We start from the raw sequence: 72089 nt of genomic DNA, 5'->3' as shown, positions 1-72089 counted from the left end.
CATCACAGTCAGCAGGCACTTTGTAGCCAATCAGGCTACACTCCCTCCTGGAGCCCCACCCCCCTTATACAAGGCAGGCAGCGTCAGGCTTTTCACTCACTCGTGTGCCTGCAGTAATTAGAGAAGGGAGAGCTGCTGTGCAGAAACCTATAGGGAAGGCTTAGTTAGGCTCTAGTAGGCTTGTTAGCTTGCTCCTTGCTGATTCTTATTGCTAAAAAAGCACCCCACAACAGCTCTTTTGAGAGCTAATCTTGTTCTTGTTCTTGTGATTTGTGATTTGTGTGTGTGTGTGTGTGTGTGTGTGTGTGTGTGTGTGTGTGTGTGTGTGTGTGTGTGTGTGTGTGTGTGTGTGTGTGTGTGTGTGGTGTGTGTGGTGTGTGTGTGTGTGTGTGTGTGTGTGTATGTCCCAGACACTTGTGTTGCATAGACAGCCTTGGTAATTCCTACTGTCTGTGCCACTGCCAGGCCCAGCACATTCAATGACTACCTGTGTGTGTGACAGGTGCACATTGTAATACTCATCACTGCATATACCTACCTGTTGTTCACTTCAGTGCACCCACCTACCTACGTGAGCGCACGCAGTGCCACTGTGCCTGTCCGGTACGTGAGCGCACGCAGTGTCACTGTGCCTGTCCGGTACCTGTCTGTGTGTGACAGGTGCACATTATAATACCTATCACTGAATTATACCATTACCTACCTGTTGTTCACTTTAGTGCACCCACCTACCTATGTGAGCGCACGCAGTGTCACTGTGCCTGTCCAGTACCTGTCTGTGTGTGACAGGCGCACATTATAATACCCATCACTGCATATACCTACCTGTTGTGTTCACTTCAGTGCACCCACCTACCTATGTGAGTGCACGCAGTGTCACTGTGCCTGTCCGGTACCTGTCTGTGTGTGACAGATGCACAATGTAATACCCATCACTGCATATACCTACCTGTTGTTTACAGTGCACCCATCTACCTACGTGAGCGCACGCAGTGTCACTGTGCCTGTCCAGTACCTGTGTATGACAGGTGCACATTGTAATACCCATCACTGCATATACCTACCTGTTGTTCACTTCAGTGAACCCACCTACCTACGTGAGCGCATGCAGTGTCACTGTGCCTGTCCAGTACCTGTCTGTGTGTGACAGGTGCACGCTTGAAAACAGTCACGGCCTGCACTCTCGCCATGTTGCGCACCAGTCCAGCACGGCCGTCACTACGCAAACAGCTGTTGGGTTACACAGTGAGTTTGGTGTGTCAGTGTGTAGCAGAACTCTAATTACACTCCCTGATTGATGTATACACATGCAAGATGTTTTAAAGCACTTTAGGCCTGCAATTTAGCATTCAACGTCATTTCTGCCCTTAAAACGCTGCTTTGCGTCCAATCCAGATTTTTCCATGGGACTTTTGGCGTTTAGCCCACTCCGCCATCCACCCCCCCCCCCCCCCCCCTCCAGGTGTTAGACCCCTTGAAACATTATAGTTTTCAAAGTTCGCCTCCCCATTGAAGTCTATTGCGGTTTGCGGAAGTTCACGTGAACCAAACTTTTGCGGAAGTTTGCGTTCGCGGTTTGCGAACCGAAATCAGAGGTTCGGGCCATCTCTACTCATTTGTCCCTGTTTCAGGACTTTGTCCTTCTTTCTTTGTAAATATATACTGTATATATAGTTCTCTACTAAAAATGTTTGATTGACTCTAAACTTTATTCCCATCCTTTAAATTGATATATTACTAATTGTAAAATGTTAATATGAAGGAAAATGAACCAGGATAGAAAGGATCAGTGTGGTTTGAGTTATAAAATAACATATTTTTTCTTATGAAATATTTATGGTCTGCAAGACTAGGGGTGTGATGAGGGTGTAATCAGGGGTGTGTCAGGGGCATGGCTTAAGTGTCCCACTTTCTCATCTCAAAAATTTGGGAGGTATGGTCATGTCACTGACTGACCTCAGATGAGCTCACAATCTAATTCTACCATAGTCATAGTGTAATGTCCTACCATATTATTATTATGTATTTACTGTATATAGCGCTGACATCTTCTGCAGCACATTACAGAGTACATAGTCATGTCACTGACTGTCTTCAGATGAGCTCACAATCTAATCCTACCATAGTCATAGTGTAATGTCCTACCATATTACTATTATGTATTTACTGTATATAGCATTGACATCTTCTGAAGCACTTTACACAAACTAACAATGGCCATAGTTTTAATTTTTAAATTAGTTAGGTGAGATGGAAGCATCACCACCTACACCGCACACAAACTCGACATGTTTCACCAAGTGTGAGATAGATTGGGCGTGTGTGGACACCTGCACTAAGGGGCCTTTCCCGGTAGGGATACGTATTCACAGTTTTTAATTTTCCTCTGAACTTTTGCAAAACCTTTTAACAACATCACTAAAGCAGATTGGCAGATTCTTCAATGATTCCCATGCATACATTTTCGGATTGGTTGATCCTCATCAGAGCATGCTGATTATCCTGGTATCTAGATGATAGGTTATCGGCACTTTGTTGGTCGATTGCCACCAGATCGACCAGCAGATAGATCCCTCTGTGATCGAATCTGATCAAAGAGGAATCTATTGGCTGCTTACACTGCAAACAAATTTTGAATCGATTTCACTATGAACTCGATTCACAATCTGTGGAGCTGCCGCAGACGCCGCCACCTGCATACATTACCTGATCTGGCCGGCGCGAGTCCGTCGGTCTCCGCTGTCTCTTCTCTGCTCTGGGCTTCAGCTTCACTTGTAAAAAAAAGGTACAGCATTTTAAAAAAGTACATAAATAGTTACGTTAGTGACTCCACTTTTTTTTTTTTTACTATGTATAGCATGAGGGTATATTACTGCTATATTTGCAAATAAAAACTTGTAATTATTGATCCAGCACAAAAAAGCAGCACAAAACAGAACAAATACACCTTTATTTCAAAATAATATATAGTCACTATACATTGTACTAGGCACATAATTTAAACGTTTTAATAACCGGGACAAATGGGCAAATAAAATATGTGGGCTTAATTCATAGTAGCATTATATATTTTAAAATTATAGGGGATGGAATCAGAGAAATTCTGTATTTTTTTATTTTTCTCCCAAGTTTTCCCTTTAAATTGAATAGAAAATAAAGTAATTACTGAAAACAAATATCACCCCCCAAAAAGCCTAATTTGTGGTGGTTTGTGAGGATCAACCAGTCTGAAACAATCTGTATGCATGTTAGATTAGTGTGGCTCTGTACAACTAACAAGCTGACACACCATTTAATTCCAGCAGTTGTGGAGGTGTGTTCAGCTTTCAGGGACAACAAAAGGCCAAATTGCATATTCAGCAGTGATGCATCATGGGATACCTCATATGCTCACTGCAACCTGAATAATCACAAATACCCTCTGTTTTTAGAAGGCAAGTTTCTGTTTTCCATATCATTTTTAGTAAGTGGGCCTTGTGGTCCTTTTTAGCACCTTACACACTCCTAGAAGTTCTGGCTCACTATGAATCTTTACCTATGAATGTGCTTTGAAATTATTATTCTAATTTAAAAAAAATAAATAAATACAAAGCAAATAGCACAATAAGAAATTTGAAGGTGGAACTTTAATAACTGCACAAGGGGCCTGTGGTTAAACCTGTGATCAGCATTAATTGATCTCAAGAGACTAGAATGAATGAATGCATTTTACGCAGCCAGTTATTATAAATCTGGGTAAGGAGGATGCACAATGCAATAGACATTGAAGTAGTACATGGTTATCTTCTTATTCCCCTTTTTTTTAATCAGTTTGTGTCCGTTTCCCATAAATATTATTCTGGATCAAGACATTTCCATATTTGTATTATTCCTAAATGGAAAATAGCAGTTATGTGTTTTAATAGAGTTGTTTTCTACCTCTACTATGCAGTGCCAAACCTGAAATATTTTTATTACAGTGTGTATTTTGTTTTTTATTATTTTGTATGATTTTTGGATCATATAAGAATTATTATTTATTATCTAGATTTCCTCCTCAAATAAAACCATCATATTGTAAAGTATGGCCAATGCATGTGCAACTGTCCTGCCAAGTAATTATGGGATCTTGGGTTTGCATTCCAATTAAATTAGGGATTACTTACTTAACCAAAGGCTGCAAGGCCAAAAGCTTGCTTATTCTTATTCATTTTTAGTAAGCCAATAAATGGTATCATCCTGATTTAAAACGTCTTACTTATCCACTTGAGGACCGGAGGTTTATACCCCCTAGTGACTAGGCCATTATTTTACAATTTGGCACTTCACAACTTTAAGGGCCCATTTCCACTATTGCGAATTTGCATAGCAATACAAGTGAATGGGACTGTTTCCACTTGTCAGGATCCCTTTGCGTTTTTCTGTGCAGAAAAAATTCGCATGGCAGAGCCATCAGAATTCGCATGCCGCATGCCGCTATGCGAATTGCATACAATGTACTTAATAGGAAATTTGCATGCGGTTTGGGTATGCGAATTTTCATGCGAATTTGCATGGAAACAATGGAAAATCACACCGGCACTGCCATGGTTAAATTCGCATACATCGTCATCCATGCGAATTCGCATACGAATTTGCATGAAAATTCGCATAGAACCGCATGCGAAATTCGCATCCGCATGCAAATTTTTACCGCGGTGATTCCCACCGCACAAGTGGAAATGCAGCCTAACAGTTTGTTACTCAGTCATACAACTTAGTACCCAAATGAATTTTACCTCCTTTTCTTCTCACTAATAGACCTTTCTTTTGGTGCTATTTGAATGCTGATGCTTTTTGTAGTTTTTTTATTAATATAAAAGAAAATGACTTTAGAAATACAGATAAGTTAATTGACTTACCCTTTAATTGACCTAGACTATGATGCTATACGGATCCCTCCCTCCTGTTGGTTGCAGTGGAGCTGCAACCCAGCAGTTTCAATTTCTCTGCCTGCATTTGGTTGCTTAGTTTTGATTGCATTCACAATGAGTCTCATTGCCATCTGCAATCACTCTGCAGTTCAGAGTAGCTCAGGATTCTGTCATGAATTCACCTATGGCTTGCTGCAGTTGAACTGCAGCCAGACAGCTGTGGATTTCTTACATGCATGTGGTTGCATAATTTGGCATGCATTTGTAATGAGAGCTCTTTCCATTCACAGGCAGCTTGCAACCTTCAATCAGGGATATACTGAAGACACAGGAAGCCAAAAATTAACTTTCAAAAAAGTGCAGAATTTTGTATACAAAAACTTTAATCACGTAAAAAAGTGCATATAACTGGTTGACAAAGACAACAACATCGAGTTGTTTTGGGTTGATGACCCTTCTTCAGGCCTTTATATATAGAATGAACATCTGCACAATTGAATTACACAGTAGAATCTAATCTGGACAAATATAAAGCCAGGATAGACCACCACAAGAGGATTCAAACGAAGAGCCCGCATGGGAACAGGACATCCATATTTGTCCAGATGAGATTCTACTGGGTAATTGAATTGTGCAGATGTTCCTTCTATATATAAATGCCTGAAGAAGGGTCATCAACTCGAAACAAATCAATGTTGTTGCCTTTGTCAACCAGTTATATGCACTTTTTTACGTGATTAAAGTTTTTATATAAAATTCTGCATTTTTTTGAAAATTAAAAAGAAATAAGTATTTTTGCAATCTTTGGCTTCCTGTGTCTTCAGTATCTCCCTGATTATTATCTAGATCTTGCTGTGGTGTCTGTGGTGCACCTACAGGGATTCTTTTTGTCTTTTGGTTTCTCCAAAATATATTAACTACTGCAACCTTCAATCAGTCTAGCACAGGATTGAGTGATTATCATTCAGCTGTGTGGGAATTTGCATGTCTGCTCTCATTGGCTGATGTACATAGAAAAGTCTGCTTCCCCTCTTACACCCTGCCCGTCATAGCGTCCAGCTTTGCCTTAGTTGACTACTGGGTTCCTTGTGTGAAGTTTGAATTGTGTGTTATTGCATTATCTTGTCTTGCTCGCTTGGACATTCACTGCACCCGCAGTGAAGTCTTTTCCTATCCTGATAGTTTGGAGACTGTCTTTACCATGTTGGTGATTGGTGGGATTCTTGCTTGTCCTGTTCCTGTGGACGTGAGCCTGCAGGTTTGTAGCACTCGCTATGCTACTCTCATAAGGCGTGCTAATTTTGATAAGGAATGCTATTTGTCTTAGTGAATCAAGCCCTATGTGTGCAATGCACATTATGTAGGTGGCAAAAATACCCATAACATGGCCGTGCTCTGAATCAACTCTATTGTCCTTCAAGACCAGTATCTACATTTCCAAAGTTATTCTTTGTCTATATTTTTCAAAGCACAGTCTCCCCATCATTATCATTTTCTTACATTTGTTTCTTCTTTCTACAGAATTCAACTCCTATTCTTCATCCTATATAATTAAATTAATAACCGCCAAAAATGTTCTCTAAATATGTGTTCAACAGTGCAACCTTTCTCCTAATTTCTGGAAAAAGTGGTGGTGCCCCAAATTCCATAGATAGGTCAGATTAGTTGGTGAACAGCTATGCAGCGTGGTTTTCTTGTGGTGAGGTGCAAATGATGAGAACAGTTCACCAGAAAGGAGGTTATCGTGGATGAAGAAGAGACTTATTAACACCACTGGCCATGCTGGTTTGACAACCCATTCTCCAGTTTCACACTGGCCATACTGCATTCCATGCGTAAGAATACTATCATACAATAATGGATAGATGTCTAATAGACATTAACCACATGAGAGAGTCCCTCTCCCTCCCTTTTTTAATCTTTCTTTTTTTGTTTTAGAGTGGAATCAAGCTGCAAGACATTAAAAATAGCAGCACTTTATTTGGGAACTCCAGTTGCAGCAATGAAAATCTTCTTATTAACAGTACTAGCTGCATAATATGAGAGCTTGGCTAAATTTACAGTGATTGTAATTAGATTGTGGCTGCTTGGGTAAACTGTGTCTTTATGGCTGCTGTAATTAACAGCTTTTACAGGCTTTTGGTAAATTACTGCTTTATAGCACCTGTAGGTGCTGTAATTAGTGGCTTTACTGCCGCTGGGGTAAATTGCTTTGCAGAAGCTGTGTTTAATGGCTTTAAAGCTGCTTGGGTAAATTGTGGATTTACAGCCAGGGAACATTAAAGTTAATAGTAGGTGGAGGGAGGTTAGTTTTAGAAGTAGATGGGAGAAGGTTAGTGATAGAATTTTATCCAGGGATCCGATGAACAGGGCATTGCAGTTGTCCACGCAGGAGGACAAAAATGCATGAACTAGAGTAGGTAGGTCTTTAGCTGGCATACAGTGTTTAATTCTTGCTATATTTCTCAGATGGAAGCATGAGGATTTGACGACAGCTGATACCTGCTGTCTGAGTGTTAGCTTTCCATCCAGGATCACCCGTAGGTTTTGCCCAGAGTCTTTATACCGCACAGCATCTCCTCCAATTGCTAGTTTGAAGTAGGGAGAGTTTATCGATCACGTGTGGAGCACCTACCACTGATAGGGGGTACAAGAGTGTTGTAGGTGGAAGCAAGTTAGTGTTAGGCATATTAAGGGGGTATATAGGGGGAGGCAAGTTAGTGCTAGGAGTTGGTGGGAGGGAGGTGTGTGTTAGACATATATAGAGGGTAGGTTAGTGTTAGGAGTAGGTAGGGAGTGGTTAGTGTAAGGCTTATACAGAAAGAGCAGTAATTAGCAAAAGTGCCGATATTTTTCTTGCATTCGTTTTTGCGAAAATATTGTTAAATTGGACTTTCAAGAGAAAAATGCCTTCGAAAATCATTTTATAATACGTTTATGGGTTTTTTTTTGTGAATTTTTGTTCTAAAAATAATCGATTTCACTATTTTTGCTAATTTTTTAACAGTAAAAAGAATGATTTTTGCATTGTCCTGCTATTTTTCGCAAAATGTGTCCCTTGACTATTTTGCAAAAACACAGTGTATTTTGTGAATATTTTCTCAAAATCGAAAATAGCATTTTTGATACAAAAAGGATTTTGGCGAAAATTTGCAAGCAACACTGAGGGGGAAGGTTAGTGTTAGGCAGGCCCGGATTTACATCACAGGAGCCTACAGGCACAGATGTCCTGGGACCCTAGACTTCACCCTCCAAGAACCTACAAACCCCGACCAAACTGCACAGCAAGTCTGCTAGCTGGTCCCGCTGTCACTCATCACATGTGTCCCTTAATATTGAGGGTACATCTGGCTACCAAATATTAAGTAGTGACTGAAGGGAGATCTCATCAGTGGAATGCCGAGAGATGGGTGATTAACCTCTCATTTATGCTCCACTTGAAACTCTGCATAGGGAAGGCGGGAGGAAGGCACTCAGGGAGGGGAGTGAGCTGCCTTTCCATCATCAGGCACCTGTAGGCACGTGCCTACAGTGCCTTATGGTAAATCCGACCCTGGTGTTAGGAGTAAGTGTGGGGAGGCTAGTGTTAGGGGAAAAGTTAATGTTAGGCATCCTAGGGGATAGGGGAGGGGTTGTGTGAGAATTAAGTAACGATGAAGAATAGTAGATAGTCTTCCAGTATGCTACTATCAGGGATTGGGGATAATAGAATATCAGTAAAATTTCTCATATTCCTTTCGAAACGCGTTGGCGTGATTGGTGGGAACTGCATGTGATGTCACTGCGCAGTACATCCGGTCCACGGGGTCACTTCCCCGCAGCAACATCTGTTATCCAATACGTGCTCTCTTGTTTCGAGCTAGCGGCCGCAGCCACATAGGATTGAGCACATTACCGGAATCCGATCCTCCTCCTCCTCTCCCTCCACTCTGGTCAGAACGGACTACCTAGTCTGCCATTTCGAGAAGCGAGCTATGGTAGCGTGAGTTTAAGGGACTGCCATTCACTGAGGCACTATTGCTGCTAACTTTCCAATAATCATTGAGGACGCTGCATGCATGCTATAGCTGAGAACGCTGTTTTAACCATTGATTGAACTGGCATGCTACAATAATAGTTCTTCAAGCGAGACTGTTTGGTGCTACACCATTTTATGGATATCCATTGAAATTCTGTTGTGGAGTCACTGTGTGCACTAATCACTAATTGTGGAGCCTATGAGTTTTATATATTTTTTATCTGCATTTTTTAGAGTTTTTTATTGCTTTTGGCGGACTATACTGCTTCTGCTTTAAACCTCATTAAACTCCATCGTGCAACCAAGTTTCCAACTGGGTACTGGGGACGGCTGTTTTGAGTGATCCAAACGGGCTTATTTGAACTAGGGATCCTATCGTTGGTCTGGTGTAGCACTGTACACCTTGAGGTATTTTATTCATGAGCAATATTTATGTGCATTATTACACTGTACTGGTCAATTTTTATTAAATCAGTTGAATCTTTTAATAGCTCGGGCGCAAGAGTTTTCTCTATAATTTTATTGACATATTTGATGGGTGAAGGAACACCAGCCCATTTTCTTTCTGCAGCCTAACATTATTTGCATGTTTTTGTCTCAGCGCTGCGATCCTTAGTTTGTTTCATATTCTACAGCATTTCCTGGTAGTCATTTTTCTAGCCACACATTAGAATAATGGCTATAGATGTGGTGCCCTTTTTACCGATTACCATTTTTGCACATGTGCCCAGGCTAGTAAGAATTTAAATGTCATCTTCTATGATGCACCTAAGTAGTCCTTGAAATACACCTTGCAGTCGGCCAAGAAAAATGATGATTTTGCATTGGCCTCCTTTGTACGCCATGGAAAACAAGAAGGTCTCTACTCATGGAGTTCCTCTCCTAATTCTGTATAGATCTACTTGACAAAGACAGCAAAACAAGACAATATACCTGAGTTTAGTCACCACTATTACACTGAGAATGAATTTTCTGCACCATGAGTAACATAAACAGGACATTGATCACGGAAATCATTCTACTAGGATTTTCTTCTGATCTGAAGATAAATATAATGCTTTTTATCATATTTTTTGCCATTTTTTTAATGACAATCTTAGGGAACAGTCTTATTATAGTCATGATCATTATAAGTCCTTCATTACGAACTCCAATGTACTTTTTCCTTTGCATTTTATCCTTTTTGGATGTGTGCAACTCTACTTTCGTTGTGCCTAGATTGTTGTTTGACCTACTGTCTAGCAAAAAGTCTATTTCAGTTGGTGCTTGTGCCATCCAATACTATACCATAATGCTTGTAGAAGGTGCGGAGTGTCTACTGCTTGCTATTATGGCTTATGACCGCTACCTTGCCATCTGCTGGCCACTGCATTACCCTGTGCTCATGAGATGGAGTATTTGTTATCAACTTACAGCTTTCATGTGGATAATCAGTTTTCTGATCTTCGTATTTCCATCACTTGCTTCCCCTATGGCATTGTGTAACCCAAACCAGGTCAACCATTATACATGTGAGCTTCTAGCCATCACCAAACTGACCTGTGACCATGTCTACTCAAGTGACATCACAATACTTATTATCTGCTTTTCTAGTATCCTCCTTCCTTTTGTGTTTATTATAGGGACATACACTTGCATTATGTCCTCGGTATTACGTATGAAGTCTGCTGAAAAGTCCAAGGCTTTTTCTACCTGTACTTCTCATATTACTGTGGTGGCTTTTTACTTTGGGGCTGCAATGATAATGTACTTTGGGCCAACATCAGACTACACAACAAGCCACGGAAAATACATATCTGTTTTTTATAATATTCTCTGTCCCATGTTAAACCCGATCATTTACAGTTTGAATAACAAAGAAGTCAAAGAATCGATGAGAAAACTTTATATTTCTACACTGAACACATAAATATGGAAAAAGCCATCATGTCCCTTGTCTTTCCTCACTTTTATGGAATTTTGCCATGTAGACATTGACTAGATAGTTATGGGCGATATTTATCCTTGTTAACCTTATCAATCAGGATATCTGAAGGACTTGTTGCAATTGCATCACTCCCCCCTCCCCCATCTCCTACAATCTCTTACAATCACCCCCCTCCCAGACCAAAAGGATCTAATAACTTGGTCACCCTTGAGTCTTCCTCAAAACTTTTGGAGCCAGAGCCTTTTGTCATGCTGACCTTACGTTTTAGAACTCCGTGCCACACCCACTCCTTCTCTAGAAGCATTTAAAGGAGTTCTGTGGGGGGTTGCGGAGGAGAAAACCAGACACTTACCTTGGGCTTCTATCAGCCCCGTGCAGCGGTAATGTCCCACGCCGTCCTCCTCCCATCTGCCGTTCTCCGCCGCCGGCCCCAGTCTAAGCGGCATGGGATCCAACTGCGGCTGTGCTACAGTGGCCGCGCACCCGCTCGCTTCCGCCTGCGTCATCGGAAGCTTACTGCGCAAGCGCAGTACAAGAAACCGTTGTACTGCGCCTGCGCAGTAAGCCTCAGATGACGCGAGCGGAGGCGCGGTAGCGCGCATTATTTGTCTGTGTGTCAGACGAATAATAGCCCGGTGCCGGCTGCGGGGAACGGTGGATGGTAGCAGGACGGCGTGGGACATTGCCGCTGCAGGGGGCTGATAGAAGCCCCAGGTAAGTGGCAGTTTTTCTCCTCAGAAACCCCCACAGAACCCCTTTAAGTCTAAACTGAAAAGCCACCTGTTTCGCCTGGCATTTATGAACACCTGACTATTTCCTCTGTAACACAGCACAGCCTGCTATTGATCCAAGACACATCTATGTGCTTTGATTCCTATGGGAGAAAAGCGCTTTACAAATGTTATTGTATTGTATAACCAATGTCACACAACACTAAGTGTTACCTATTAGAGTAGCAGAGTCTTGGCATCCTTGGACTGTGTCTGTGCCCGTTTTGGGCATGCATGGCCACATGCAGCTACATAAACTGCACAAACAACCACGTGCTTGCATAGTTTACGTATTTGTAAAGGTAGACCTGCACATGTGCAGTACAGCTGTCACTGTATGCCTGCTTGGGCTGTGCAGACCTATGGATGCAGCAATGGTAACTATGCAATTTAAAAGAACATATGAGTCAACAAGCGGGAGGAGGTCCACATCTCGTGCCCTGGAAATGGTTCAGCACAACTGTTCTATCACCCCTTAAAGGGAACCAGAGAGGATGCAATATACATACCTGGGGCTTCCTCCAGCCCCATACGCACGGATCGCTCCCACGTCGCACTCCTCCGCTGCCTGCATCAGCCGCCACCGGGTCCCATCATTGCCGCGAGTCGGCAAGTCGGCCGGCGGACGCGGCCAATTCTCCGCATCACAGGGTGCTCTCCCCATACAGATACGCATGTGGCTGTTAACTGCGCAGCCGCATGTGTACATGTATGGAGGGAGCCCCTGTGATGCGGACAATTGGCCGTGTCCGCCGGAAGTGACGGGTCCGGTACCGGCGGATCCAGGAAGCTGAGGATGGCGGCGTGGGAGCGATTCAGGCTTATGGGGCTGGAAGAAGCCCCCGGTATGTATAAAATCTGTTTCTTTTTTCACCCCCCGTTCCTCTCTGGTTCCCTTTAATGGAACAGGCTTAATATCTAGTGAACAATAATAATATGAAAAACGAAACCTTGTGAAAATTAGAAGCCTGGTCTTTTAAGGGAACCAAGGGGGCTTCCCAATTGACAATGTTAGTATTACAAAATAATAAGCCTGATCTTGTGGACAAACCACTAAAGCAGTTAAAGAGCAACTTTAGCAAAAAGGGGGATTAATAAATCAATACATTGCGAAGTGAGAAGTAAAAAACTAGAAGAGGGATCAAGAAATGATTGATATTTGCCAATGTCATTTGTTCCTATTGTTTAATCCTCAATCAACCTGCACGTCATCATCTTTACTACTGGCAGACATGAAAAAATAACTATGGAGTTGGTAAAGGAACAGGTAGTCCGATGAGCAGGTGTTCAGCTGCTGCAGGTAATGACCAGGAAGAGATTCAAAATCAAGATGAGTTCTCAGACAGGGGCCGGACAGCAACAGAGCAGGTAAACAGACAAAGCAGTAGTCGGTAACATAGCAGTCCAGAAAAGAAAAAGACTGGGTCTCGACCTGGATTTTAGGCCGATTGGCCAATTTTATTATGCAAAAACCACAGTGCAAAAGCACAACGTTTCGACCTAGTGGCTTTTATCAAGTGCTTACAGGATACTTGTGCAACAATCACATATATAGACAGTTAAAACACACCCATCAAAGGGCGGGCACATAACATAAAGAGACAGGCCATATTAAATTAGAATCACAGGAAACATTTTAAATTGTATGCCTCGTTCATGCCATTTGGCGGCAAAGTACCGAGGTCATCAATCCACCTGCTCTCCCTGCGTAACAAGGAGATTTGGGGGTGGATTGATGGGTGTGTTTTAATTGTCTATATATGTGATTGTTGCACAAGTATCCTGTAAGCACTTGATAAAGACCACTAGGTCAAAACGTTGGGCTTTTGCACTGTGGTTTCTGCATAATAAAATTGGCCAATCGGCCTAAAATCCAGGTCGAGACCCAGTCTTTTTCTATTCTGGACTGTTGTTACACCCTTGGTGAATACGGGTTTGGACTGGTTGACTCCCTGGTGCTGAACAAAAATTGTGGTTGCAGCATCAAGGTTTTATCTATACGTCGGTAACATAGCAGACACTAAGACAGCAATGATCAGCATCGGATGGCTTCAGGACAGACAGCAGGTGAAATCACATGAGAAGTAATACAAGAAATCCTCAGACTACAGTACAAGGGAATCCAACCAGCCAACACCCAGATCCACCAAAGGTGTAAATTCAAGCCAAATGAAATTACAGTTGTTTCTTTCATTTGGCTCAAATCCCATGAGATCACGCTCACAGAACTGCAGCGGCTGGTGAGACGCACACGCTGGTTCACACGTGCATGCATGACTATATGTTCACACCTACGTCTTCTAACTGGAAGGTGTATACACCACGCCCTTCACAAATGTGCACACACCGGTTCATGACCTCATGTGAGACCAATGTTATTATGCACAAATCTGCCTGTGGCTACCCATATGTACCAGCTGCTGGACCTTGGCAGGTAAGTGACCGTGACACAATGTCAGGTTAGGTTGTCCCCTGAGCACTTTGCTCACTGTACGGTGTTTATTCAGATCCATCTAAACTTCACAGTGCTGAATAGAGAAGATCAATGTAATGCTGCTTTTTCAAGCTTGCATTCAAATTGAATGCAAAATTTATGCAGCTTGGAAAACAGCCGATCAGAATTGACAGGAGGCGCGTTTGATTGGCCCAATTCCAAACTAGTTACAGTTTGCATTAAAGTTGCCCACAGGCCATAATTATTAGCATCTCATTGTCATATGTAGTGAACAGGACTGAATAAAAACCTATAAAGCATCCAAGAGCAAATCTACAGCATATAAACTAATCATTTTTTTACCTCTTCAATTTTTTTTTTATGATTTTTACAAACCTAAGCACTTACCGCCTTACGCCAATTGGCAGCCTCAAAGCAGCAAAATTGAGCCGTGTATGCCCAGCATTAGAATCTCCGTGCCAGCAAAGCTGGACGCATCTGAACTAGAGGTAATGTTATCTTGTATTTAATTGTATCAAGTGAGGAATGTAAACAAACACTTCTCTGACACTGCAGGCTCTCCTGAAAGCAGACAATCAGAAAGCATTTCTGCTGAAGTTAGAAGATGAATAAAGCAGTTATAAATAAAATGCAAAGTCAGCTCTCAGGGCAAAAAAGTGTACTTTGGGAACATATAATTTCTAAATGAATACTAATACTTATGCACAAAAGCAAATATGATAACCATATGGCATATAAAAAGTAGGAAAACATATTTTTATTGAATATGATCTCAGGGTTTTATATATAAAGCTGCAGTGTGCAGAATTGTAAAAAATGGCCTGGTCAATAAGGGGGGTGTAAGGCCCGGTTCACATTAGCGGTGGCCGTCCGGAATCGCAGTGCCGGAGCCGGACCGCTTGCAGAACGGACGGAACGGACGCACGGCATAGCAGTGAAAGCCTATGCGTCCGTTCACATGCGTCCGTTCTGCCGGACCGGAGCCGGACCGGCTCCGGAACGGATCCGGACTCCGGCGTCCGTTCCAACATGCGCTATTTTTTGGTCCGGCTCCTCCGGCAGCCGTATCCGGGGTGGAGCCGGACTGCACCATCCGGCCAATACAAAGCTATGAGAACCGGAGAGCGCACAACACACTGGCTAAAAATCCGGATGTTCTACCCCACTTCCTATGCGTATTGAAGCGGCGATTTTGGATGGGGACACATGGGCAAGCATTTTGGAGTGGAGCAGCAGTGATTTTAAACGTGCTGGAGATGTTGGCAGTATGTTGGAGGTGGAGGTGAGTGCTAAACAGCGGAGGGCCTGATTCCACAGGTCCACCTTCTGCTGACCTCCCAGACCCCAACATTTTTATTCCTTTTCTACTATCTTTTGTACGGTTCTGGTCCGGATCCGGTCAGGTCATCCGGTCCGTTTGGCAGAGAACCGCAAGTGTGAACGGGGCCTTAGCCTGTGGTCCTCAAGCAGTTAAAGTGAAATTGAAGTGAAAATAAACTTATGAGATAATGAATGGTATGTGTAGTATGGATGATCAATAGAAAATTAGTATTAAAGAAAAGAGTATCATATTTATTTTTAAGATTACGTCAGACTTTCACAATTGTAGTTTAGAATCCACACTCTGCTTTTTAAAGTTAAACTGAAAAAAAGGCTGCCCTAGAGGGGATCTCACCTTGGAAGGGGGAAGCCTCCCCTGTCCTCCACCGTCCTCTTTCCCCCAAAAAGTGGGAAAACAAAATATTATTCTCTCTAAATGCCATGACTTCCTTGATATTTTTTTATGAGAAAGGGGCAGATACACTTCCTACTCATCGTATTTATGGTCGTCCGATTTAATTTCTACCTGGGGCAAAAATTGCTTGTAGTAGGACTTATCCCTTCTCAGAACCAGAATGAAAGACATAGAAGGAATATACACTCACCTAAAAGGAATATTAGGAACACCATACTAATACAGTGTTTGACCCCCTTTCGCCTTCAGAACTGCCTTAATTCTACGTGGCATTGATTCAACAAGGTGCTGAAAGCATTCTTTAGAAATGTTGGCCCATATTGATAGGATAGCATCTTGCAGTTGATGGAGATTTGTGGGATGCACATCCAGGGCACGAAGCTCCCGTTCCATCACATCCCAAAGATGCTCTATTGGGTTGAGATCTAGTGACTGTGGGGGCCATTTTAATACAGTGAACTCATTTTCATGTTCAAGAAACCAATTTGAAATGATTCAAGCTTTGTGACTTGGTGCATTATCCTGCTGGAAGTAGCCCATCAGAGGATGGGTACATGATGGTCATGAAGGGATGGACATGGTCAGAAACAATGCTCATGTAGCATTTGAACAATGCCCAATTGGCAGTTTGGCACTAAGGGGCCTAAAGTGTGCCAATAAAACATCCCCCACACCATTACACCACCACCAGCCTGCACAGTGGTAACAAGGCATGATGGATCCATGTTCTGACTCTATCAAGACTCATCAGATCAGGCAACATTTTTCCAGTCTTCAACTGTCCAATTTTGGTGAGCTCATGCAAATTGTAGCTAGAGTTGTCCCGAACGGTTCGCACGCAAACTTCAGCGAACTTTATGGCGGTTCCACCCGCCCCCTATACTACATCATTGGGCTAAACTTTGACCCTCTACATCACAGTCAGCAGACACATGGCAGCCAATCAGGCTGCACTCCCTCCTGGAGCCCCCCCCCCTTATATAAGGCAGCAACACTCTGTGTGCTGCTTTATTAGTGAGAGAAGGGAGAGAGGTTGCTGCAGACATAGGGAAAGCTTAGTTAGGTCTTGTTAGCTTGCTCCTTGCTGATATTTGTTGCCGAAAAGCACCACCAAAACAGCTCTTTCGAGAGCTAATGTTTTTGTGATCTGTTTTTTTTTGTGTGTGTAGCCCACTGACACTGCATATAAAGCCCTGTCTGTCACAGCTGGCCCTTGCTAATTGCTATACTGTGCCAGGCCCAGCACATTCAGTGCCTAGTGTGACTGCTGCAAATTGTATTATAACACCAGTCACTGCATACTTTTCACTGCACTGTGCGACCGCACTCTATTTTATATACCAGCAGTCAGTGCATCCATTTTCACTGCTCCTGTGTGACTGCACTTTGTTATACCAGCAGTCACTGCAACCTTTTCTCTGCACCTGTGTGACTGCACATTGTTATATCAGCAGTCACTGCAACCTTTTCAGTGCACCTGTGTGACTGCACATTGCTATACCAGCAGTCACTGCATACCTTTTCAGTGCACCTGTGTGACTGCACATTGCATTATACCACCAGCAGTCACTGCAACCTTTTTACTGCACCTGTGTGACTGCACATTGTTATACCAGCATTCACTGCAACCTTTTCTCCTCACCTATGTGACTGCACATTGTTATACCAGCAGTCACTGCAACCTTTTCTCTGCACCTGTGTGACTGCACATTGTTATACCAGCAGTCACTGCAACCTTTTCTCTGCACCTGTGTGACTGCACATTGTTATACCAGCAGTCACTGCATACCTTTCACTGCATCTGTGTGACCGCATGCTGTTTTATATACCAGCAGTCAGTGCATCCATTTTCACTGCGCCTGTGTGACTGCACATTGTATTAGTCAAGTCAGTGCATACCTTTCACTTCATCCCCTCCCAATATGGACAAAACAAAAGGCAGAGGCAGAGCCAGAGGCAGGTCCCCCGGCAGGTCTGTTCGAGGTCGTGCTGATGTGATTTCATGCGGCCCTGGACCAAAGTACAGTGTTCAGAAGGCATGTGCCATCAACTCCCAAGATTGCAAGGACGTAGTTGACTTGCACCCCTAAGACAGAGTACAGAAGGAACCACCGCCACTACCGCTAGGGCGAATGCGATCCCAACAGACAGAACAATTTCCTGTTGACTGCCACTGGCAACAAGACAATCGCAACAGATAGACAGTACAAGGCAATACAAATAATTACAACCTGACTACGCTAGAAGGAATGCTAGTGCACTCCCAAGGAATTACTCTAAGATAATCTTAGCAAACAATTAGCAAAGGCTGAGACTCCAGGTAAGTTAGCAGGACAAACCTCTATGACCAGCAGGGAATTCTGGGAGGAAAAGTTATTTATACTGCAAGACATCAAAGGACGCAGCTAAGCAATTTGCATGACAAGTGGATGCAAATTCCTCACCAGCAAAGCAACTCTGAAACTTGCAGAGTGAAGACAGGTCTCCTTTCCAGGGACCTGCAGCACTCAGACCTACAAAATGGTCAAAAAGCTGTCTGTCTGTGCAGACAGCAGAGCGGATCATTACAACACCCCCCCCCCCCCCCCCGCCCCTCTAGAGACGGCTTCCAGACGTCTCTCAAAACTGATATTTTGAAAAAAAATCTGACTGAACACTCATGAAGGTTGGATCAGCCCAACAAGACCCAATTCCAGAGTCAATCCTCCCGAAACCGACCTCGTCGGAAGCAGAAGCCAGTGAAACATGCCCATCAGTACTACAAGTCTCAGCGTAATACCCATCAGAACAGTGAATGCCAGAGAAGAACCCATCGACACCCTCCAAGCAATACCCACCACCTTCCAGGGACTGTCCAAAAATACCAAATCTGTCACAATACCCATTTGAAGTGTCCCTTTCAAGCAGAGAAGCCACTGTTGATCCCATCCAGGGTACCAAGAAACATTTCTCCCAGAATCTCCCTGAACACTTTGAAGCTCCGCAGAGATCCCAAGAGGCCAGAACGCTCACCAGGCTCACATGGAGAACTATCAAGAACCCCTATGGAACCTATGATAATTCCGGATTCAGGATTACCAGGACAACCATCAAGATCAGGGCTTTCAGGGACCACTTCTGGGCATGCAGGCAGGCAGGCAATATCAGAACATGCCTCCACCAAGGAAGCATCTGAGAATGCTAGTAACCGAGACACACTTGGGCATTCTGGCTCACAGAGCGTATCGGGGTACACTAGCACAGGAGAAACCTCAGGACATGTCGAGAAACTGCCAACCTCAGAGTCCGTCACGACAAGACCGAAACCAGGACCGGGAAGAAAATCATCACGAGTAGTGGTCACAAGTACTGGACTTTCAAAAGAAGACTTGGACTCAAACTTAGAAGTCTCTGTGACTGTAATTGTATCCAACCAGAACTCATCATTGACTACCCATGACTGAAGCTCCACAAGAGCTGCAAAAGTAGTCAGTATAGCAGCAATGCCTACTGAAGTGGGCAATACCTCAGACGGCCCTGTGGGGCAGGAGGCACCTCCTAAAAGTTCTGCACCCTTTGGGAGGAACTCGGAGACCTCCAGAACATCAAACAAAACTTCAGGAGCATCATTTCCCAAGTTTTCTGATAAAGCACTCAAGGATTCTGAACTATCCATGTTACAGGGCCGAACATCAAATACATTCTGCGGACAGGGTAGAGGTCCCAGGGATGGTTTTACCATACGCGGGGACTGAATTTCATCTTCATGAACAGGATGCACAGGAATATCTAGTGAAACCAACACTGACTCCCTGAGTCTAGTTTCACTGCAGGCAGAAAAACAGATGAAATTAGCTGCAATACCTAGACGAGCCTCTGGGCTCCCTGCAGGAGATTTATTGCAAGGCAACCTTGACTCATCCAGAGTACAGGGTGGAAAGTCAGTACTTTCCTCAGAGCAAGAAAGGGACTCACAAATGTCAGTGCGAGTGGACATCACAGTTTCATTCATGGTACAGGGCAAGCTCACAGGAACACCTGAAAAACAGGCATTATATCGCACAGATTCAAACTCCACACAAGCAGAAGAAAATCTTTCAGAATTCACACAGGTGTCAACCACAGTAGTACACCCATTCATTTCAGATCGCACAGTGTTTAAACTCACTTGCTTTACCCCAGAAAGGCAGGAACAATCATCTGATAACGGTGTGTCTCTTTATTGGAGTCAATTGGTTGGTGTGTGTGCAATTCATCCAATATCATCTGCCACACACAAATAACCAGATCCACAAAACATTCGTCACACTCATCAGATTCAATCAAAGTGTACACAGAATCAATACAAGCATTAAGAATCTCTTTGCTTTTTGCGATGTAACAATCACAAAATGCCTTGCAATCAAACTCAAACTCCTCAATCAAAAGCCCCAATCTCCCACGGAGCGAATGGAGGCTCAAACAACCCTATATCAAAGAAACACTCATACGGGTTGGGATCAGGAACATGCATAGACTTTTTTACTGCTTTAATATAATGTATAATTCTGCCTATAATAGGATCCACATATGTTTTTGCTTTGGGTAATGAAGCCTGAGAAAAGTCGTACAAATCGGAAATTCCCTCTACACTTGGAATTTCGGTTTGGCTGGTCATACTGCAACGATTGTGGAATTATCTCCGTGGTCAGCGCACAAGAAGTGCGCTGACACTGCGGAAGTCCTCCACAAGCGTATAAAACGACAGAACCCAGCTTTGGTGAAATGCACCTGTAGAGAGAAAGTGAGCACAGAGACAGAATGTATGTGTGTCCACCAATCTAGTCGCCACCCAGGGACGGCGAACACACAACAGAGGAAACCAAGTGGGAATGCAATCGCAAGAGTGGCGATTGCCAACAGTGACACAAGACCGAGTAAAGACAGAGCACAAGTGTATCAAGAAAAACACAGCAAACAACAGTGTTCAGAACGCCAAGGAAAATAACAAACGCACACACTAAGCGCGGTCGCCGCACGAGAAGTGCAACAGCGACAAAACACGCTAATGGTGTGGTCTCCGCACGAGAAGCGCAACAGAGACAAAACGCGCCAACCCTAACTAACTAATGTAACACGAAAATGACAAGACAGACAGAAGGAGTAACCAGTAGCAACTGCAGCTCTGGCCTACACTCCCAGACAGAGTACAGAAGGAACCACCGCCACTACCGCTAGGGCGGATGCGATCCAGACAGACAGACAGATGGAGCAACCAGTAGCAACCGCTGCTCTGGCTTGCACCCCTAAGACAGAGTACAGAAGGAACCACCGCCACTACCGCTAGGGCGAATGCGATCCCAACAGACAGAACAATTTCCTGTTGACCGCCGCTGGTGACAAGACAATCGCAACAGATAGACAGTACTAGGCAATACAGATAATTACAACATGACTACGCTAGAAGGAATGCTAGTGCACTCCCAAGGAATTACTCTAGGATAATCTTAGCAAACAATTAGCAAAGGCTGAGACTCCAGGTAAGTTAGCAGGAACAAACCTCTATGACCAGCAGGGAATTCTGGGAGGAAAAGGTATGTATACTGCAAGCCATCAAAGGAAGCAGCTAAGCAATTTGCATGACAAGTGGATGCAAATTCCTCACCAGCAGAGCAACTCTGAAACTTGCAGAGTGAAGACAGGTCTCCTTTTCAGGGACCTGCAGTACTCAGACCTACAAAATGGTCAAAAAGCTGTCTGTCTGTGCAGACAGCAGAGCGGATCATTGCACATGTTACACCACCACCTCATATGTCTGAGTTAGGCGCCAGTATGGACCTAAGCTGTGAGGATGATGAAGTACCTGTTGTTGGTGCAGTTTTGGAGGTGTGTGAAACAAGCGAAGCTGTGGAGGATGATTATGATGATGATGATGATACTGCCATGGGTGTCACGTGGGATCCCAATAGACATGATGACCAGGAGGACAGTTCAGAGGGGGAGTCAGAGAGGAGTAGGAGGAGATGAATTGCTGAAAGAAGCAAGGGGAGCTTCTTTCAGCTTGTCAGAAACAGCTTGTGGCAGTGTCCGGCGGCATGTATCGCCACCTATGGCCAGCCAGCCAATATGCCCTTCAAGGTCAGCTGCTGACGCCACAACCAAAGTGCCATCATTCCAGGGCTCAGTGGTGTGGAATTTTTTTTGTGTGTCTGCCTCAGATGAGAGCGATGCCATCTGTACTATCTGCCACCAAAAATTGAGCCGTGGAAAGACCAAGACCCACATAGGGACAACTGCCTTACGAAGGCACATGGTGAGAAAGCACAAACAGCAATGGGAAGACCACCTGAGGAAAAGCAGCACACAAACGCAAAGCCACTCTCCGCCTCCTCTTCCTCCTTCAGGTGCAGCATCTTCAGCTGCTTTATCCCTTGCACCATCACAGCCATCCTCCTCCATTCCACCTCTCAACTTGAGTGATTCCTGCTCCTCTTCCCACAGCAGCAACCAGGTGTCCACAAAGGAAATCTTTGAGTGGAAGAAGCCAATGTCTGCCAGTCACCCCTTTGCCCAGCATCTGATAGCTGGCTTTGCAGAACTGTTAGCTCGCCAGTTGTTAGCATACCGGCTGGTGGACTCTGAGGCCTTCCAAAAATTTGTGGCGATTGGGACACCACAGTGGAAGATACCACCAGGCCGCAATTATTTCTCTCAAAAGTCGATACCCAAACTGTACCGTGAAAGGCAAGTGGTGTCATCTCTGGGTCCATCTGACCATGGATGCTTGGTCTACAAAGCATGGTCAGGGCAGGTACATTACTTATATGGCACATTGGGTCAACCTGGTGACCGCTGGCAAGCAGTGAGTACGTGGAGGTGCAGCGGACCTAGTTGTGACACCTCCATGACTTGCAGGCAGGCCTGCTGCCACCTCCTCTTCTTCTCCTCCTATTCCTCCTGCTACATCCTCTTTGCTGTCATCCTCCTCCAAAGATTTGTGTGTAAGTACTCAGTCAGGCTTACAGAAGGCCCTGAAGCAGTCCAGGAAGGTGTGTGGGCATATCAGGAGTTCCTACACGGCCATGGTGCGCTTGGCCGATATTCAGTGGAGAAACAACTTGCTGGTGAGGCGCTTGATTTGCGATAGCCCGACTCGCTGGAATTCAATGCTCCTCATGTTTGACCACCTGCTACAACAGGAGAAAGCCATCAACGAGTATCTGTACAACTACAGTGAAAGGTCATGCTCTGGGGAGCTGGGGATGTTATGGCCGCAGTACTGGACACTCATGCGTAATGCCTGCAGGCTCATGCGTCCGTTTGAGGAGGTGACGAACCTGGTGAGTCGCAGTGAAGGCACCATCGGCGCCACCGAATATGTTGGCACTTTATAAATCAATTATAGTAATAATAAAATAATAAAGATGGATTTTTTTCCCAATCCATGAAATAATATAGACAGTTTTTCAAAGTATTTTTTCTAGCATTTCTTACTTCTCTTCTGCATCAACTGAATAAAAAAATTTAAATTAAAAAACAATCAAACAAAAATAAAACATAACACCCAAATTTACATCCTATTGTTACATAACATCAACTGAATGTTGCCTTTTCTCTCAATCCTTTTTTGCATATTAATTATTTGAGCAACATTGCAGAAATTATAATTGATAGCCTGAGATTTGTGATTAGATATTTATTTCTTCCAGTGTTAATTGATCTCAGGAGCTTGGAAATAATAATACATTATGCAGAAATAGCTGATAAGTATATAAAGCCCAAAGAGAAAGAAAGCAGTATTAAAGCACTGTGCTTTCTATGTTGTTTTCTTCCTTTTGTGTTATTTTATGTTTAAATACTGTATGATCAATTTTGTTTAATTTGTTTTGTAAAGTGGACATTAACAATTTTTGTATTTTTTTTTCTTCAATTATTTTTATCTGCTTCCTTTACAATTTTTCAACTTCTGCTTAAAACCTTAGAATAAAAAATGGAACCATGTAGAAAAACAATTGTTGTTCCTTCTTGACACTGTCCCATGCGTTCCATTACTTAATTTGTCTTTATTGGTAACTTTTCAGATAATTTCTGTTGAAATGGAATCTTGTATATGTGGAAAAAAACACAAATGAAATGTATTTGAAGATGAGTATAAGCTATATAGAAAATGGGCAATAAACTGGCCTTGAGTAAAACTGAACAGCCAACTTTAAATAAACAAAGTTAATTCAGGTAATACCTTAACCACTTTACCCCCACCCGTACGCATTTCTCCGTCCCTTTTTCCATCCTTTTACCACCAGGGACGGAGAAATCCGTACTCCCGCTCGCATGCACGCCGCCGCCCGTTTGCCCGGAGATCAATGAATGGGAAAATCCATTCCCGTTCATTCATCTAAGCCCCCGCAATGATCTATCATTGTGAAGAAAAGAAAAGTTCCCAGCCTCTTTGTACTTCCTGCAAGCGTCCTTCCGGACGCTTGCAGGTCGCATAAATAAAATGTTACTGTGGCCACCTTGTGGCCAAATAGTAAAACTACACCCTAAAGCATTTTTCACATACAAATACACTACTTTTACACAAAAATTAACTCATTACCTCCCACACTCCCCAATACTTTTTTTTTGTAATTAAAAAAAAATAAAAAAAAATTTGCAATAAAAAAAAATACATAAATAGTTACCTTAGGGACTGAGCTTTTTTAAATATTTATGTCAGGAGGGTACAACACTGTTACTTTATAAACTATGGGCTTGTAATTAGGGATGGACGCAAAACTGAAAAAAATGCACCTTTATTTCCAAATAAAATATTGGCACCAAACATTGTGATAGGGACATAATTTAAATGATTTTATAACCGGGACAAATGGGCAAATACATTTCATGGGTTTTAATTTCAGTAGCATGCATTATTTAAAAACTATAATGGCCGAAAACTGAAAAATTATGAATTGTTTCCCACATTTTTCCTATTTTCCCATTAAAACATATTTAGAATAAAATAATTCTTGGCATAATATCCCACCTAAAGAAAGCCTAATTGGTGGCAAAAAACCCAAGATATAGTTCATTTCATTGTGATAAGTAATGATAAAGTTATAGACGAATGAATGGAAGGAGCACTGAAAGGTGAAAATTGCTCTGGTGCTCAAGGGGTAAAACCCCTCAGTGGTGAAGTGGTTAAAGGACATCTGAGGTGAAAATAAACTTATGAGAAAAACAATTGTATCTATCCTCGGTCTCCTAAAAATAACTTTTTTTTTTGATATCCCAGTTTTATTTTATATTTAAATTTGTTTTTTAAGTGTTTACTGTTTCATTGTCTCTGCTCGATGACACCTTCATTGAAGTAGGTCAGAGCTCAAATCTATGAATTATCGACCCTTTTTATCTCATTCCTGCTCTCAGAAGCCATTTACTGACAGGAAAGTATTTTATGGCTGTAATTACCCTCAGTAAGGGTCTGACCCAGTCCTGACCCGGGCATAAACTGTCACTTGAATACCTGAAGTTTAACTTTTTTAGGCAGAGAAAGAAAAAAAGGAACACAGCCTAGTTATTTGTGTGCTAGTTACTGTACATACACATGTCTATCTCATCATGTCACATGTCACCTCGGTTGTCCTTTACAGGGTACTGAACACCAGTACACTTTTCCTTTTACTATGAACCTTCCCATAAGGGAGGTTTTAAATGCAGTATGCTGTTGGGGGGCTGGAGCGAAGCAGTTTACTTCAGCGCCCGACACTCAGCACTGAGCACTGAAGCTGGGTGCAGCCATAGCACAAGTGCTATGCTGAGTTGCTACAACTTGGAGGGGGAATAGTATTTCGCCCCACCTGGGTTTAGCGCTGCCGACATTCAGCTCATCCTGTGCCCAGCTCACCGGTGGCGCCATAATATGTACATGGCTGGGAGTTAGGGGGAAACACCATTGCTTACCTATGGTGGTCTACTCCTGTAGCCCCTCATCCCTGTGGAGGTAGCCTTCGCTGTCAGCATCTGCCGCACCTCAAAGTATCCGCCAGTGTAGTGCTCTCCCGGGCTGCAATTCATGGTGGGAGGTGCATGCTGCAATGCATGCCAGGAGCTGTACCATGTAGATGTGAGTACATCTCCCGCTGGGGAGATGTACAGACTACACCTCCTGGCAAGCATTGCAGCATGCATCTCCCAGCATGCATTGCATCCAGAAGCGCACTACGCAGGCGGACACCTTGAGGTGCGGCCAGCTGCGGATGGGGGTGGCTACCTCCACAGGGAGGGTAAGCAATTACCATTGTAAGCAATACCACTCTCTCTAACCTCCAGCCCCCCAATGGCATACTGTGCTTTGATCCTCCCTTATTGTGGAGGTTCATTAAAAAAAGTGTACTTGTGTTAAGTGCACTTTAAAGAGAAACTCCAACCAAGATTTGAACTTTATCCCAATCAGTAGCTGATACCCCCTTTCACATGAGAAATCTATTCTTTTTCACAAACAGACCATCGGGGGTGCTGTATGACTGATATTGTGGTGAAACCCCTCCCACAAGAAACTCTGAGCTGAGGACCGTGGTACTCCTGGCAGTTTCCTGTCTGTGAACCTTGTTGCATTGTGGGAAATAGCTGTTTACAGCTGTTTCCAACTGCCAAAAAAGCATGCAGCAGCTACATCACCTGCCAACAGTAAAAATGTCACCATGTAATAAATGTTAGAATGTAAATCAGGGATTTAAAAGATTTTACAATGGGCAAACACTGACTAAATCATTTATACATAATTATTGTAAAAATGAAGCACGTTTTTTATTACATTATTTTCATTGGAGTTCCTCTTTAAAAGCAAACCGGAAATGAAAAAAAAAACTGATGAGATAAACAATTGTGTATATAGCCTCCTACTTTTAAAAAAGGGGCTTTTTAATTTCAGGGTTTTATTTTCTGTTTAAAAGCTAAAAAAAAGTAGGAGTAATGTTTTGTTTAAGTCCTCAAGGATCCTCCGGTCCTCACCGCGGGTCACATCCAGTTATTCATCTAGCTTGACGAATTTCACTGCAGCTGCATGGCCAAGGTAGTGTGCGTCCTCGCTCTCGCTCACGTCTCCGGTAGCTTACTTGAGGACCGGCTCGAGACAAGATGTCTGCAGGGGCCAGTAGAAGCCCCAAGTAAGTGACAGTTTTTGTTTTTATAATGCATTGCAGAACCCCTTTAACTCTTTCAGGCAGAAAAAGAACACATACACATGTTTATCTCATCATGGAAGTTTAGGTATCCTTTAACCACTTCACTCCACAGGCTGTTTTACCCTTCCTGCCAACAATTTTCATCTTTCAGCACTCTTCCCACTCTTTCAGCAATTATTTTATAATTTCTTATCACATTTGAATGATCTATATCTTGTTTTTTGTTTTTTTGTTTTTCACCACAAATTAGGCTTTTGGTGGGTTGATATTTATTTTCAGTTATGACTTTATTTTCGATGCATTTTAAAGGGGAAAACAAACACCCATGCACTATTTCTAAAATTCCATCCCTATTGTTTTAAAGAGAGTCTGAAGCGAGAATAAATCTCACTTCAGACCTCATATATAGCAGGGGCACGTGCTAAACCACTGCTATCACGCGGCTTAACGAGGGTCCCTGTCCCCCCAAATCCTTTCCGTAATGCGGGAGAGCGCTTCCTGGTTGGGGCAGGGCTAACCGCCGCAGCCCTGCCCCACGCGTGTCTGTCAGCGCGTATCTCCGCCTCTCCCCCGCCCCTCTCAGTCTTCCTTCACTGAGAGGGGCGGGGGAGAGGCGGCGATGCGCAGCTGATAGACGCGAATGGAGGCAGGGCTGCAGCCGTTAGCCCTGCCTCCAGGAGCGACCAACCCTGCGATCAAATGTCGCAGTGGGGGGTTTGGGGGTGAAGGGACCCCCGTTTAGCGGCGTGTATGCTGCGGTTTTTCGCCCGTGAAACGCGTTGCGACTGTTATTGGGAGCAAAACGAATAAATTGTATATTATTTGTACGATTACAAGTACATGTGTCTATTTTTGGTTGGTTGGTCCACCACCACAACCGAAATATTTTTTAACTTTTTATCGACTTTTACCCTACCGGCGCCTCTGTACACCTCAGCGTAACCCTGGTTAACGGTAGTGATAGCAGGTACCAGTGGTGACTGCAGGAATAGCGAAGGTGAAGTCTGACTACTGCGTATCTCAACTCCGGGGAGCGGTGCGGACTCCAGTCCCTGGTGCTTGATAGTGGTGGTCTTCATGTTAGGCACAGGTTGGGTGTAAGTTAGTGTTGGGTGTAGGTAGAGGATAGTTTATTGTTAGCCATAAAGAGAGGGGAAAGGTTAGTGTGAGGATATGTTAACCACTTCACCACTGAGGGGTTTTACCCCCTGAGCACCAGAGCAATTTTCACCTTTCAGCGCTCCTTCCATTCATTCGTCTATAACTTTATTATTACTTATCGCAATGAAATGAACTATATCTTGTTTTTTTCGCCACCAATTAGGCTTTCTTTAGGTGGGACATTATGCCAAGAATTATTTTTTTCTAAATGTGTTTTAATGGGAAAATAGGAAAAATGTGGGGAAAAAAATAATTATTTTTCAGTTTTCGGCCATTATAGTTTTTAAATAATGCATGCTACTGTAATTAAAACCCATGAAACGTATTTGCCCTTTTGTCCCGGTTATAAAACCATTTAAATTATGTCCCTATCACAATGTTTGGCGCCAATATTTTATTTGGAAATAAAGGTGCATTTTTTTCAGTTTTGCGTCCATCCCTAATTACAAGCCCATAGTTTATAAAGTAACAGTGTTATACCCTCTTGACATAAATATTTAAAAAGTTCAGTCCCTAAGGTAACTATTTATGTATTTTTTTTAATTGTAAATTTTTTTATTTTTTTTAATTACAAAAAAAAAAAAATGGGGAGTGTGGGAGGTAATGAGTTAATTTTATGTGTAAAAGTCATTTATTTGTATGTGAAAAATGTGTAGGGTGTAGTTTACTATTTGGCCACAAGATGGCCACAGTAACTTTTTGTTTTAATGCGACCTCCAAGCTTCCTTCCGGAAGCTTGGAGGAAGAATAAGGAGGCTGGACACGTGAGTTTTTTCTCACAATGATCGCGCTGCCCATAGGAGAGCAGCTGATCATTGCGGGGCTTAGATCAACGAACGGGAATGGATTTTCCCGTTCATTGATCTCTGGGCGAGCGGGCGGCGGCGTGTTTACTAGCGGCGGGCGGCGTGTTTACGAGCGGGAGCGCGGGCAGCGTCGGGAACGCGGAAAGTACGTGTTTCTCCGTCCCTGGTTTTTAAAGGATGGAAAAAGGGGCGGAGAAATACGTACGCGCGGGGGTAAAGTGGTTAATATAAGATGTGAAATGGTACGCACGCTTGCAGGGATCAAACCAGCCAGTACGTTGCTCAGGGTTTATTCATAAGTTGCTCCAAAACAACAAACAAAAAGGAAAAACAAAACATAGCCGTCTGGCTCCTGCCTATCTCACTCCTTTGTACTGTCTATCCTAGCAACACAAACAAAAGTGATCATAGTCAGTAAAAACTAGAGCAACTTACAGTTTTTTAGCAGATTTCAGGACATTTGTAGTCAATGTCAGAGCTCCTTTTCCTTTGCAGCTTTCAGGCAGACTGCATACAGGATGCTCTCCCATTGTCAAGCCTGCTGACATAAATACTACACCTGTGTGAGCAGCACACAGATATGTAAAACCCGGACTGGCTCCGGGTGGTCAGGGAACCCACCCAACTCTTCCCTGACTGGCTCCAGGACCCTACACTGGTTTCCTTCTTTCCCAACAGGCTTCAGGAAGGAAGACAACCACAATATTCCTGGAGCCTTAACACATGAAGTGCTGGAATCCTGGTGTAATATATACCCCATCCAACACTTTCTCAGCTAAACATTGTGACACCCTGTCACAAAGGCAATAGTAGAATATTGGTAACATAACTGATATTCTACTACTGGCAACAGAAGACAGTAGACAGCCCCGAGCTGCCCATGAGGTGGGTGAGGCAGGTTCCTCAGGTGGCTGAGTGTGGGGGAGTGGTGCCTGCTTAGGCGTGGGTGGGGGGGCTCCGTGCTGGAGGGGGTAGCAGCCAGTAAGGAGGGGCAGCGGGCACAGCAGTGGGGAAAGGGGTTGGACCCCCTCCTTCACCTGGGTCCCCCCGGTCCGCGCTCTCCCTCCAGCTATTAGCGCTGCGTATAAGTGTCAGCCAGGCAGCGGGCTGGGAAGCAATGACTTACCTCCTTCCATTTCAGTGCTGCATTCCATCCTGCAATGCTGCTGACTGTACTGCGGAAGTACAGTGGGCGGCACTGCAGGAAGTGACATGAGTGGTGGAAAGCAATGCTGGATCATGAAATGAGGTGAATCACTGCTTCCCAACCCTTTGCCTGGCGGACACGGCGCTAATATAGCTGGAGGGGAAGCGCGGACCGGGGGGACCCAGGTGAGGGAGGGGGGGTCCGACCCCCTCCCCACCGCTGTGCCTACTGCCCCCCCTTACTGGCTACTACCCCCTCCAGGCTACCTATACTGGGGGCAATTAAACTACCTAACGGGGGGAAAGGGGCAGCATCTTCTCAAGTTTGCATCAGGTCAGGTGGTAAAAAGTCTAGAACCGGCCCTGACAGTAGAGTATCGGTAACATCACTGGTATTCTACTATCGGGTACATTGAACATGCAGTGCTTTTATATGCTCCAAAATGGAAGGATGACATAGCCCCCTCCCCCGATTCAAGAACTCCATCAACACGCAACAGGTGATGAAGTCATTGCCTGACTTCCTGCCAATCCTCTGCCTCTAATACTTTAAGCCATAGACCCTGAACAAGCATGCAGATCAGATGTTTCTGACTGACGTCTGACTAGATTAGCTGCATGCTTGTTTCAGGTTTGTGTGATTCGGACCCTACTGCAGCCATAGAGATCAGCAGGATAGGCAGGCAACTGATATTGTTTAAAAGTAAAAACATATCACAGCAGCCTCAATTTCTCTCTCACTTCAGGTGTTTTCTAGTTAGGTGCAAATTATTCTGCCTCACATGCAAATTTATGACAGCTTGAAAAAGAGCCATTGAATTTAATTTCTTTCTGATTTGGACTGGTGTAATTGTAAACTGAAAACATTTTGCATTAAATGTGCATGCAAGTTAGAGTTATTAACACTTTATTGACCATCTTTAGTAACTACCTTTAACATTACGTTGATTGTGGGGGTCTCAGGACCATGAGGGAATGTATCAGAAAGGGTCTAACAATTTAGGATTAGAGATGACCCTGCTTAGGAGAACTCATGGAGAAGCATGTGATCAGTTTGATCAGCTGATAGATTTGTAAGGCTCTGATTTGCTGCTCAGGATCATGTGTTAAACCAGGAAGTCATCACAGCAAATCAGAATCTTACAAATCTATCAGCTGATCAGACTGATCACATGCTCCTCCATGAGTTCTCCTAATCACAGATCAGCAAGTAGTTTCTGCAATGAACCATTCCAGAATGAACTGAAATGAACCATTGGGTTGCTTTCTTTTACCTATGGGAAGAAGTTAAGGCCTGGGGGTAAGGGAGCAGTTAGGAGTCTCCATAAACAAGTGTAGGTAGTCTCCCGGTTAGGGTGGGTTTGTGGTAGGGATTTAGAGGTAAAATACAATAATTAGGATTTCAATCAAAACAATGTTTTATAAATAAACAGATTTCCAACACATTTCTTGATATAACTGAAATTAAAGATGGAAAAGGTATTATCAGGGTGTACCTAAATGGCTATGACACTAGTTATTTTGGATGCACTCGATTAAGATAAAATACTTGAAAACAAATTTAACCACTTCAGTACCAGCACCCTCTGCCCCCTTAAGGACCAGAGGGTGCTGGTACAGTAAACCGCCGCTTCCCGATGAATCACCGCAAAAATGCCCCGCTCCCGCCGGTCATGTCACTCTATCCCCGCTGCAGGCTGCTCTCTCTGCCGTCGCTATGACGGCAGAGCGCTGAGCGCCGGTCAGGAGCCGCTTTCATTGGTTCCTGACCCTGTCCCTCAATGTAACCCAATGGGAACAGCTTACAGGAATGACAGGGCCAGGAGCCAATGAAAACGGCTCCTGCCTGGCTCACAGTGCTCTGCCATCATAGAGGCGGCAGGGCAGCACATTGCGGCGGGGACAGAGCGGCGGGGATGGGCGGGGACGCGCTGTGAATGGGACATAGAGTTTACGTCCAGTCAGAACCGCAGCGCCACCCACCCGCCGTAGATGTAAACTGCGTCAGTCCGCAGGTAGTTAACCACCTATCGGGTGGGCGCAAGTATATGTAAGCCCCTTGAGACTTCATCTTAGCTCCAGAGGCATAGATATACGTACCTTACTGTGATCACCCTCCGCATGAGCTTGTACAGGCTCCTGCATGTGTTCTTGCCCCTCGTTAGTACACTGATCCGTAAATTGAAACACATTTTCCCATTCACCAATCAATGTGCCTGTGATCAATGATTAACAGCATCAGTGAGATGCCAGTGGTCATTGACAAAGTGAAGGTAAAACATGCATACAACTCTTCCTGTGTACTGTTCACAGTAGCACATTTTGTTTCAAAACTATAATGGCTGAAAACTGAGAAATACGGATTTTGTTCCCATTTCTTTCTTATGATTCCCATTAAATGCATATAGAATAAACTAATTCTTGGCAAAAAGTACCACCCAAAGAAAGCCTATATAGATTATTTTGGTGTGATAAGTAGTAAAAAGTGATTAGGGAATGAATTGGAGGAGCACTGAAATGGGAAAATGCCTGTGGTCCATAAGGGGAACACCACCTCTAGTGGTCAAGTGGTTAAAAGGAAAGTGTGAGAATCTGCTCAGCTGCCTGTGCAGACAGGCAGCTTTCTGACCACTGTTCAGGTCTGCATTCTGCAGGTCTCTTTAACCACTTCCCGACCGCCGTATTGACAATTGGCGGCCGGGAAGTGGACCCCGCAAGGACCGCCGTATTGACAAATGGCGGCGGTCCTTGTAGGGGCATGGGCGGAGCGATCGCGTCATCCGTGATGCGATCCTCCGCCTCCGCCTGGCGCCGCTCACCCGCCGCAACATCCCGCCGGCCATACGGAAGCGCCGGCGGGATGTTAACCCGACGATCGCTGCATACAAAGTGTATAATACACTTTGTAATGTTTACAAAGTGTATTATACAGGCTGCCTCCTGCCCTGGTGGTCCCAGAGTCCGAGGGACCACCTGGGCAGGCAGCAGCCACCCTAGTCTGCACCAAGCACACTGATTCCCCCCCCCCCCCCACCCCAGATCACCCACAGCACCCATCAGACCCCCCGCCTGCCCAACCCCCAGACCCCTGTTTGCACCCAATCACCCCCCCTAATCACCCATCAATCACTCCCTGTCACTATCTGTCAAGGCTATTTTTTTATCCCCCCCCTGCCCCCTGCTCCCTCCTGATCACCCCCCACCCCTCAGATTCTCCCCAGACCCCCCCACCCCATGTACTGTATGCATCTATCCCTCCTGATCACCTGTCAATCACCTGTCAATCACCCATCAATCACCCCCTGTCACTGCCACCCATCAATCAGCCCCTAACCTGCCCCTTGCGAGCAATCTGATCACCCACCCACACCAATAGATCGCCCGCAGATCCGACATCAGATCACCACCCAAGCGCAGTGTTTACATCTATTCTCTCCTCTAAACACCCACTAATTACCCATCAATCACCCATCAATCACCCCCTATCACCACCTGTCACTGTTACCCATCAGATCAGACCCTCATCTGCCCCTTGTGGGCACCCAATCACCCGCCTACACGCTCAGATTGCCCTCAGACCCCCCCCTTAGCAATTCGCCAGGGCATTATTTACATCTGTCCTTCCCTGTAATAACCCACTGATCACCTGTCAATCACCTGTCAATCACCCATCAATCACCCCCTGTCACTGCCACCCATCAATCACCCCCTGTCACTGCCACCCATCAATCAGCCCCTAACCTGCCCCTTGCGGGCAAACTGATCACCCACCCACACCAATAGATTGCCCGCAGATCCGACATCAGATCACCACCCAAGCGCAGTGTTTACATCTATTCTCTCCTCTAAACACCCACTAATTACCCATCAATCACCCATCAATCACCCCCTATCACCACCTGTCACTGTTACCCATCAGATCAGACCCTAATCTGCCCCTTGCGGGCACCCAATCACCCGCCTACACGCTCAGATTGCCCTCAGACCCCCCCCTTATCAATTCGTCAGTGCAATATTTACATCTGTTCTCCCCTGTAATAACCCACTGATTACCTGTCAATCACCTATCAATCACCCATCAATCACCCCCTGTCACTGCCACCCATCAATCACCCCCTGTCACTGCCACCCATCAATCACCCCCTGTCACTGTCACCCATCAATCACCCGCTGTCACTGCCACCCATCAATCAGCCCCTAACCTGCCCCACCTACCCACACCAATAGATCGCCCGCAGATCCGACGTCCGATCACCTCCCAAGTGCAGTGTTTACATCTGTTCTCTACCCTAAACACCCACTAATTACCCATCAATCACCCCCTGTCACTGCTACCTATCAGATTAGACCCCTATCTGCCCCTAGGGCACTCAATCACCCGCCCACACCCTCAGAATGCCCTCAGACCCCAGCCCTGATCACCTCGCCAGTGCATTGCTTGCATCTATTCCCCCCTCTAATCACACCTTGAGACACCCATCAATCACCTCCTGTCACCCCCTAACACACCTACCCATCAGATCAGGCCCTAATTTGCCCCGTGTGGGCTCCTGATCACTCGGCCAAACCCTCAGATCCCCCTCAGACCCCCTTCCGATCACCTCCCCAGTGCATTGATTGCATCTATTTTCCCCTCTAACCACCCCCTGAGACACCCATCAATCACCTCCTGTCACCCCCCTAGCACTCCTATCCATCAGATCAGGCCCAATACAACCTGTCATCTAAAAGGCCACCCTGCTTATGACCGGTTCCACAAAATTCGCCCCCTCATAGACCACCTGTCATCAAAATTTGCAGATGCTTATACCCCTGAACAGTCATTTTGAGACATTTGGTTTCCAGACTACTCACGGTTTTGGGCCCGTAAAATGCCAGGGCGGTATAGGAACCCCACAAGTGACCCCATTTTAGAAAAAAAGACACCCCAAGGTATTTTGTTAGGTGTATGACGAGTTCATAGAAGATTTTATTTTTTGTCAAAAGTTAGCGGAAATTGATTTTTATTGGGTTTTTTTCACAAAGTGTCATTTTTCACTAACTTGTGACAAAAAATAAAATCTTCTATGAACTCGCCATACACCTAACAGAATACCTTGGGGTGTCTTCTTTCTAAAATGGGGTCACTTGTGGGGTTCCTATACTGCCCTGGCATTTTAGGGGCCCTAAACGGCGAGGAGTAGTCTAGTAAACAAATGCCTCAAAATGACCTGTGAATAGGACGTTGGGCCCCTTAGCGCACCTAGGCTGCAAAAAAGTATCACACATGTGGTACCGCCGTACTCAGGAAAAGTAGTATAATGTGTTTTGGGGTGTATTTTTACACATACCCATGCTGGGTGGGAGAAATTTCTATGTAAATGGACAATTGTGTGTAAAAAAAATCAAACAATTGTCATTTACAGAGATATTTCTCCCACTTAGGATTTCACAGGTCATTTTGCGACATTTGGTTTCAAGACTACTCCTCACGGTTTAGGGCCCCTAAAATGCCAGGGCAGTATAGGAACCCCACAAATGACCCCATTCTAGAAAGAAGACACCCCAAGGTATTCCGTTAGGAGTATGGTGATTTCATAGAAGATTTTATTTTTTGTCACAAGTTAGCGGAAAATGACACTTTGTGAAAAAAAACAATTAAAATCAATTTCCGCTAACTTGTGACAAAAAAATAAAATCTTCTATGAACTCACCATACTACTAACAGAATACCTTGGGGTGTCTTCTTTCTAAAATGGGGTCATTAGTGGGGTTCCTATACTGCCCTGGCATTTTAGGGGCCCTAAACCGTGAGGAGTAGTCTTGAAACAAAAATGACCTGTGAAATCCTAAAGGTACTCATTGGACTTTGGGCCCCTTAGTGCAGTTAGGGTGCAAAAAAGTGCCACACATGTGGTATCGCCGTACTCGGGAGAAGTAGTACAATGTGTTTTGAGGTGTATTTGTACACATACTCATGCTGGGTGGGAGAAATACCTCTGTAAATGACAATCTTTTGATTTTTTTTACACACAATTGTCCATTTACAGAGTTATTTCTCCCACCCAGCATGGGTATGTGTAAAAATACACCCCAAAACACATTGTACTACTTCTCCCGAGTACGGCAATACCACATGTGTGGCACTTTTTTGCATCCTAACTGCGCTAAGGGGCCCAAAGTCCAATGAGTACCTTTAGGATTTCACAGTGTTTTCCAGTTGAAGCAGGCACACCATCCATCAAGTTTTCCGGGGTGCTTGGTGAAGTGGCATAGGCAATGCCACACTTCAAATCAGTCCACAAATCTCACCAGCACACCACCAGTCAAAGCACACCATTTATTGTGCCAGTTTCCACAGTATTCCAACAATTGTTTCGGGGGCCTCGCAGGGTCCCCCTTTCTCAAGGCATGTGGTTACACTGCACGTACAAAACAATCCCTCTATATACATTTCTAATCCCCAATACCCCACCTAGAAAACGTGACCTCATAACGACATCATATTAATTAGCATAGATAAACACTGTCCTATTTCACATGCTGTAAAAGATCACAATACAATTTGTTTCAAATAAACATTGCTGGATGCACCATAAGCAATCCCGCATCAAGACCTACCATCATGAGATGTGCCTAGATCGCCCCCGGTGTGTTTCAAAGTTACTTAGAGAAATTTGAATTCCCATGCCTTCCCCTCCGTCCGTTATCCTGTACACGTCGTCTCCTTCGGGTGGAGTTTCCATAATCCAACCCGAGTGTTTACGAGTCTGTGGGTGTTCCCACAATGTCGCCCCACAATTCCCTGCCAGAGTGTCATCACGGGGCGTGGTAACACGGAATCCGTGTCCCCAGCCCCCATGCACGTCACCGCGGTCCAACCCCATAATCCCCTAGCATTGCGCATTGATGGGATGTGGAAATGCGGAATCCGCATCCCACACCCATCAGCGCTGTTGCGATGCGCCGATTACGAACCATGGACGGGGTGGGCGGGTGACTCCACTCCAGCCCCGCCTCCGTCCATCGATAGGCCGCTCATTTAGGTGTCACTTAGTTGCATCAACGTGGTGAACCCACGTGATGTAAACAAAGCCCATGTCGGTACAACCACTGTATCTTAAACGATGCTACCTGGCTGTACACGTCGTAATGACTGCCCACAGGACTAGTCAAACTTCTGGTGGAAAGGCATGGGGAAAAAAGTAATTATAATAAGGTTAATTGGGACAAAAGTAATTATGATAAGGTTTATTACTCACCACCGGCGATCTCGGAGCATCTCACAACACTGACCTTAGTTAAAGAAGGGGGGGGGAAAGATAGCGCAGGTTAGGGATGAAAAAGAAAGGGTGACATACTGGCATTTGAAGGAGGGGGGTGGGGAAGGAGGGGAGGGAAGGAGCGACAGCAGAAAAAAGAAAAAGAGGTATGTTTCAACCCTCTGAAATACAAAAAACAACATATGTGTATTACTATCTATGCAATCCATTTATGATGATAGCAGTGGAATAAAAACATTAAAGCATTAAAATCCAAAATCATCCTGCAATAAAATCTATCAATGTGGTGACATATATCAGCTCATTATCTCTCCCCTAGGAAACATGTTAGTGGATTATTCTTATTAAGACCTTTTGGAGCAACTGTCCCCATTTCAAAAATCCAGAAGGCTTCTCGCCGCAAAAGTTTATTCTCCCAATCTCCTCCCTGTTTGGGTTTGTTGACCTGCTCTATGACTACCCCTCGAATCTGATTAGCTCTATGATTATTCTCCACGCAATGTATAGCCACCGGTTTCGTATAGTCAAGGTTGTCGCCCTTTTCCTTGGTGGCCCATGCTACTCTAATGTCACTTTTATGACGTTGAAACCGTTTCTTTAGGATTTCACAGGTCATTTTGAGAAATTTTGTTTCAAGACTACTCCTCACGGTTTAGGGCCCCTAAAATGCCAGGACAGTATAGGAACCCCACAAATGACTCCAAGCGGAAATTGATTTTTATTGTTTTTTTTCACAAAGTGTCATTTTCCGCTAACTTGTGACAAAAAATAAAATCTTCTATGAACTCACCGTACTACTAACGGAATACCTTGGGGTGTCTTCTTTCTAAAATGGGGTCATTTGTGGGGTTCCTATACTGTCCTGGCATTTTAGGGGCATTTTAGGGGCCCTAAACCGTGAGGAGTAGTCTTGAAACAAAATTTCTCAAAATGACCTGTGAAATCCTAAAGGTACTCATTGGACTTTGGGCCCCTTAGCGCAGTTAGGGTGCAAAAAAGTGCCACACATGTGGTATCGCCGTACTCAGGAGAAGTAGTATAATGTGTTTCGGGGTGTATTTGTACACATACCCATGCTGAGTGGGAGAAAGATCTCTGTAAATGGACAATTGTGTGTAAAAAAAATTAAAAAATTGTCATTTACAGAGATATTTCTCCCACCCAGCATCGGTATGTGTAAAAATACACCCCCAAAACACATTATACCACTTCTCCTGAGTACGGCAATACCACATGTGTGGCACTTTTTTGCAGCCTAACTGCGCTAAGGGGCCCAAAGTCCAATGAGCACCTTTAGGCTTTACAGGGGTGCTTACAAATTAGCACCCCCCAAAATTCAAGGACAGTAAACACACCCCACAAATGACCCCATTTTGGAAAGTAGACACTTCAAGGTATTCAGAGAGGGGCATGGTGAGTCCGTGGCAGATTTCATTTTTTTTTTTGTCACAAGTTAGAAGAAATGGAAACTTTTTTTTTTTTTTTTGTCACAAACTGTCATTTTCCGCTTACTTGTGACAAAAATTAATATCTTCTATGAACTCACTATGCCTCTCAGTGAATACTTTGGGATGTCTTCTTTCCAAAATGGGGTCATTTGGGGGGTATTTATACTATCCTGGAATTCTAGGCCCTCATGAAACATGTCAGGTGGTCAGAAAAGTCATAGATGCTTGAAAATGGGAAAATTCACTTTTTGCACCATAGTTTGTAAACGCTATAACTTTTACCCAAACCAATAAATATACACTGAATGGTTTTTTTTGAATCAAAAACATGTTTGTCCAAATTTTTCGCGCTGCATGTATACAGAAATTTTACTTTATTTGAAAAATGTCAGCACAGAAAGTTAAAAAAATCTTTTTTTTGCCAAAATTCATGTCTTTTTTGATGAATATAATAAAAAGTAAAAATCGCAGGAGCAATCAAATAGCACCAAAAGAAAGCTGTATTAGTGACAAGAAAAGGAGCCAAAATTCATTTAGGTGGTAGGTTGTATGAGCGAGCAATAAACCGTGAAAGCTGCAGTGGTCTGAATGGAAAAAAAGTGGCCGGTCCTTAAGGGGGGTAAAGCCCTAGGTCCTCAAGTGGTTAAGAGAGACTTTTTGTCAGTATTGCAGCTTGCTGCTGAGGAATTTGCATACATTCGTTATGCAAATCCCCTACCTGCCTCCTGTGATGACTGGCAGTATAAAGGTTGGGATTACCCATCAGTCCTTTGCTGGTCATTCCTTCAGGGTTTGTAGTAAACACTCCTAGAGAGTGTCAGCCATGCTACTTCTTGTTGAAGTTATCTTAGAGTAATTCTGGGGACTGCACTAGGCAGTTTCTTTAGTGCCGTCAGGATTGCTTATCTGTATGTTTGTCTGTTGCGACTGTCCTGTCCCAGCGGTGGTCGATAGGAAGTCGTTCTGTATGTCTGGGTGCTAACCGGAACAGCGGTTGTTACTGGTAGCCCCTTCTGTTCTGTCTCCTTGGATCGCGCTAGCCACTTTCCGCTAGTGCTGTGGATCCTTCTGTTCTGCCTCCCTGGATCGCACTCGCCTTGAGCTAGTGCTGTGGATCCTTCTGTTCTGCCTCCCTGGATCGCACTTGCCTTGCGCTAGTGCTGTGGATCCTTCTGTTCTGTCTACCTGGATCGCACTCGCCTTGAGCTAATGCTGGGGATCCTTCTGTTCTGTCTACCTGGATCGCTCTCGCCTTGCGCTAGTGCTGTGGATCCTTCTGTTCTGTCTTCCTGGATTGCTCTAACCGCTAGCAGTAGCGGCTGTGGATCTTTCTGATCTGTGTTTCTGCTTGGATCACACTTGCTCTGACGGAAGAGCGGTGGATCCTTTCTGCCTAGTTCCTGTTTCACGTTTGTCTGTCTTGTCTGATACGAACGCTTGCTGTAGGCTCGGTGAGGTAACCGTTAAGCAAGTGCTTGCGTTCTCTGTTTCGTGTTTGTCTGTCTTTGGTTAGTTAGGCGTGCTTGTCTCTGTTGTGCGTAACACGCGGAGACCGCGCACGAATGCGTGCACTGTTGCGAATGAGTGCGGTGTTCGCGTTCAGCTAGCGTTTGTTATTTTCCTTATCTTTCACTTTGTATGATTTGCTGTGCCTTTGCTACCCTGGTGCTGTGTCCTGCTCAGTCTTGTGTCGCTATTGGCAATCGCCATTCTTGCGATTGCGTTTCCTACTTCGTTTCTGCCGTGTTCGCCGTTGCTGGGTGGCGACCAGTTTGGTGGGCACACATTGGTTCTGTCCCTTTGCTCTGTTCCCTGTGGGCTATCCAGCCCTGCCTAATTGTACCTTGTCCTGGATCTGTACAATTCCCATTTGGCATCTGTGGCTGTGCAGCGGCTGTGTTCGCCTGCACTCCACAGCGCCATCTGCCGGTGGGAATTGCCCTCTGCGGGTGCATAGCACCTAGCCTGGGTGTCCTCAATTATACGCTTGTGGAGGAAATCCGCCGCGTCAGCGCACGTCTGGTGCGCTGACCACGGAGACGATTCCACATTCGTTACAGAAAGGCAGTACGAGTCTTACCTCCCCGGATTAATAAGGCTTGCATAACTGATAAACAACTTACATTTAGCACTTACAATTTGACAACATGTTTTGGAGTACAATCATCCAGTTCCTGTCTCACAGTACCTTCTCTAAGCTCTGTTGGTGGTTGCAACCTTGCAACCTACCTCTGCGGGTATAAAAGTTATAAAATGTTATATATTTGTGAGTCCACATAACCTGACATACTGCACCATTGGCTCCCGTTCCTTTATTATTTCCTTGTGAGTCCTAGGTTGGAAACATTAGGAAACACACACATATTATATATATAGATAGATAAATAGATAGATAGATAGATAGATAGATAGATAGATAGATAGATAGATAGATAGATAGATAGATAGATAGACATAGTGGCTTGCAACAGTATTCGGCCGCCTTGAAGTTTTCCACATTTTGTCACATTACTGCCACAAACATGAATCAATTTTATTGGAATTCCACGTGAAAGACCAATACAAAATGATGTACACATGAGAAGTGGAACGAAACTCATACAGGATCCCAAACATTTTTTACAAATAAATAACTGCAAAGTGGGGTGTGCGTAATTATTCAGCCCCCTCAGTCAATACTTTGTAGAACCACCTTTTGCTGCAATTACAGCTGCCAGTCTTTTAGGGTATGTCTCTACCAGCTTTGCACATCTACAGATTGAAATCCTTGCCCATTCTTCTTTGCAAAACAGCTCCAGCTCAGTCAGATTAGATGGACAGCGTTTGTGAACAGCAGTTTTCAGCTGTTGCCACAGATTCTCGATTGGATTTAGACCTGGACTTTGAATGGGCCATTCTAACACATAGATATGTTTTGTTTTAAACCATTCCATTATTGCCCTAGTTTTATGTTTAGGGTCATTGTCCTGCTGGAAGGTGAACCTCCGCCCCAGTCTCAAGTCTTTTGCAGACTCCAAGAGGTTTTCTTTCTTCAAAGATTGCCCAGTATTTGGCTCCATCCATCTTCCCATCAACTCTGACCAGCTTCCCTGTCCCTGCTGAAGAGAAGCACTCTGAGAGCATGATGCTGCCACCACCATATTTGACAGTGGGGATGGTATGTTCAGAGTGATGTGCAGTGTTAGTTTTCCGCCACACATAGCATTTTGCATTTTGGCCAAAAAGTTCAATTTTGGTCTCATCTGACCAGAGCACCTTCTTCCACATGTTTGCTGTGTCCCCCACATGGCTTGTGGCAAACTGCAAACGAGACTTCTTATGCTTTTCTGTTACAATGGCTTTCTTCTTGTCATTCTTCCATAAAGGCCAACTTTGTGCAGTGCACGACTAATAGTTGTCCTATGGACAGATTCCCTCACCTTAGCTGTAGATCTCTGCAGCTCGTCCAGAGTCACCATGGGCCTCTTGACTGCATTTCTGATCAGCGCTCTCCTTGTTCGGCCTGTAAGTTTAGGTGGACAACCTTGTTTTGGTAGGTTTACAGTTGTGCCATACTCCTTCCATTTCTGAATGACCGTTTGAACAGTGCTCCGTGGGATGTTCAAGGCTTTGGAAATCTTTTTGTACCCTAAGCCTGCTTTAAATTTCTTAATAATTTTGTCCCTGACCTGTCTGGTTTGTTCTTTGGACTTCATGGTGTTGTTGCTCCCAATATTCTCTTAGACAACCTCTGAGGCCATCACAGAGCAGCTGTATTTGTACTGACATTAGATTACACACAGGTGCACTCTATTTAGTCATTAGCACTTATCAGGCAACGTATATGGGCAACTGACTGCACTCAGACCAAAGGGGGCTGAATAATTACGCACACCCCACTTTGCAGTTATTTATTTGTAAAAAATGTTTGGAATGTATGAGTTTCGTTCCACTTCTCACGTGTACACCACTTTGTATTGGTCTTTCACGTGGAATTCCAATAAAATTGATTCATGTTTGTGGCAGTAATGTGACAAAATGTGGAAACTTCAAGGGGGCCGAATACTTTTGCAAGCCACTGTATATATATCACCAGAAAGAAAAAAATACACAGCTTCCTGATGCATCCCTTCAAGAATATATGGTACCTTTTTAATCTCTTTGAGTGAGATGACTATATTTACAGTGTACCTAAAGGGACATTTACCATGATGATATAAATTTATACACATATAGTATTAGCTCTACTAAATAATTATGTGAAGTCTCTTTCTGATTCCAAGTACAGCAAGAGTTACAAAACTTGAGTTGCTATCTATGCAAAAGAGCTTGTCAACAGCTTGCCAAATTTGGTCCAGTTTCCTGAAAAGTGAATGGAAGCTAAAATGTTGAAGAAGGGAGCTAATAAAGTTTTACTGCAGGAAAGTTCAAATGGGTCATTACTTCTGTGATTATTATTTTTTTCAGTCTGAAAGACAAAATAAGGCTTCTTAACTCTTCTTGTGACAATCTGGTGCAATCTTAAAAATAAAACTATAAAACTGAAAATAAAAATAAAAGACTCTTGTCTGTAGTACTAATGTACTATTTACTCATCCATACTACACAAGCAATTCATTATCTCATAAGTTTATATCGTAATCTTCATTCCCGTAGAATTTCATGTCATGGACTTAGAGAACAAAACGGTGCTTACTGAAATAATCCTTCTGGGATTTTCCAGTGATTTTAAGATAAATATTGTACTATTTGTCCTGTTTCTTGTAATCTATGGGATGACGGTTATAGGAAATAATATTATCATATGTGTAATTATTGTCTGTCCTCAATTATGGACTCCAATGTACTACTTCATTTGTATATTATCCCTACTGGACTTGTGCAATTCATCACTGGTCGTGCCTAGACTGCTGTACGACTTGTTCTCCGGTCAAAGGGCGATATCTATCGGTGCTTGTGCCATACAGTTCTACTCTATACTCTTCATGGGTGGGGCAGAATGTTTGCTCCTCGTGATTATGGCCTATGACCGCTACCTTGCCATCTGCCAACCTCTTCACTATCCTATTCTCATGAGATGGAGCATTTGTTATCGACTGACGGCCTTCCTGTGGATAGCCAGCTTTTTTTTATTTCTGTTTCCGACGCTTGCTTCTCCCATGGCGTTGTGTAATCCCAATCAGGTGAACCATTACATGTGCGAGCTTCTAGCCATTATGAAGTTGACTTGTTATCATGTCTATTCTAGTGAAGTCACGATACTAGTGATCTGTTTTACCAGTATCCTTCTCCCTTTTGTTTTTATTATCGGCACATATGCTTGTATTATTTCATCAGTATTAAATGTCAAATCTGCTGGCAGATCTAAGGCTTTTTCCACCTGCACATCCCATATTTCCGTGGTGGCTCTGTACTTTGGAACTGGAATGATCTTGTACTTTGGGTCAACATCGGCATATTCCACGGACAAAGGAAAATACTTATCTGTCTTTGCTAATGTTGTCTGCCCCATGTTAAATCCAGTCATTTACAGTTTGAACAACAAAGATGTCAAAGACACACTGAAAAAATGTTTTACCACTAAAAGCATAAACATGGGATCTCTATGATTGGTTTACTTATTGCATAAGGTACTTTACACCTTAAAATAAAGAAGAAAAAAATATATATATAGTAATCATGTCCTTCAATAAACAGCAGCTGCAAAATTCTTACATCTCTTAACCCATTTGGGACTGGATGGTTCTGCCCTCTTAAAGGACAACTGAAGTGAGAAGAATATGAAGACTGCCATATTTTTTTTCCTTTTAAACAATACCAGTTGCCTGGCAGCCCTGCTGAGCTATTTGCCTGCAGTAGTGTCTGAATCACACCAAAAAACAAGCATGCAGCTGATCTTGTTAGATTTGACAATAATGTCAGAAACACCCGATTTGCTGCATGCTTGTTCAGGGTCTGTGGCTAAAAGTATTAGAGGCAGAGGATCAGCAGGACAGCCAGGCAACTGGTATTGCTTAAATGGAAGTAAACATTGCAGCCTCCATATCTCTCTTCCTTCAGTTGTCCTTTAATTAAAGGACTCATCAGGCAAATAGGAAAAAAAAACTGCTTTACTCACCTGGGGCTTTCTCCAGCCCCTTGCAGTTGACTGTCCCACGCTGTCACCTCCGCTGCTGCCCCACTGTCGCTGCACGATGCAGAGGTCGACTGCGAGGTCGCCCTTACTGCGCCTGCGTCTAGCACCGCTGTCAATCACTGCCACGTTGTCCGCAGCTTACTGCACAGGTGCAGTAGTTCCATGTTTGTGCAGTAAGCTACGGACAATGTGACCCAGGTAGTAAAGCAGATTTTTTCCTATTTGCCTGATGACTCCTTTAAGGTGTCCTTTAAGAACCAGCGCTATCCTTTCTCTGTTTTATCCTGTGATCGGCTCACAGTAATCACTGGGTAAGGATCCTATGAAATTAATTCCTGACTGGGATAAGGAGCTCTGCTGTTATGATGACACAGCAGAGTAAGCAGTCTGCAGTGTTGCTGGATCAGTGAGAGCAATGGGAACAGTATGACAACTAGCATCGTCCTGAAGAGGTTGAGGTACCCACACACTATGCAATATTCCTCAGTAGATTTGATCCCAGTTAGCCCTTAACCCCTTCCCGACCGTGTAACGCCAACAAGCATCGGGAAGGTAGCAGCCCCAGGACCACGTAACGCTGAAAGGCGTCAAGAGTGGTGGGCGGGGATTGCAGGGGATCATGCGTGACGTGCATCCCCGCTTGAGTGATGGAGCTCTGCTCCGTAATCGGTCTACCAGTGGCAGACTGTTAGACGGCGAAGGAGTCATCTATTTACATTGTACTGCGCTGCAATCTACTGAAGCGCTGTACTGGGGACAGCCGTGCCACTTGGCTATCCCCTAGAGAGGCACGATCGCGATCCCCTCTCACAGGCTGATGCCTATGAGAGGGGATCGCCCTGATTGGCTGGCATGGGGAGAGATATAATAAATACAAGCAGTAATTTTTAATATAAAAAACAAATACATTAATAAGAAAACCAAAGCCCAGCAGCCAGCAGCAATCAGAGCCCTCCAACATAAAGCTTTGTTGGTGGGCAGAAAAGGAGGGGGGAGGGGGTTTCATTTGTGTGCTAATCTGTAAGCCTACGGTCATTATAAAGGAGCCAAAAGTTGACCCCTCACCCCAGAGTCAGCAGACACATGGCAGCCAATCAGCTATCCCACCCACCTGGAATGCCCCCCCCCCCCCCCACCTATCAGAAAGCCAGCAAAGCACCCATTTTACACTCTGACTGTGGCTGCTGTGAAGGAGACTGGGGACAGAGCTGTACTGCTATTAAGGAAAGCATTAGTTAGGCCTGTATTTTGTGAACCGAGTTTCTTGCTGCTATAGTACCAATTCACCATCTGCATAACCCCAAAAGCCCTTCTAAAGACTGTGTTTTGATCTTGTGATGTTGCTGTTCAATGTGTCCACACAGTGCACTTTAGCTGCTGAAGACAGGTGCAGTCAGTGCTTAGTGCTACAGTAGTTCAACGTTCTAAGTTTTTTTTTTCTTTTCTTGCTATTGTGATATTGCAGTTTTGTGTGTCCATTGCACAAGTTAGCTGTAGGAGACAGGTCTGCTGGTCCTAGTAGTGCACTGACTATAACCCAATAATCCTTCACCACCACTACTGGCATCTAGTATCCACTACTGCCCCCTGTATAAGGCCTCAGTACAGAATCAGTATTTTTTTGGTCACTTTACTGTCACTGAACTACCCTTATCAACCATAGGGGGTGGAAAATTGAGATCCCCTGCACTCCCACGAATGTGCGCACAAGCACGATGTCGGCCTCTACATACCACTACACAAAAACAGCCACCGAGTGGACAAACTTTTATGCCCTGGAGGGGTCAACTAGCAAAAACAATGATTTGCTCAACAATGCTTTGCTAAACAATGATTTACTGAGTAGAAAGTAAAAAGAGAAGCGTTGACCACCCAACATTGGGCTTGAACCCACAACCCAGAAATTAAGAGTCTCTGCTCTACTGACTCAGCTAGCCAGTTTTGCTTTTCAAGAGAGGAAATGTCAAAAATTGTGGAAAGAGTGCCAACCTTGCATTCACCATCTGCACAAATGCAGGCAATCTTGTTTGGCCTGATTTAGCTAGAAATGTTTTATCACCCACCAATAGTGCAAGGCATTGGTGGTTCAGTGGTAGAATTTTTGCCTGCCACACGGGAGGCTTTGATTCCTGGCCAATGCAAATGCTGAGTTTTCGGCAAACCACACTTTACACCTCTCAAGCTCAAGTCATCTCTGCAGACTGAAAGCTGTTTAAGGACATTTGCAAGAGGCACAATGGCACTTGGCCATAGTGTTGGGCGAACACCTGGATGTTCGGGTTCGGGCCGAACAGGCCGAACATGGGCCAGATGTTCGGCATGTTCGGCCCGAACGCCAAACTCAATGGAAGTCAATGGGACCCCCAAACATGCCCATTTTGGGGGCCCTATGGGGTCGCAGGCATAAGGGGGGAGCATGCCCCGATCGCGGGGGGGGGGGGGCGGAAATTCCCCCCACCCCCTCCGCTAGCGCTCCCCCCTCTGCCCGCTTCCCCATAAAAAAAGTTTAAGGCAAGTTAAATAGTACTTGGTGGCTGGCCTGGCACTGGCGGTGGAGTGAGGAGGAGGAGGAGTCCGAGTAGCAGAGTGACGCGTTGAGGCCGGGCAGCGGGCGGTTCAGCAGTAGTACCCTTGTGGTACTTCCGCCCTTTCTCTGACCTCACGTCCTCTGCATACGAGGGTACGCATCACGCGTACCCTCGTATGCGTCATCACGTAGAGGACGTGAGGTCAGAGAAAGGGCGGAAGTACCACAAGGGTACTACCGCTGAACCGCCCGCTGCCCGGCCTCAACGCGTCACTCTGCTACTCGGACTCCTCCTCCTCCTCACTCCACTGCCAGTGCCAGGCCAGCCACCAAGTACTATTTAACTTGCCTTAAACTTTTTTTATGGGAAAGCGTGCAGAGGGGGGAGCGCTAGCGGAGGGGGTGGGGGGAATTTCCGACCCCCCCCGCGATCGGGCATTGCTCCTCCCTTATGCCTGCGACCCCATAGGGGGGCCGTATTGCGGCATGTTCGGGCGAACAGGGCCCTGTTCGGCGGCCATTCAGTAGTTCGGGGCGAACCCGAACTTAAAAGGCCGAACACCATCAGGTGTTCGGCCGAACTCGAACATCACCCGAACAGGGTGATGTTCTGCAGAACCCGAACAGTGGCGAACACTGTTCGCCCAACACTACTTGGCCACAGTCAGGCCCGGATTTAAATCAAAGGAACCCATAAGCACAGATGACCTGGCACCTTAGACTTATGAACCTACAAACCTCTTCTAAACCACACCGCAAGTCTCCTGGCTGTCACAGCTGTCACTTCTCACTTACTTCCCTTGCCCGTCATAACTACAGGTGTGCCTTAGCATTAGGCAGCCAGAGGTACCCTCAGTATTAAGTAGCTAGTGGTACTTTGAAGGGATGTCTTGTCAGTGGAATGCCAAGAGCTGAGTGAGTGATCTCATTCATGCTCTGCTCAGGACTCTGCATAGGCAAGGAGGGAGGGAGGTGCTCAGGGAGGGGAGTGAGCTGCCTTTCCATCTTCACGGGCCTGTAGGCATGTGCCTACAGTGCTTTATGGTAAAGCCGGCCCTGCTCAGTATTAAGTAGCAAGAGGTTCCCTGACTGAAGGGAGATCTTGTCAGTGGAATTCTGAGAGCAGGGTGAATAACCTCTAATTTACACTCTGATCAGGGCTCTGTATAAGGAAGGAGGTACTAGGTAGTGTTGGGCGAACAGTGTTCGCCACTGTTCGGGTTCTGCAGAACATCACCCTGTTCGGGTGATGTTCGAGTTCGACCGAACACCTGATGGTGTTCGGCCAAACCGTTCGGCCATATGGCCGAACTAAGAGCGCATGGCCGAACGTTCCCCGAACATTCGGCTAGTGCTGTGATTGGCCGAACGGGTCACGTGGTTCGGACCCGAACGCGCTCTGATTGGCCGAACGGGTCACGTGGTTCGGGTAAATAAATACCCGAACCGCGTCATTTCTCCGCCACTTGAAGTTGGGTTTAGCTTTGGGTAGGCAGGCAGGTTAGACTCTCTCACCAGCTAGGCTAGCCAGGGCCCCCTCCAACCTCCTAGTCATACTACTGTAGTGCCAGTCAGCGTGCTTGTACTGCTGGGATCAGTAGTACTTCCGCCACCAGTATATAGCATTGTCTATTTGCCACTGTACTGCCAGTCAGCGTGTACTTCTGGGATCAGTAGTACTTCCGCCACCAGTATATAGCATTGTCTATTGCCACTGTACTGCCAGTCAGCGTGTACTGCTGGGATCAGTAGTACTTCCGTCCGTCACCAGTATATAGCATACTATATAGCATTGTCTTATTGCCACTGTACTGCCACAGTCAGCGTGTACTGCTGGGATCAGTAGTACTTCTGTCCGTCACCAGTATATAGCATACTATATAGCATTGTCTTATTGCCACTGTATTGCCACAGTCAGCGTGTACTGCTGGGATCAGTAGTACTTCTGTCCGTCACCAGTATATAGCATACTATATAGCATTGTCTTATTGCCACTGTACTGCCACAGTCAGCGTGTACTGCTGGGATCAGTAGTACTTCCGTCCGTCACCAGTGTATAACATACTATATAGGTATAAGAACCAAGAAAGGGCACTATGATGCAAATAACCTGTACAGTGTGTTGGTGATTCAACCCCAACACTAATTACATTCTTTAAATAGAGTTGATCCCAATCTATAATCTAACATGCACCATGTCAGCAAAATTATATGATAAGAACATGCAAAGAGCAGCTGACTCTTAGGTGCATGCTAGAGTACTTTAATGTGAAAATTTGCTACACAAAATTACTATACAAAAACACACATGTACATATACTTATTCTGAAGACATATACCACATAAAATTGTTAAAACAGGGACAAAAAAAGCCCTGGAAGAAGCCAACTGCCCCACACCCCAAAAACTTGGTCTATTAGAGGCTGCAGTCCTCCAAGAGATTATCCTCAGGGTACATCCGGAACTACTCATATATGGAACTCAGTTCGGTCACAAATTAAGAGGAAAATACTTCAAGATAAACGCCACTTTAGGATTGTGGATGTAGTAGCTGAGATGATTATATATCCAAGAGATACATGCATTCAGTTCCTCATGTTTCAGATAGATTCCAGAACTATCCAGACCATGCCTGTAGTTATAAGTAGCAAGGTAATTTTTCAATTGGACTCAATCGCAGTCATGTGAAAAAGTCTGTGCCTTTTAACTCTGTGAAAAGTATGGACTCATTCGCAGTCCCCAATGACACATAGACAGATCTCCAGATGATACTTCATATAAGGCATCAAGACCAAAGTGGATGGTATGGAATGAAAAATCAATTCAATCAAACATGACAGAGCATGGGTGTATACTACACAGGTAGACAGAAACTGGCAGCAAGTGTCCTCAGCGAAGCAATCATAGGTGGCAACCAATCATGTTAGTGCGAAGCTCATGCACAGTAATCAATTGATGTCCGCATGCAAATTGACTAGTTGTGGTTAGTAACAGAATGCAGCGTTCACAGTTCATAGTTACCATACCGCTGGTATGCAGAGTAGAATAGGAGGTATGTTCCGGATGATCCAAATAGATGATTAGGGGGTGTGGGATGAGGCATCAGACGCTACTATATCTGACATGTTTCGCCGTCTACATAACGGCCTCTTCGGAGATTTGCGTCTACATGTTAAAAGCGCCGAACAACAAGTGTTTAAAGCATCACGCCGGGGCCCGCCCACCTCCTTCCTGGATGCCTCGGCCAATGGATACTGGCCAGGCATCAGCGCCGGTCTCCGCCCACCGCACACCACACATAACGTAGCGGCGCATATAGGTGTGCGTGCCATGCGCTCCACAGCGGGACGCAAACAGGAAGCGTCCCACTGACTTCAAGGAGAAGAGCGTCACCGCGGGAGATCCAACGGCCTGAAGTCGGCGCTCATGTTTACAATCTGTAATGCTCACCATACATCGTCAGCCTCATGAACTGACAAGGACTCACGGTTTCACCCAAAAAATTTTATACTAGACACTTCCTCAAATCACTTTCATAAATAAACAAACAAAATCCTATTTGCTAAGAAAAAATAACAAAATATATATTGATAATAATAATAGTAATAGCAAAGTGAACATGAACCACATTAGACCTAAATGTATATCTATTGCACACACAATAGGACCCTACAGAGAAATATTATAAATTATTCTATACTTCCATATATGTTTGCAAATGTCATATACATAAGCACAACGTATATGCAAAGGGAAAGTATATGAGACCACAAGCGGTCAAATCGTTTCCCAAAGGAATTAAATTTAAGTGAGGATGATCAGGGACTTGAGCCCAAGAAAAAGAAGAGCCAGTGAAAACCAAACAGAAAGCCTGAAGGAAGATAGAAAGAAGCAGGAAGGAAGGAAAAGGGGGGAACAACAGAAAAAGGAAAGAGGGAAGGGGAAGGGGGGGGGGGTTTGGGAAGGAAGGGAGGGACGGAGGGGAGGGGGGAGGGGGGGACACGAGGGGGGGGGGAAAGGGGGAAGTCGGGGGAAAAAGGGGGGATAGGGGGTGGGTGGATTCATGCCTACATGGGAAGAAAAGCCCCATAGTGGACCGCATCATTGAGGCCCTTTCCTCTAGTCGCATCGAGGGTAAAGATCCACCTCAACTCCATCTGTAAAAGAACCTTATCTATATTACCCCCTCTTTCGTGTGGATGTGCTCTATCCAAACCCACAAAGTGGACAAAACTGGAGTCCCCCCTGTGTGTCAAGTTGATGTGTCTCGAAATGGGGGACTTAAAGTTGCACCCCCAATGTCACCGATATGTTCTTTGATGCGTTCTTTGAACGCCCTATTAGTCTTACCTACATAGAAGCATCCACATCTGCATGTCAGTAAATAGATCACGCAGGTAGTGTTGCAATTCACAAAATGGCGCAGCCACCAAGTACGTCCATTGGGGAGTGCAACTTCACCCCCCACCTGTAAATATCTACAGTACACGCACCCCCCACAGCTATAAGTTCAGAGCACTGTACAATGTTTTGAGGCTGCCCTTGAGCGGAAATGGCTATTTGTCAAAGAATCCCGTAGAGTGCTTGAACGTTTAAAAGTTACTAGCGGTCTAGGAGATACGAATTCCCGGACTGAAGGGTCAGTGCAGAGTATGTTCCAGTGGCGGCTTATAATCTTATATATTTGGTCTTCTTGATCACAATATCTGGTGACCAGGCGTACTTTATTGTCATCATTGTTTATAGTCTGCTTCCTATCTGATTGGCCTAGTAACGTGGATCTATCGGTTGCTTTGGCGCGTTTATACGCTTTTTTAAGCCATCTATCTTTGTATCCTCTCTCGAGGAACCGTGCACGTAAGGCCTTGGCCTCCTTTTCAAAATCTGCATCTTTAGAGCAGTTTCTGCGAATTCTTAAATACTGCCCAATGGGAATTCCACGTATTGTATGCTTGGGATGCAGACTTTCTGCTCTCAAGAAAGAGTTAGTTGCCGTCTCTTTGCGGAACAGTTGTGTAAAAATGTATCCGTCCGCATCCACACCGACCCTTAGGTCCAGAAAAGGTACAGATGTTGTGTCACAGTTCATGGTAAACCTCAAGTTCAACGCATTCCTGTTAAGCTTTAATATAAATTCGTCAAGGAGGTCCCTACCCCCCGTCCAAAACATCAAAATGTCGTCTATGTACCTGTGCCATGAAACAATATGGCACAGGTACATAACCAAACTATCATTCCCAAAAAGGCCTCGCTCCCAATCCCCCAGGTACAGGTTGGCGAAGGACGGAGCACACGTGGTGCCCATCGCCGCCCCCTGCACCTGGAGGTAATAGGAGCCATCAAAAAGAAAAACATTGTTGCTCAAAATGAATGACAATAGCTCCAAAATGAAGCAATTGTGTTGATACTCAGAAACATCCAACTCAGATAGAAATTTTCCTGCTGCAACGACCCCCTTATCTTGTGGTATGCTCGAATAAAGGGCCTCCACATCCAAGGTGACTAGAAGAGAACCAGGGGGCAATTGCAAGCCCTCTAGAATAGTAAGGAGATGGGAGGTATCCTTGACATAGGACGGGAGGCTCAGAACGTGTGGCTGCAAATGCTGATCCACATAAATGCTGGCTTTCTCTGTTAGAGCTCCACACCCCGACACGATAGGACGTCCCGGGGGCTTGGATAGATTCTTGTGGACTTTAGGTAGAGCATAAAAAGTGGTGGTAACTGGGTTTTTGACTTTGAGGAAATCTGCTATATGTGGGCTGATAACACCATTTTCTACAGCTAAATCGATAATCCCTTCTAATGCCACCTGGTTCTCTGTTACCCTGGACGGGGAGACCCTACGGTAGCACTCCTTCTGGCTTAAAATCCTGTGACACATATACATGTATTGTTCAGTTGACATAATTACAACATTCCCCCCCTTGTCCGAGGGTTTAACCACCAAATTGGTCATAGTCTCATAATTGCGTAAGGCATTAGCCTCCTGAGGATTTAAATTCGGAACAGGGTTAGGTTCCAACCACAATTGGCGAATATCTCTCTCAATTAGATTGATAAAGGTTTGTACCCCCGGACAAAGGGAGAAAGGTGGAAAGGAGGAGGATCGCTTTTTGAACTTATTCCTGTCCACCGTGACCGTGGTGGAAACTGTCGGGTCTTCGGCTGGAATCCATCCAGCCTCATCACCCAATTCAATAAGGGTCATCAGTGTCCTATAATCTTTGTTCGTCCACTCCTTCCACTCCCTAATTGCTCCACCTAAGGGAGCCTCCGCCTTCTTTTTATGCAAGTTCAAAACGGTCTAGAGTGCGGTTGGGGCAGAAACCAAGGCCTTTATTGAGAAGTGTCTCCAAACCAGCCTCTAGAGGAACCCCTGATAGGTTAATAATTTGCATACATTGACGGGTGTCTCCCGAGGGGGGGGGGACGGTGGAAGATAGGGGGGGGGAGGGACGGACTGTGTGTTCCCTAGGTGTTCCCTGTCATCAAGATATTGTTGGCTAAAAAAGAGGCTGACACTGATGAGGGTTCTGATCCACCCCATGCCCCCTCCACCTCCTCGCAAGTGTCTTCTGAGGTACATCCTGATAGATATTTGTTGATAGGGCCTTCTTTCTTAGGGTACTTTTTCTTCTCTTTATTCTGTCTATTCTCTGTCTTCTTATCAATCTTAGTTGATCTTGTATAAGGGCGATTATTAGGTGCCACTTTATTGGATATGGGTTTTGGTACAGAGTTTATGCTACTTATCGAGGAATCGGAATCTTCGGGTGTACTGGAAACAGGGGTATCTGTGGGCAATGATCCAACCGGAGCCTCACCGGATGGTTTAGTGGGTCTAGGTTTAGGTTTCTTATCTTCAATGGGGTTCTTATATTTATTCCACCTATAGGCGTAACCCAGTCGATAAGCTGTCCTGTCTTTTTCAAACTTGTTGTCTCTTCTAGTTACTATGCGCCATTTTGTGAATTGCAACACTACCTGCGTGATCTATTTACTGACATGCAGATGTGGATGCTTCTATGTAGGTAAGACTAATAGGGCGTTCAAAGAACGCATCAAAGAACATATCGGTGACATTGGGGGGTGCAACTTTAAGTCCCCCATTTCGAGACACATCAACTTGACACACAGGGGGGACTCCAGTTTTGTCCACTTTGTGGGTTTGGATAGAGCACATCCACACGAAAGAGGGGGTAATATAGATAAGGTTCTTTTACAGATGGAGTTGAGGTGGATCTTTACCCTCGATGCGACTAGAGGAAAGGGCCTCAATGATGCGGTCCACTATGGGGCTTTTCTTCCCATGTAGGCATGAATCCACCCACCCCCTATCCCCCCTTTTTCCCCCGACTTCCCCCTTCCCCCCCCCCTCGTGTCCCCCCCCCCTACCCCCTCCTCTCCGTCCCTCCCTTCCTTCCCAAACCACCCCCCCTTCCCCTTCCCTCTTTCCTTTTTCTGTTGTTCCCCCCTTTTCCTTCCTTCCTGCTTCTATCTATCTTCCTTCAGGCTTTCTGTTTGGTTTTCACTGGCTCTTCTTTTTCTTGGGCTCAAGTCCCTGATCATCCTCACTTAAATTTAATTCCTTTGGGAAACGATTTGACCGTTTGTGGTCTCATATACTTTCCCTTTGCATATACGTTGTGCTTATGTATATGACATTTGCAAACATATATGGAAGTATAGAATAATTTATAATATTTCTCTGTAGGGTCCTATTGTGTGTGCAATAGATATACATTTAGGTCTAATGTGGTTCATGTTCACTTTGCTATTACTATTATTATTATCAATATATATTTTGTTATTTTTTCTTAGCAAATAGGATTTTGTTTGTTTATTTATGAAAGTGATTTGAGGAAGTGTCTAGTATAAAAAATTTTTGGTGAAACCGTGAGTCCTTGTCAGTTCATGAGGCTGACGATGTATGGTGAGCATTACAGATTGTAAACATGAGCGCCGACTTCAGGCCGTTGGATCTCCCGTGGTGACGCTCTTCTCCTTGCAGTCAGTGGGACGCTTCCTGTTTGCGTCCCACTGTGGAGCGCATGGCACGCACACCTATATGCGCCGCTACGTTATGTGCGGTGTGCGGTGGGCGGAGACCGGCGCTGATGCCTGGCCAGTATCCATTGGCCGAGGCATCCAGGAAGGAGGTGGGCGGGCCCCGGCGTGATGCTTTAAACACTTGTTGTTCGGCGCTTTTAACATGTAGACGCAAATCTCCGAAGAGGCCGTTATGTAGACGGCGAAACATGTCAGATATAGTAGCGTCTGATGCCTCATCCCACACCCCCTAATCATCTATTTGGATCATCCGGAACATACCTCCTATTCTACTCTGCATACCAGCGGTATGGTAACTATGAACTGTGAACGCTGCATTCTGTTACTAACCACAACTAGTCAATTTGCATGCGGACATCAATTGATTACTGTGCATGAGCTTCGCACTAACATGATTGGTTGCCACCTATGATTGCTTCGCTGAGGACACTTGCTGCCAGTTTCCGTCTACCTGTGTAGTATACACCCATGCTCTGTCATGTTTGATTGAATTGATTTTTCATTCCATACCATCCACTTTGGTCTTGATGCCTTATATGAAGTATCATCTGGAGATCTGTCTATGTGTCATTGGGGACTGCGAATGAGTCCATACTTTTCACAGAGTTAAAAGGCACAGACTTTTTCACATGACTGCGATTGAGTCCAATTGAAAAATTACCTTGCTACTTATAACTACAGGCATGGTCTGGATAGTTCTGGAATCTATCTGAAACATGAGGAACTGAATGCATGTATCTCTTGGATATATAATTATCTCAGCTACTACATCCACAATCCTAAAGTGGCGTTTATCTTGAAGTATTTTCCTCTTAATTTGTGACAGAACTGAGTTCCATATATGAGTAGTTCCGGATGTACCCTGAGGATAATCTCTTGGAGGACTGCAGCCTCTAATAGACCAAGTTTTTGGGGTGTGGGGCAGTTGGCTTCTTCCAGGGCTTTTTTTGTCCCTGTTTTAACAATTTTATGTGGTATATGTCTTCAGAATAAGTATATGTACATGTGTGTTTTTGTATAGTAATTTTGTATAGCAAATTTTCACATTAAAGTACTCTAGCATGCACCCAAGAGTCAGCTGTTCTTTGCATGTTCTTATCATAACATACTATATAGCATTGTCTTATTGCCACTGTACTGCCAGTCAGTGTGCGTGTACTGCTGGGATCAGTACAACCATAATGAAGAAATCCAGTGAAAGATGGAGGGGCAAGGGAAGAGGTGTTTCCCCTGACGGTTCACGTATAGGCCGCAGTGGAGCACCTAAGAAAACCCACTCAATACCACCCATGTGTGCCAGACAAACAACCCTCACTAATCCACAAGAGCAGGACTGGATAATGAATTGGTTGACCTCTCAAGCGTCCAGCAGCGGGTTAAGCAGCAGCAGCACCAGCACATCCTTGTCACGCACGAGGTCCTCTGCCAGTTACAAGGAGCCAGTGGGCACAAAGGTGACACAACCAGCAGCTACACCATGCACACAATGGCCAAATAACCAGTCCGAACAATTATTTCCGGACACAATGGGCTCTTCGGAGGAGCTATTCCCACTCCTACCCCCACAAACAATGGAATAGCCAGAAATGTTGTGCCCGGATTCACAACCATTGTGCAAGGAAACTGCACCACTCATTGAAATGCAAGGCGAGGACGAAGACACCCAAATCCCTGAGCAATGTGCGCAGGAATTGGAATTGCAGTAGGTCCACCAAGAACATCTTGAAGACATGGGAGTGAGGTGCGCAGAGGGTGTTCTGGGGAGCTCTAGTCCACTGCACACAGACACAGTCACAGATGAGGAGATGGAAGAGGAGGTTTTGGACGATGTGGACACGGACCCGGATTATCGAGTAGAACCTCGCCGTCGGGATAGCAGCAGTACAGATGAGTCTGCTGCAGAACCCACTGCTGCAAGAGTTCGCCGTGTGCCACAAAGTAGGCGGGGTATTTCGGACACAACAGGCGTAGCCGTACAAGTGAGACGCCAAAGAGGCACGTAGCAAACTCGCCAGCAAAGCAGGAGCTCAAAAGTCTGGGCTTTCTTTGAAGACTGCAGGGTGGATGTTACCATGGTGATTTGCAAGGTGTGCAGGACCAGACTGAGCAGGGGGAAAAATGTCAACAACCTCTCCACCACCAGCATGCGCCGCCACATTGTAGCCAAACATAGCACTCTGTGGTCAAACACGCAAGGCCCGGGTAGCGGCTCGCTTCCAGCCCCCAGCAACACTGCCTCCGTTTTCACCAGACCCTCCTCAGCAGTAGTGTTGGGCGAACACCTGGATGTTCGGGTTCGGGTCCGTTCGGCCGAACATGGGCCAGATGTTCGGCATGTTCGTCCCGAACCCCGAACTCAATGGAAGTCAATGGGACCCCCGAACATGCCGCTTTTGGGGGCCCTATGGGGTCGCAGGCATAAGGGGGAGCATGCCCCGATCGCGGGGGGGGTCCTAAATTCCCCTCACTCCCTCAGCTAGCGCTCCCCCCTCTGCCCGCTTCCCCATAAAAAAAGTTTGCGGAAAGTTAATAGTACCTACTAGTGGTGGCTGGCAGTGGCTGGCTGTGGTGAGATCATGAGTGAGGAGGAGTCCAACTAGTCTAGGAGACGCGTTGAGGCCGGGCAGCAGGCGGTTCAGCGGTAGTACCCTTGTGGTACTTCCGCCCTTTCTCTGACCTCACGTCCTCTACGTGATGACACATATGAGGGTACGCGTGACGCAGGATGCAGGAGCGGTTCAATCTACCAAACCATCGCTTGGTGTGTGACGTACCCACGCGCTGGAATTCGACGCTGCACATGCTAGCACGCTTTTGCGAGCTGAAGAGTGCAGTGGTCCAGTACATGACGGCGCAGTACCGAGGCGCATCCGGGCAGCTACCAAGCTTCTGTGGATCTGATTGGGCCACCATGTTGGACCTCTGCCAAGTCCTCCAAAATTTTGAGCAATCCACGTTGCTTGTGAGCGGTGACAACTCTTCAGTCAGCATTACGATACCACTGCTGTGTTTACTGAAGAGATCAATGTTGCAGATCAAGGAAGCCGCAGTCAGGATGCAAGTGGGGGAATCTCAAGAGGACAACGATCAGCGTGATGATGATACCAACATCAGACAATCTGCCTCAGGAAACGCTGGTCCTCCCAGCTATGCTGAAGAAGAGGAGGAGGAACAGCTGGAGTTGGAGCAGGACTTGGATGCCCCCACTGCCGAGGGACAGAGCGGTGCACGTTGGACTTCCACAATTCAGCGGGAATGGACAGCAGAAGAAGACGAGGAAGAAGGTGGGCGACGGCGTGATGCTGGTGATGATGATGAGGGTGCGTCAAGCTCAGAAGAACATGATGAGGATTCTGTTTGGACTGTGGCAGACATGGCTCAATTCATGCTAGACTGCATTGAATGCGACCCGCGCGTTGTTCGAATTCTGGACGATGTGGATTACTGGGTTTATACCCTTCTGGATCCACGGTACAAAGACAATGTTCCAAAACTCATTGGAGAAAGTGTCAGACAGGTCAAAATTGAAGAATGTCAGCAGGCCCTTGTGGAGACATTAGAGAGGAGATTGACATCCTCCTCCTCCTCTAGCCAGTTCCACGCCGACAGACTGACTTCCGCTAACCCAGGACGAGGAGGGGAACAAAGAACGCAAGCTGCAGGTAGTGCCCACAAGGGAATGGTATCGGCAGTGTCCTTGGAGTGGCAAAATTTTCTGACACCCATGCAGCAGCCCACAGAACAGCAATCGCCCAGTTCCACCTCCAACACCGATCGCCTGCAGAAGATGGTCAAGGACTACATGTCAGATGGCGTAGCCATATTGAACAATCCATCTGCACCCTTCAATTATTGGGTCTCTAAGCTACACATCTGGCATGAACTGGCAATGTACGCAATAGAGGTGCTGGCTTGTCCTGCAGCCAGCGTTATGTCCGAACGCTGTTTCAGTGCTGCCGGAGGCATCATTACAGATCGGCGTATCCGCCTCTCCACAGCAAATGCAGACCGGCTGACACAAATTAAAATGAATCAATCGTGGATTGGAAACGACTACGCAACACTCCCCGAGTCCGACCCCGACCAAGGACCATGAACATCTGTAATGGCTTAGCGTTGCCACTTTCCGTAATATCCCATTTCTATTTATTAATCACTGCATGGCGACAAAACTCATTGCTTTGCTTTGAAAATAATACAAGATTGTTGTTACCTGTGCCAAAAAAAACTGACATTTTCCGCATTTAAAAGACAATTTCCCTTTGAAACTTAAAAATCGTTTTTCTCAAAAACTATAAAAAAAATAGTTTCCTCTTATACCCACCCCCCTGTCCACATACCCTGAAAATTTGGTCTATGTTACATGTAAGGAGGCTTTGCAAAGCAGGAAAGTTCGGGTCCCCATTGACTTCCATTATGTTCGGTGTTCGGCACGAACGTACCGAACATCGGGACACCGTTCGGCCGAATGTTCTCGAACCCGAACATCTGGATGTTCGCCCAACACTTGTACTAGGGAGGCACTCAGGGAGGGAAGTGAGCCACCTTTCCATCATCATGCGCCTGTAGGTGTGTGCCTACAGTGCCTTAAAGAGACTCCGTAACAAAAATTGCATCCTGTTTTTTTATCATCCTACAAGTTCCAAAAGCTATTCTAATGTGTTCTGGCTTACTGCAGCACTTTCTACTATCACAGTCTCTGTAATAAATCAATGTATCTTTCCCCTGTCAGACTTGTCGGCCTGTGTCTGGAAGGCTGCCAAGTTCTTCAGTGTTGTGGTTCTGCTATGAACTCCCCCTTCCAGGCCAATCTATGCACACTGCCTGTGTATTATTTAGATTAGGGCAGCTTCTCTCTTATCTTTTACAAGCTGGATAAATCGTCCTCTGAGCTGGCTGGGCTTTCACATACTGAGGAATTACAGACAAAGGCAAAGCTGTTTGCAGGAAGAAACGAGCAGCCTGACACTTTAGTGCATGAGAGCAGAAGGGGGAAAGAAACACACAAATGACCTCTTGAGATTCAAAAGGAAGGGTGTATACAGCCTGCTTGTGTATGGATGTATTTTCTATGTCTGGACATACTGTACATCAACCTACTTCCTGTTTTGGTGGCCATTTTGTTTGTTTATAAACAAACTTTTTAAAACTGTTTTTAACCACTTTTAATGCGGCGAGGAGCGGCGAAATTGTGACAGAGGGTAATAGGAGATGTCCCCTAACGCACTGGTATGTTTACTTTTGTACGATTTTAACGATACAGATTCTCTTTAAGGTAAATCCGGCCCTGGCCACAGGTGGCTGTTCCTTGTCAAGTGATTGATTGTAAGTATCTCCTTGACAAAAGGACTGGAGTGGCATGTGAAAGAGGAAGTGATGGCCTGGTGATGGTTTGTAATTGTTTTGGAGTAGCTCTGCCTAGTAGAAAATAAAAGGAGAAGCTTTGATTGCCCAACGTGGGGCTCAAACCCACAACCGTGAGATTAAGAGTCTCATGCTCTACCAACTGAGCTAGCCGGGCTTGCTTGCTTGAACTGAAATGTCAAAATTGCAAAATGGCGCCAGCCTCACCTTAGCCATCTGCACAGAAGAAGGCAATCTTGTATGGCCTGATATGGCCAGCACTGAGCAACAGGGCAAGGCATTGGTGGTTCAGTGGTAGAATTCTCACCTGCCACGCGGGAGGCCCGGGTTCGATTCCCGGCCAATGCAAATGCTAGGATTTTGGCACACTTTGCACTTCTCAAGCTCAAGACATCTCTGCAGGCCAGAAGCTATTTAAGGACATTTGCAAGAGTCACCGTGGCACTTGGCCACAGTGTTGGCTGACAGTCAAGAAGAGGGACACTAGTACCCAGCAAACATGACTCTAAGACACACAAGTTAAAGCAGCCTTGGGACACTTGCGTGCCCAAAGGCCTTGCATGTCCTCTAGTAGTGCCAGTGATGTGCAGCATCTCTCCCTCCCCAGTACTCACCGATTAGGCTTCTTTTTAACAGTCTAGAAAAGCCTTGGAAATGCCAAGTCAGCAGCAGCTGCTCATCTGGTGTTGTTTTACAACTTTTTGCCTTGTTGTCTTTGCACTCTACACAGGGCCTTGCTCAAATTTGGAGCGTTCTCTCTAGGCCCTCATTCATTCTACTTTTGTCCTGAGTTTTCTCACAGTAGATGTTGAGATGTTGTGTCAGCTTACCTACAACTTGCTTTCCCAGCACCTAGCAATTAAGAAAACATACTAAAAGTAGAGAGAAAAAAAGTAGTAACAAACTTAAGTCAAATGAAAGCAACCACTTTTTTTGCTTGCCGGGACTGAAAGGCTTTTTGGTTTGTAACTTTTGTTGGGAAGTACCTCATCTAAAAACAAGTTAAGGGAAAGAGCAACTTCCTTTTTTTCAATCCTCTCAGCTAAATCTCAGGCCGTGTGCAGAGTGCCCTCCTCATACTGCTATGTGAGCACCTTTGGAGTGCAAAGCCTAATACACACCATACCAATGCCTGTCAGATAGATGGGTCGAACAGATGATTTCCGGCAGGTCCGATCTGATTTCCGATCATTTTTCTGATGGATTTGCATAGAAGTGATCAGAAATCCGATCGGAAATCCGATCGTGTCTGTCGGAAAGGATCTATTGGCCCATCTATCTGATGGGGAATTGCATGGTGTGCCCCAGGCATAAGAGAATGAGTATCTTTCCTGATGAGTATCTTTCCTGATACCTCCATGTCGTCATACTTCCTGGGGTTAGCTCCGCCCCTTTAACCCCTATAGGACCCATATACAAAGCTATAAATACAGACACTGTGAACCCCCCCTCATTCTCTTTTTTGTCCTCAGACACTATAGGATCCCTTCTATACGTTTACTTAAATCCTTCTTTTATCTCTTTAAATCTTGTTTCTATTATTCAATCCCTTTTGGGCACCTTACCCTTAGGGCAGGTTTTTTTCTATATACCTTTTTTCCTGTCCCAGGAGATGTCAAAGGTTACTAAATGTGCCGTGAATTGTATCTCCTAGTAGGATCTAAGGGCTGTAGGTTTCAGGCTAAATGCCTGAAGAATTCACTGTGTACCCGTTTGGGTGTCTGTATTCTTCCTTTTCTACTTACTGGTATTGTCTCATTATCAGGATGGTCCGAGCGGCGCGCTCTGGGCGCATTTCTCCCTGCATCAGGATGGCCGGCGGCGTGCTGAGGGTAGGAGGCGGCCGCGCGCTATGGAATCCTTCTCTTCCGGTAAGCGGATGGCGTCCGGAAGTACGCTATGCGCATGCGCGGTCGTCCTATCTCAGTGCCAGAGGCGGCGGCAGCCATCTTGGGTTTGGGCAAGCGTGCCCTATCAGCGCAGGTACGCTGTACGAGCGGCTGGGGAGGGTTATTTAAGCGAGAGAAGTCTCAGTCCTCTCTGGCTGTCATAGAGGGAAGTCTGTGCGGGCTTCTGCTCTCTCTCTCTCTCTCTCTCCCTGGATCGCCCAGTATACACTGGAGGAACTTTCTCGGCAAGGTTTTTCTCTTAAAGAGATCCCTTCTTATTGACTGCAAGTAGGTTTTAAAAAGAAAAAAAAAAAAAACTTTTTAATCAATTACTTATATATATAAAAAAAATATATATATATATATATACTCTTAATTAATAACTCTTTATCTTATTTCCACACAGTGAATTCTGAAGTCCATTTAATTGATCCTGCACGTCCGTCTGGGTAAGGTTAATTTTTTTTTAAGGACAGAAAAAAAAAGAAAAAAAAAGAAAAAAAAGAAGCACCACCGTGATCATGAAAATACAGGTGAGGCGATATAAATTATTGCTTATTGTAACGATCGGTGAAGCACAGAGAGGATCTGATTACCAGTGATCTGCAGAATCACTGGGAATACAGATGTATACCAGATTATACGTGATCTGCAGTATCACTGATAATCCGATATACTAGCTAACCTCTGTTCACCTGAGTAGAGTGTAGTGTTTGGTGTAACAGTAACACTTTGAGGACTAGGCCTCAGTGCAGCAAGGAGTACTGCACAGATTCCTTCCGCAGACCTGAGCTCTCCAAGACGGGAGGAGTCAGACTGACAGTAGGAAGGATAGTCTGAAAGTGACCCTCAGGAGGAAGGGTCGCTAACAGAGCGAGGAACCGCCTCTAACGGTAAGGTCGGTTCTCGAGGTCGGACAAGCCAGGTCGTACACACACGGACAGATAAAGTACAAGATCAGGAGGCAAAGACGGAGTCAAAGTACAGGCAGGGTTCAGCAACGGGGTATCAGATATATCGGGGTACAAAATCAGGAGGCAGAAGCAGAGTCAAGGAACGAGCCGGGGTTCGGCAACAGAGTATCAGAAATATCGAAGTACAAGATCAGAGTTCAGGAGGATAGTCAAGGCGGGCAAAAGTCATAACAGATAATCACAATCAAACTAGTACTTTAGCTATCAACAGAATCTAGCTAAGTGTAGGATTACAGCTCCAGCTGGTCCCGGCACACTTGCGGATCTGACTACGGATCTGGGTGCTCCCACATATGTGATCGCACGCCAGACAAAGAGCAAGTGAACAACCAGCAGTATATATACTCTAGGACCTTTCCAGGACCTCCCTAATTGCTGGTCCAATGAGAGCAGTGGAATTTGTCAGCTGACCCAGCTGGTCAGCCGACTCCCTTCTAACTGCTATTTAAACTCTGCCTCTGTGCTCGCGCGCGTGTAAGTCTGAATCTTGGTGGACTATCAGTCCCAGCCACACCAGTACTGTCATGCAATGTATCTAGTGCGGGGGCCGCCTCTGATGCGGATTCTGCCGTTACCAATGCGGATTCCGCCGCACTGCCTATGTGGCATGCGGCGTTTTTTCCGCGTTGTGACGCCATGCTGGACGCGGAAACGGCCGCCTCACCTCGAGAGACAGTGGCCTTTCCGCGTTTCCTTACAGTACCCCCTCCCCGAGGAGTGGACTCCGGACAACTCCCACCAGGTTTCTCGGGGTGTAAGGCATGAAACTCCCTCACCAACTCATCCGCATGCATACGGTTCCCAGGTACCCATTGCCTCTCCTCGATGCCATACCCTTTCCCAGGGGCGTCGCTAGCCCTGTTTTAGGGGGGCACGTGCCCCCAATCTTTCCTGGGGTGCCACGGATCTCCGCCCGGCCGCCCCCTCTGTCAAGACTCAGCGGCTCCCTCCAGCCGCCGCGTCACTGACAGTCTCAGACCTCAGGATCAGGCGGCGAGCCGGCGACCAATCGTGCGGGCGCTAGGACCCAGCGCCCGCACTGATATGCGGAAGTGACATCACTTCCGCATATCGAGCGGGTGCGTCCAGTGCCCGCTCGTACATCTGGTCGGGTCGCCGCTGATCCTGAGGTCTGCTGAGAGGTAGGGGGGGGGAGCGGCGGCGGCTAGAGGGGGGGCCTCCCTGTCACTCACTCACTCACTCACTCACTCACTCACTCCCTAAAGGGGCTCCCTGGCATGCACTCACTCCCTAAAGGGGCTCCCTGGCACGCACTCACTCCCTAAAGGGGATCCCTGGCACTCACTCATTTCCTAAAGGGGCTCCCTGGCACGCACTCACTCCCTAAAGGGCCTCCCTGTCACTCGCTCACTCCCTAAAGGGGCTCCCTGGCACGCACTCACTCACTAAAGGGGCTCCCTGGCACGCACTCACTCACTAAAGGGGCTCCCTGGCACGCACTCACTCACTAAAGGGGCTCACTGGAGGCGCCTGTCACTCACTAGCTAACCTGGGGGTCCCTGTCACTCACTACCTAACTTGGGGGGCTACCATATTAAGGGGGCATTCTGCCTATTTATGTGAAATGCTGTCTATTTATGTGCCTCATGACTGCTGAATGTGTCTTGTTGGGAGCCTTATGATTTGTTGGGGGCCTCATGATTGCTGAATTTGTCTTGTTGGGGGCCTCATGATTTGTTGGGGGCCTCATGATTTGTTGGAGGCCTCATGATTGCTGAATTTGTCTTGTTGGGGGCCTCCTGATTTGTTGGGGGCCTCATGATTGCTGAATATGTCTTGTTGGGGGTCACATGATTGCTAACTGCGAGACTATGGGAAAAGCTGAATCCTTATCATATGAGACAATAGCATTAAACCTACTTTTTTAGCGTTTTAAAACAGAAAATAAAACTGGGAGGTTCTAAAAAATTGAATACATTTTTCAGGAGTAGGATGGATGAAATAGTTTATCTTCACAGTTTATTTTCAACTTGGATTTTCCATAATGTTCATGTATGAGTTAAAACGTTTGTACAGTATTTAGTTTAAATCGCTGTTGCCACTTTGCGATAGATACCGGTAAGTGACTTTTGGGTTGCAGTTTGGGCACTCGGCCTCCAAAAGGTTCGCCACCACTGTCCTAATCTGATGTCCCACCATTGCTAGGTTCATGTAAATTTGTCTCCACCCGTTACCACACCTATATTCTGGTCCATGGCCCACCCATTGTTTGGTGCGGCGCGATAAGCACGCCGCACAACGTGATCGTCATATTTTTGGCACGCTAGCTGCAGTGTGCTGAATTCTGCTGCCTACAGTATGTACAGTATACGCTGTTCTCTAGTGCCTGCACTGTGTGCTGATTTACCTCCAGTGTGTACAGTGTAAGGTGTTACTCTGTGCCTTTATTGATTGTAAACCAGCTGTATTGTATGCTGATCTCTGCTACTTTCAGTATGTACAGTATTAGCTGTAAAGCCTGGTACACACATACAATTTTGATTAGCCAATTTTAGCTCTGTTCATAAAATTCATTGTCTGTAGGCCCACTTACTGCACGGGGGTGGGAAATTGGGGTCAGTGATTGACCAATCAAAATTCTATGTGCGTATAAATCTTTGATCTATGCCTATACTGATTGTAAATGATCGAAATAAAGGACAGGGGGCTCCGTCCAATATATCGATGGGCAGGCCCGTTATCCGTAGCTTACACCGCTGCTAAGTTCATGTACATTTGGCCCCACCCATGACCATGCCCACTCACCGCATGGCCACGCCCATTTTTTTGCCATGTGCCTCCCTGCCTGGTGCCCACAGGTGCCACTGATCTCCAAGGACCCTAGAAACGCCCCTGCCCTTTCCAATGTACGAGGTACTGTACCGAGTTTTGTACCTTGCGAGCATCTAATATTTTTTCCACTTCATATTCGGGTTGGGTATCTACCAACATGGGAGGAGGAGGAGTAGGACCCACCTGGACTGCAGGTTTAAGAAGGGACACGTGGAAGGACTTTACCCCCCGCATGCTGGTGGGAAGGTCAATGGTATACGTAACATTGTTAATCTTTTTAGTCACGGAAAATGGGCCCACAAACCTGGGACCCAGTTTGGCAGATGGCTGCTTCAGGGTCAAGTGACGTGTGGACACCCAGACTAGATCTCCTGGCTGAAACTTCCATTCCACGGACCGTCTCTTATCTGCTTGACCCTTCTGACTCTGGAACGCCTTCTGCAAATTCCCCTTAACAATTCCCCAATTGTCCCTGAGTGACCTCTGCCAATCCTCCAGTGCAGGAAATGGGGACGAGACTACTGGAAAAGGGGAGAATTTGGGTGACCTCCCTGTTACAATCTGGAATGGGGAAAACCCAGATGAGGAATTCTTTAAATTATTTTGGGCGAATTCCGCGAAGGGCAAAAATTTCACCCAGTCACTTTGTGCCTCTGCACATTCTCAGGAATTGCTCCAGAGATTGGTTAATGCGTTCTGTCTGCCCATTCGTCTGTGGGTGGTAGCCTGACGAGAACGACAATTTCATGCCCATCTGGTGACAAAATGCCCTCCAGAATCCAGACACAAACTGGACTCCCCTATCAGACACAATGTCTTCCGGAATGCCATGCAGCCGGAAGACGTGAATGATAAACAATTCGGCTAATTCTTGAGCCGAGGGGAGTCCTTTCAGGGGCACAAAATGGGCCATCTTGCTAAACCGGTCAACTACCACCCAAATAACAGACATGCCTTCAGACCTGGGCAATTCCCCCACAAAATCCATGGACAGGTGGGTCCATGGCTCACTCGGGGTGGGCAAAGGCTGCAACCTTCCTACAGGTGCCAGCCGGGAGGGTTTACTCCTGGCACATACCGCACACTCCTTAACAAACTCCTTGCAATCTGTTGCCAAGGAAGGCCACCAAGCACACCTGGCAATCAGATCCTGCGTTCTGGCCGCTCCAGGATGACCAGCATTCTTGTGGGTGTGAAAGAGTTGCAGAACTTGTAACCGGAATGGCAGTGGGATAAACAAGACCCCTTTGGGTTTCCCCTCAGGAACATCCCGCTGAAAGGGACCCAAAATCTCTGTCCAATCCTCCCAAGTCTCCGTGGCGGCTAACACCAGTTTCTGCGGGATGATGGATTCAGGAGCGGGGGGCTGTGCTGTCTCAGGTTCAAAACACCTGGAGAGGGCATCTGCTTTGACGTTTTTGCTGCCTGGAGTGTACGTGATTATGAACCTGAATCTCGTAAAAAATAAGGACCACCGGGCCTGACGGGGACTCAGCCTCTTAGCTCCCTCGATGTATTCCAAGTTCTTGTGGTCAGTGTAAACAGTGATCGTGTGCTCTGCCCCCTCTAACCAGTGGCGCCACTCCTCAAATGCCAACTTAATAGCCAGAAGTTCCCGGTTGCCTATATCATAATTTTGTTCTGCAGGTGAAAACCTGCGGGAAAAATAAGCACATGGGTGTAATCTGCCCTGCAACCCAGACCGTTGAGACAGCACCGCCCCCACCCCAACTTCTGAGGCATCAACCTCCACAATGAAGGGAAAGGACGTGTCAACATGCCTCAAAATTGGTGCTGAGCAAAATAATTTTTTCAATAGAGCAAATGCCGCCACGGCTTCAGGAGACCAGTGGTTGGTATCCGCCCCTTTTTTCGTGAGACTGGTAAGGGGGGCAACTAACGTGGAGTATCCCTTAATGAACCTCCTGTAATAGTTCGCGAACCCTAAAAATCTCTGCAGGGCCTTCAACCCCACTGGCTGTGGCCACTCCAACACGGCTGTGACCTTGGCAGGATCCATTGAGAGGCCCGAGGTGGAAATTACGTATCCCAGAAACGTGACCGTGGTCACTTCAAATACACACTTTTCCACCTTAGCGTAGAGCCTATTCTGTCTTAATTTGTTTAGGACAAATTTCACGTGGACCCTGTGTTCGGAGAGGTTATTGGAGTAAATTAGTATATCATCGAGGTATACCAGTACGAATTTACCCAATACCTCCCGGAATACCTCATTGATTAGTTCCTGGAAGATGGCTGGCGCATTGCACAACCCGAAGGGCATCACTAAGTACTCGTAATGCCCGTCGGGTGTGTTAAAGGCCGTCTTCCATTCATCGCCCCTTCTAATGCGGATTAGGTTGTATGTCCCCCTCAGATCTAATTTAGAAAAGATCTTAGCAGTAGTGACCTGCGTGAATAAGTCGTCTATCAATGGTAACGGATAGCGATTCTTCACCGTGATTTTATTGAGACCTCGGTAATCGATGCAAGGTCGAAGACCCCCGTCTTTCTTCTTAACGAAAAAGAAGCCGGCCCCAGCAGGTGACCGAGAGGGCCGAATAAACCCCTTGGCCAAGTTGTCACGAATGTATTCCTGCATAGCCAACTTCTCGGGACCGGACAAGTTATACAGGTGACCCCTAGGGGGCATACAACCAGCACGGAGATCAATGGGGCAATCGAACGGGCGATGAGGAGGTAATTGATCAGCAGACTTGGGACAAAAAACATCAGAAAAATCGGAATATACCTCGGGAACACCCTCCACGTAAACCTTAGTCTGACCCAATGTCACCTTCCCCAGACACTGCTGATGACAATGATCGGACCATCTGGTTACCTGGCCCGTAGCCCAGTCGATTTGTGGAGAGTGGGCTTGTAACCAAGGCATGCCTAGGATAATAGTGGAGGTTGACATATGTAAAACGAAAAACTGTAATTGTTCCCCATGCAGTACCCCTATCGTGACCTTCACCTGCGGAGTCTGTGACAGGGGACGATCCCGTTGCAGAGGGGAATCGTCTACTGCCGTGACCTGAATGGGGGTGTCACATGAGTGAGCGGAATACCCAACTCCTGAGCAAACTCAAAGTTCATAAAATTGGCCGCTGAGCCTGAGTGAATGAAAGCCTCAGTAGCCACAGATTTCTTCTCCCATGTAACTGTACAAGGGAGAAGCAATTTCTTTTCTTTAAGGGGTGCAAGTGGCGTGCCTAGAGTGTCACCCCCCACTACTCCTAGGCAAATTCGTTTCCCGACTTGTTCGGGCAGTGGATCCGCCATTCTCCGCCTTCGCTCCACCTGGGTCAATTTCGAACAACCAATCTGCATTGGTTCGGGTGGAGGCAAGGCCGGAGGAGATGAGACAGATGGAGATGGTGTTACTAAGGGTGCAGCGGAGGGTGCCGCATATGATGTTACCCTGGCACGGTGACTGCCCCGAATCTGCCTCTGATGGCGTAATCGACGGTCGACTCGAATGGCCGATGTGATGGCCTCATCGACTGCCCTGGGCTCGGGCAAGGTTAGCATTAAATCGGAGACCTCCTCCGATAACCCAGACAAGAAGTAATCCATGAGGGCAAAATTATCAAATCTGGCCGTGACTGACCATCTGCGAAATTCTGCCGCATAATCCTCGACTGAACCCCCGTCTTGCCGCAAAAGTTTGAGCTTCCGCTCAGAGGTTGCCGCAAGGTCAGGGTCGTCGTAAATTACGGCCATGGACTTAAAGAATTCATCTACCGAGGTCAGAGCAGTATCGGTAGGAGGCAGGTTGTATGCCCATGACTGGGAGTCACCAGTCAGCAAAGTTTTAATAAAGGTGACCCGTTGGGTCTCAGTCCCCGAGGATCGGGGTCTCAACTCGAAGTACGATAACACTCTACTCTTAAAATTCCAGAAGTCAGACTTGTGGCCGGAAAATTTATCTGGTACGGGCATACGTATGTCAGCACTAGGAGGGGATCGCACTGAATCAACTGACGTCTGGAGAGTTCGCACAGAGCCTGAAAAGACATCAATCATAGTCTTTTGGCTACCCAGCACTTGGTTGATGTTTTCCACCGAAGTGGCAAGTGCGCCCAGACGGTCAGTGTGTGCGTCCATTTGCATTTTTTGGTCTGGCGTTCTGTAACGATCGGTGAAGCACAGAGAGGATCTGATTACCAGTGATCTGCAGAATCACTGGGAATACAGATGTATACCAGATTATACGTGATCTGCAGTATCACTGATAATCCGATATACTAGCTAACCTCTGTTCACCTGAGTAGAGTGTAGTGTTTGGTGTAACAGTAACACTTTGAGGACTAGGCCTCAGTGCAGCAAGGAGTACTGCACAGATTCCTTCCGCAGACCTGAGCTCTCCAAGACGGGAGGAGTCAGACTGACAGTAGGAAGGATAGTCTGAAAGTGACCCTCAGGAGGAAGGGTCGCTAACAGAGCGAGGAACCGCCTCTAACGGTAAGGTCGGTTCTCGAGGTCGGACAAGCCAGGTCGTACACACACGGACAGATAAAGTACAAGATCAGGAGGCAAAGACGGAGTCAAAGTACAGGCAGGGTTCAGCAACGGGGTATCAGATATATCGGGGTACAAAATCAGGAGGCAGAAGCAGAGTCAAGGAACAAGCCGGGGTTCGGCAACAGAGTATCAGAAATATCGAAGTACAAGATCAGAGTTCAGGAGGATAGTCAAGGCAGGCAAAAGTCATAACAGATAATCACAATCAAACTAGTACTTTAGCTATCAACAGAATCTAGCTAAGTGTAGGATTACAGCTCCAGCTGGTCCCGGCACACTTGCGGATCTGACTACGGATCTGGGTGCTCCCACATATGTGATCGCACGCCAGACAAAGAGCAAGTGAACAACCAGCAGTATATATACTCTAGGACCTTTCCAGGACCTCCCTAATTGCTGGTCCAATGAGAGCAGTGGAATTTGTCAGCTGACCCAGCTGGTCAGCCGACTCCCTTCTAACTGCTATTTAAACTCTGCCTCTGTGCTCGCGCGCGTGTAAGTCTGAATCTTGGTGGACTATCAGTCCCAGCCACACCAGTACTGTCATGCAATGTATCTAGTGCGGGGGCCGCCTCTGATGCGGATTCCGCCGTTACCAATGCGGATTCCGCCGCACTGCCTATGTGGCATGCGGCGTTTTTTCCGCGTTGTGACGCCATGCTGGACGCGGAAACGGCCGCCTCACCTCGAGAGACAGCGGCCTTTCCGCGTTTCCTTACACTTATATCTTGTAGATCACACGAAGCGGAAAAGAGGGCCAAATCCAAGGATCAGTCATCTTCGAGGTCAAAGAAACACAGGTCACAAGTCGGCCTCACGGTCCAAATCACCTGCATCAAAGAGGCATTCATCAGGATCTCATCATGGCAGCTCAAGAGGAAGATCTAGATCAAGATCTCCTGTGGCTAGACAACTCCCAAGAGAGGGACAATGTTGGGCATGTCCAAATCAGGCAATGCCTGATAAGACTGTGTGTCAATCATGTTTCGGCTAGCTTGCTAAAGGGCAGGAGGATAAGTCAGAGGAAATTATTGACATTATTAGGAAAGCGGTCAGAGATGAGGTTTTTGGCCCATTCCTC

Source organism: Hyperolius riggenbachi, chromosome 4 (assembly GCF_040937935.1).
Source record: "Hyperolius riggenbachi isolate aHypRig1 chromosome 4, aHypRig1.pri, whole genome shotgun sequence".
NCBI lineage: Eukaryota > Metazoa > Chordata > Amphibia > Anura > Hyperoliidae > Hyperolius > Hyperolius riggenbachi.
This window is presented reverse-complemented; position numbering follows the sequence as displayed.